Source organism: Rhinichthys klamathensis, unplaced genomic scaffold, assembly GCF_029890125.1.
Source record: "Rhinichthys klamathensis goyatoka isolate OS25496 unplaced genomic scaffold, OSU_Roscu_1.1 h1tg000618l_1, whole genome shotgun sequence".
Taxonomy (NCBI): domain Eukaryota; kingdom Metazoa; phylum Chordata; class Actinopteri; order Cypriniformes; family Leuciscidae; genus Rhinichthys; species Rhinichthys klamathensis.
The window spans coordinates 18254-82500 of NW_026607070.1; the positions used below are offsets into that span (position 1 = coordinate 18254).

General features: G+C 40.2%; 1 protein-coding gene across 1 annotated transcript; it reads left to right on the forward strand.

The window, feature by feature from the left end:
- Positions 1–31345: 31345 nt before the first annotated feature.
- Positions 31346–41406, forward strand: pcdh8 (protocadherin 8). The gene is made up of 4 exons (XM_056240900.1): positions 31346–33976; positions 34060–34130; positions 35682–35815; positions 41036–41406. The coding sequence occupies exons 1-4, from the start codon at positions 31655–31657 to the stop codon at positions 41404–41406; spliced, it is 2898 nt and encodes a 965-aa protein (XP_056096875.1). The 5' UTR covers positions 31346–31654.
- Positions 41407–64247: the final 22841 nt, after the last annotated feature.

Below are 64247 nucleotides of genomic sequence, written 5' to 3' on the forward strand. Positions count from 1 at the left end.
TGAAGTGGAAGTGGAAGTCGCTGAAGTGTAAGTGGAAGTCGCTGAAGTGGAAGTGGAAGTGTAAGTCGCTGAAGTGTAAGTGTAAGTCGCTGAAGTGGAAGTGTAAGTGGAAGTCGCTGAAGTGGAAGTGTAAGTGGAAGTCGCTGAAGTGGAAGTGGAAGTGTAAGTCGCTGAAGTGGAAGTGTAAGTCGCTGAAGTGTAAGTGTAAGTCGCTGAAGTGTAAGTGTAAGTCGCTGAAGTGTAAGTGTAAGTCGCTGAAGTGTAAGTGTAAGTCGCTGAAGTGAAAGTGTAAGTGTAAGTGTAAGTCGCTGAAGTGGAAGTGTAAGTCGCTGAAGTGGAAGTCGCTGAAGTGTAAGTGTAAGTGTAAGTCGCTGAAGTGTAAGTGTTAGTGTAAGTCGCTAAAGTGGAAGTGGAAGTGGAAGTGGAAGTCGCTGAACTGGAAGTGGAAGTCTCTGAAGTGAAAGTGAAAGTCACTGAAGTGGAAGTGGAAGTCGCTGAAGTGGAAGTCACTGAAGTGGAAGTCACTGAAGTGGAAGTGGAAGTCGCTGAAGTGGAAGTCGCTGAAGTGGAAGTGGAAGTCGCTGAAGTGGAAGTGGAAGTCACTGAAGTGGAAGTGGAAGTCGCTGAAGTGGAAGTGGAAGTCACTGAAGTGGAAGTGGAAGTTCCTGAAGTGGAAGTGGAAGTCGCTGAAGTGTAAGTGGAAATGGAAGTGGAAGTCGCTGAAGTGGAAGTGTTCGTGTAAGTCGCTGAAGTGGAAATGTAAGTCGCTGAAGTGGAAGTGTAAGTCGCTGAAGTGGAAGTGTAAGTCGCTGAAGTGGAAGGGGAAGTGGAAGTCGCTGAAGTGTAAGTGGAAGTGGAAGTCGCTGAAGTGTAAGTGGAAGTGGAAGTCGCTGAAGTGGAAGTGGAAGTCGCTGAAGTGTAAGTGGAAGTCGCTGAAGTGTAAGTGTAAGTGTAAGTCGCTGAAGTGTAAGTGGAAGTCGCTGAAGTGTAAGTGGAAGTGGAAGTCGCTGAAGTGTAAGTGTAAGTCGCTGAAGTGGAAGTGGAAGTGGAAGTCGCTGAAGTGTAAGTGTAAGTCGCTGAAGTGTAAGTTGCTGAAGTGTAAGTGTAAGTCGCTGAAGTGTAAGTGTAAGTCGCTGAAGTGGAAGTGGAAGTCGCTGAAGTGTAAGTGGAAGTCGCTGAAGTGGAAGTGGAAGTGTAAGTCGCTGAAGTGTAAGTGTAAGTCGCTGAAGTGGAAGTGTAAGTGGAAGTCGCTGAAGTGGAAGTGTAAGTGGAAGTCGCTGAAGTGGAAGTGGAAGTGTAAGTCGCTGAAGTGTAAGTGTAAGTCGCTGAAGTGTAAGTGTAAGTCGCTGAAGTGTAAGTGTAAGTCGCTGAAGTGTAAGTGTAAGTCGCTGAAGTGAAAGTGTAAGTGTAAGTGTAAGTCGCTGAAGTGTAAGTGTAAGTCGCTGAAGTGGAAGTCGCTGAAGTGTAAGTGTAAGTGTAAGTCGCTGAAGTGTAAGTGTTAGTGTAAGTCGCTAAAGTGGAAGTGGAAGTGGAAGTGGAAGTCGCTGAACTGGAAGTGGAAGTCTCTGAAGTGAAAGTGAAAGTCACTGAAGTGGAAGTGGAAGTCGCTGAAGTGGAAGTCACTGAAGTGGAAGTCACTGAAGTGGAAGTGGAAGTCGCTGAAGTGGAAGTCGCTGAAGTGGAAGTGGAAGTCGCTGAAGTGGAAGTGGAAGTCACTGAAGTGGAAGTGGAAGTCGCTGAAGTGGAAGTGGAAGTCACTGAAGTGGAAGTGGAAGTTCCTGAAGTGGAAGTGGAAGTCGCTGAAGTGTAAGTGGAAATGGAAGTGGAAGTCGCTGAAGTGGAAGTGTTCGTGTAAGTCGCTGAAGTGGAAATGTAAGTCGCTGAAGTGGAAGTGTAAGTCGCTGAAGTGGAAGTGTAAGTCGCTGAAGTGGAAGGGGAAGTCGCTGAAGTGGAAGGGGAAGTCGCTGAAGTGGAAGTCGCTGAAGGGGAAGTCGCTGAAGTGGAAGTCGCTGAAGTGGAAGTCGCTGAAGTGGAAGTGAAAGTCGCTGAAGTGGAAGTCGCTGAAGTGGAAGTCGCTGAAGTGGAAGTGGAAGTCGCTGAAGGGGAAGTCGCTGAAGTGGAAGTCGCTGAAGTGGAAGTCGCTGAAGTGGAAGTGGAAGTCGCTGAAGTGGAAGTGGAAATCGCTGAAGTGGAAGTCGCTGAAGTGGAAGTCGCTGAAGTGGAAGTCGCTGAAGTGGAAGTGGAAGTCGCTGAAGTGGAAGTCGCTGAAGTGGAAGTCGCTGAAGTGGAAGTGGAAGTCGCTGAAGTGGAAGTGGAAGTCGCTGAAGTGGAAGTCGCTGAAGTGGAAGTCGCTGAAGTGGAAGTGGAAATCGCTGAAGTGGAAGTGGAAGTCGCTGAAGTGGAAGGGGAAGGTGAAGTCGCTGAAGTGGAAGTCGCTGAAGTGGAAGTCGCTGAAGTGGAAGTCGCTGAAGAGGAAGTGGAAGTCGCTGAAGTGGAAGTGGAAGTCGCTGAAGTGGAAGACGTGGATGCGCTCATGTCAGTATCAGCGTCTGGAGCGTAGAGTTCTGGCTGAGCACTGAGGTGTCTGCACACATTAATCCTCCAGAGCGTGAGTTACAGAACGAGCTTCCCTTCGCTTCTGCTTGTGCTCGGATATTTAAACGATCAAGATTTAAACGTTCGTGACGACGCAGCGCTGGACTAACTCTCCGGAGCGTCGCTCACGTTTGCTCATATTAATGCATTTAGAGATCATAAAAACGTTACCGGCCGACTGGTGCTGTAATGTCAGTGTGTAGACCTGCTTTTGCTTTGTTTTCAGTTCATCATTTTTGTCTGGCATTTGCATTATGTGTGTGTGTGAACCATTTTTGAGAAACAAATACATGCTTCAAATTCCTAAAAATTGGGGGCGTGGCTTAATCCCCATGGGAACATGCGGCCGAACCCTCTGAGAACCGCTGGTTTATTTGCTACTTCCTAATTTTAATGTAATTTTAGTCTCTTTTGTAATGAGCATCACCGGAGAAAGATGCTATTATCCTCATCCTCATCATCAGGACTGAGGAGTCACGGCACTGGAACAGAAACCCTTCCCATCCTCCCAAACCTTTGAACTGTGGGAAACAATCCCGGTTTCAGACATTCTCTCTGAGCTTCACTGGCGCTCCGACAGACACACACTTACACTTTTAAACATTTCATGCTATTCCTTCACCGTTCCTGACAGATCTGAGAGAGAACGAGTGCGGGATGTGGAGATCAAACCGAGTCGCGTGTTATCCGTCAGGATTCACAGAACAAGAGTTTCAGAGCGCTACACATCCATCATCCCAATCCAGATCTGGGTGAGCAGAATGAGACGAAATGATTAAATATGGATTAATAATCAGAAAGCACACAGACGGAGGATGAATGTGACTCTAAATATGCATCAAAGGAGCAGTGTTGGTGAATATTAATGAACGACAAGCCTTCGGCTCTCTGGAAACTTGACAAAAAAGCCCCACAACAAATCAAACACACAGACAAATACCATATTTTCCCATTTAATAATTTTTGCATGGCGGAAGAAAACACTCTTCGTCATTCAGCACAGCATACGCAGAATATGAATGAGTTGCTTTGGGGTTTGTAACATTCAAAAAGTGGCACCAATAAACTTCAGCGAACATGAAGTCAAGCTGGCATTCGTCTTTAGAGGCGATCAGACACACACACACACGCGCGCACACACACACACACACACACACACACAGACACACAGTTAATGCAGGACGCCACAGCGCTGGAGACACGTTCAGACACGTTCAGACATGTTAGTCTGCTGTTATTTTTTACATGTAAACATTTGGATCTTAGAGATTGTAAACACAGCCGTGTTCCAAACCCTAGTGAATTAAATTAAACATTTGGGAAATTAATGAAGTATATTTGACATTTTATTTGCTTTGTTCCCCATTCTTGGATTGATTATTTCACTTGTTGCAATGCATTGTAGAGTTGATTTCTCTAGACTGTTTTACTGTTAGCACATCACTTCTATTTCTACACCTTATTTGAGCAGCATCTGTTTGCACTTGCTGCTTTTTGAACTCAGTGCAAATAGAATCTAGCTCTATTTATACTCTACACTAAAGAGTGTCTGTCTTAATTACACTGAACATAAATGGCCTCCTGAAATGTGAGAGCTTCTGAAAGTCCCTTTATTGGTTTCAGAACAGAGTCATCGGATCCTTCATATGCCTTCATAAATGTCATCTGTCATGGCAATAATACATAATAAAGAAAGGAAGGAATCTGATTTCTGAAACTAGACCGAACGCATGTGTGTGGAGTTCACAGGCGCTGGACGAGGGACGAGCTCAGTCTGCTGAACAACAACGGCAGCGGCACGTTTATGCAGGTCAGGATTGACAGACACAAGATTGCTGGCTTTATTCTGATTGGCTGATTCAGAGCCAGGCTCGTCCTGATTGGCTGATTCAGAGCCAGATTCAAGCATTAGGAGACAGGATTTTGAAGAGAGTTCTCAAGGGTCCAAATTACAGGGCATGAAAATAAACCTCTCTCTCTCTCTCTCTCTCAAACTCACACACACACACACACACACACACACAGACACACACAGAAATAATGACGTAGAATGCTCATTGTCTCGAAATTATGACCAGAAATGGATAAATATTAAGTCTGCTGTTTAAAACAAATAGAGAACCAGTGTAGGAGAATACTTATTATGCGCAGACATCGGGAAACTGTATATTCGTGTCCGCATGTCAAAAAATATATTCCGATTTGAAGCTTGTGACATATCAACACACACATCAACCCGATCACATGTTCAGCGTTCATGTAAACACTACATTCAGATTCATCAAAATGAGTGAGTTCAGTGCGACTGACACAGAAGCTGTGCGTGTGAACATGAGAAGCAGCCGCTCACTCGAGAACACGAGAGATCTGGCCAAACTACTCAACTTCATCAGCACTATTGTGTGTGTGTGTGTGTGTGTGTGTGTGAACCCTGTTCAGTGAAAAGAGGACTAGCTTCCTCATGCTGAGAGTATTTTGTACACTGCATAAGATGATGCTCTTCTTCAGTTTCTGTCTATTGTGCACAGCATTTATGAATGACCAACTACATTTGACACAGCTGTAGTGAGTCCGTACTGTAGGCTATAGAATAATGCAGGCTATTGTTTTGATTGCCTTTTTAAGAGAGAATGTTTTCCGTTCTGAACACAGAGTCTCTCTCATGTCAGTGTTTGTTGGAGAGCTCAGATCACACTCGGGAAGCAGGACCATCAGAGAGAAGCTTTATTCTGCCGGGAGAGACCCGAGCGCTCATGCGGAGACTCCAGATCACTCCGGCCGGATCGAAAATATAATCGCTCTCAGAAATGTGTCTGAGATCTACAGACTGACAGAACGAGTGTTGGACGAACAGAACGGTGAAAAATGGAGAGAGAACGAGACAGAATGGGACCGAGAGAGAGACTGATGAGTCTCGACACACAACATCTCTCTCGGCAGGACCTCAACGACACCAGAGAGAGTGTGTGTGTGTGTGTGTGTGTGTGTGTGTGTGTGTGTGTGTGTGTGTGTGTGTGTGTGTGTGAGAGAGAGAGTGAGTGTAAGAGAGACTGATGAGTCTCGACACACAACATCTCTCTCGGCACGACCTCAACGAAACCACAGGTCACAGGCATGATGGGAAGAGGCTCAATTACTGAGAATAACACTGGTTCTGTTCCCAAAACTAATGGCGGAACCGCATACTACTCTTAATATTTCCCTCCTATCTTTCTATGACAAAAAGAGTAAGAGTAGTATAGTATGCTATTCAGAATTCACTGATTCGTGAAGCTTCGAAACCAGGGGTGCAGCCAATAAACGGGCTTGACGGGAATAAGCCCCGCCCACTGTGATAAATAGGCCCACCCAGTTTTTATACAAATATTATATTTTTTTAAAGTATTGTTGTTTCATTGATTCTAATACAATTACAAGCGTGATTAGAACTTCTTAAATCCTATAATAAATAAAATGTGTTTTTGGATAAGGCTTGATTAGTTTGATTGACATCTGTTATCGTGTTATCTAAAGCGTCTGGTACATTTCGTGCCTGGGTGAGTTTGTGTGCGTTTATAATTTTTAGTGTTGTGTTAGAAAATATTAGAAAACAGCAAGAATGTTTAACAAAGTTATTTTTCAATATAAAAAAAAAAAAAAAAAAAAAAAAACTGGCGCGAGAGAACCTGTACCTCACATAACGGCCGCATTTTTCAAATTCAAGAAGCCCGGGAGTCTCCGCATCTTCCTGGAGCAGGTAAGCCGCTTTCTCTCGCAATTCAGGTCTATTTTGTGTTGTTTTGTGTGTGGACGGGTGTAGCTATACTAGCTGGTGTTGTTTGTGGTCTTGTATGGCTGTCTTAAGTGACTGTTGAAAAAGTTAACGTCTGTGTTTTTGTGTGTTCGTAATCGTAATAGTTGAGGAAACGTGTATTAGTGAACTGAATCTTTCTACACAGCTTTATTTACACAGTATTGTAATCTTCAACAGTATATAGTGATTGAGACTATATATTTAGCTTATGTTGACACTGGACGAAGTTACGCGAATCATTTGTGTCGAATCAGTAGTGAATCGGAACGCTAAAGTCACGTGGTTTCAGTAAACGAGGCTGCGTCACGTCATAACTGTTTCGGAGTTTCCCTGTTTCGCCGCTAGGGGGCGATGATCTCCGTGAACCCATTAACCAGTGTCTATACTGTGTGTTCTTGAAGTGTTGTTGCTAGGCTGTTTTTATAGGCTGTTTAAAAGATGTGGCCTTTTCCAGAGGACACTGGCACAGCAAGCAGGCTAAAATATTCAAAACCTGTTTCTGCACCACTCCAAACTTAAATATGCCATACTCCGCTGTTTAGTATATTCATAACTCCCTCGGATGATGGGCTGTTCTGATCAGGTGCATAAAAAGTCTCTCTATTATAAATGTCAGAGTGAAGAAAGAAAAGAGTCCCAGTACTTCTGTGATAATACGAATGTTTGTAATACAGAAATTATGATACTGCGTGTTTGTGAAGCACCAACGCAGATCTGTGTGTTCCGGTGGGATTTTGTCAAAGGTTTAATAGACACACATTTAGGAATAAGATCACGTGGGTGTTTGAATCGAGATCTCCATCTTTTAACGATAATTACAATTTTAAAAATGTACAATGTACAAAAACACAACAAAATTACTAAAACTTTAACATTAAAATTGAAACAAAAAAAAAACAGAAAAGAAATCTAATTAAAAATATTTATAAAAGTGTGTGTATATTAATGATACTAAAATAACATTAAACAGTGTTATATTTGCATGTAGTGCTGGAAAAATAGTTTATATGGGATTTACATCTGTTTTGCATAAGAAGTAGGCTAAGTGTGAATGTATAGTGTAAATACATAGTATGCATTTTCATTTTTGTACACATTATTGTTATTATTATAACTTAATCACATGTTTTGAGGCAGGACCGTTGTAATGGATCTGTATTGTGTGTTGTTCCTGTGGACAGTGTGGCAAAAGTTAATAAAATAAATAGAATTGAATTTAGCAGAATTTAGTCATTTAGCAGAAACTTCAACTTAAAAATGAGCAAATATTGCAACCAATGTATCATAAGAGCCAACCACACGAATGTCAAGCTACAAGTACACTGCAAACATGCTTTTCTTACTCAGTATTTATGTCTTGTTTCCAGTCCAAATATCTAACAATTCTTAAATCACGAAGCATTTACTAGAGAAGCAAAATAACAAAGAAATTCTGTCTTGTTTCCTGATAAAAAAAAAGCAAGAGTTAATTGAGTTTTAAGCAATTTTATTATTATTTTTTATCAGGAAACAAGACAGAATTTCTTGTTATTTTGCTTCTTTAGTAAATGCTTCATGATTTAAGAATTGTTAGATATTTGGACTGGAAACAAGACATAAATACTGAGTAAGAATGTAAGGAGTGAAGGGTCTCCAGTCTCTGAGCTCGTCTGCAGAAGAGAGAAGGATGAGGATGAGGATGAGGATGAGGATGAGGATGAGTTGCGATCTTCGCTCCGGGACGAAGCGCTCCGACGGCTCGGATTACGCCGTCTTTACTCCCGATGTTCCTGATCTGATGTTGGCGCTCCTCTCTTTCTACTCCACTGCATTCCACAAATCAGAGATGTCAAATATCTATTCTTTCAAGATCAAGCCGATGGAAAAAAGGCCTAAATTCGCACGACGGAGTTTGCAACTGTTCAGTTGCGTAAAGAAGACGGATCCTCTCGACCATAAAGCATCATATCTGTGTGTAACTCTGTGTGTGTGAGAGTGTGTGTGTGTGACGTCATTCAGACGGGATCTGAGTGTGTGTGTGTGTGTTAAGCCTTGTTTATACTCGACGCGTCCGCAAGAGCGCGAAGTGCGCGCGGCAAAAATGACGTCATTGCGGTGTGGGCGGTCGTGCGCGTTGGGTGCGCAAGACCCCATTTCGCCTGGCGGTGTGCACGGCACTTTTTGTAACATCGCGCGCGGCGCCGCATCCGAAGATGAACGACTTCGAGCCGAATCAGGCCGAACTGGTGCGTCTGTATCAGCATGTTTATGATCCTTCTATACACAGAGACATTTGCATTGATGGGCGACCATAAAAGCCTCTCATGTTTTGAATAGGAACACATTTACATTAAGCACCCAGTTTGCACTCTAAAGTAACTGCTTATATTTACAAAATAAGCCTACAATAGCAGGAGTAAGCCCTGCTGATGAAATTAAGGTTTAAACACTCTTCAATAAGGCTTCAGTTGTTTACTAGTTTACATGCAGTGAAAGTACAATAAACCTACTGCATTTATTACTCTTTTTATATGAATCAGAAATTAATAAACTACGAATAAATGGCAAACTACTTCTTCACTGCTGATTCCTGGTGGTTTAGAGGAGAATTACTCCGAGTCGCCACCTGTCGTTTCACAGAATAGCACAACGGCGAGCGCGTCAAGTATAAACGCCTCGTCTATATGGAGAGGTCCGCGCGCAGTCAGCGGAGACTCGCGCTCGTGCGGACGCGTCGAGTATAAACAAGGCTTTAGGGGTGGAACGGTACATGTATTCGTATTGAACCGAAACGGTACGGGCGTCACGGTTCGGTGCACGAATTTACACGGAGAATACACGGTATAAAAATAAATAAAACTCGCGTGCAAATTAATTAATGTAATGCGGAACTACCGTTAGATACGCGGGTTCTTTAGGGACACATAATCTGTACCATCGGCTTAGCTCTGAACGCGCGTTCACTTCAAACGTTGGCTTTATACGCGCGTCCTATTCGCTTTAGACTAGCGTCAAACTAGACGCGATAGACGCGAATTTAACGCTCTATTCGCGTTTGGTGTGACCGCATGGCTGCGATGTCAAGATTGAAATGCTGGAGTGTGTGTGTGTGTGTGTGTGTGTGTGTGTGTGTGTGCGCGAGAGAGAGAGATAGAGGCGCGCGATCGAACAGTGGAAACATAAAAAACATACTCGGTCATTTTGTTCATACAGTTCATTAAACCTGCAAAGTGTTTACTTATATTTGTGTACACTCACAATAAAACACAACATTGTGCTTTTGTCACACTGTAAACTCTTGTCAAACTGTAACCTGCAACTGTCACCCAACCAAAATCACACACACACACACTGTTTTAAAAGCAAAACATATTTATCCAACTCCATTTCAAAACAGTCTGTGGGTCCCATCTTTTTCATCATACTGCATTATTTTTCATTTCTTGTCCTCGGAGCGCTAATCTCACACATTCTACTACATTGATTAAAAAAAGAAAATCGAATGTGTTTTTAATGGTAGTATTATTTTATACAGAAATCAATTATTTATAATTCAGAAGAGAATAATGTTACATTGTTAATTAATAATGTTAATTAAAATTAAGGAAAACAAATATATTGATCTGAAATATAGCAAATTAATTTTAAATTAATTCAGGTACAATTACCAAACATATCGCAAGGTCTTTTTGTCTTTTTATTAATTTAATTAATAAACTAATTATATAAAACTATTGTCAGTGCACTACAAATAAACTGGTTCTATGCCTTTATTAATAAAACTTATTTAAAAAATACAATGCCTTCTGCCTTTTTGTTTTGCTTTTCCCTCCATTGTACCGAAATCGCACCGAACCGTGATGTCTGAACCGTGACTTCTGTGTACCGTTCCACCCCTAGTGTGTGTGTGTGTGTGTGCAGGGGCGTAATTTATGGGGGGGTTGGGGGGGAGATAACCCCCCCAATATTTATACCATGATCACATGAAAAATATGCAGAACAATTTTTTTAAACTATATTAAACATTACAACCCCCCCAATGTTCAAACCAAATCTACGCCCTTGTGTGTGTGTGACGTCATTCAGACGGGATCTGAGTGTGTGTGTGTGTGTGTGTGTGTGACGTCATTCAGACGGGATCTGAGTGTGTGTGTGACGTGATGTCATTCAGACGGGATCTGAGTGTGTGTGTGTGTGACGTCATTCAGACGGGATCTGAGTGTGTGTGTGTGTGTGTGTGTGACGTCATTCAGACGGGATCTGAGTGTGTGTGTGTGTGACGTGACGTCATTCAGACGGAATCTGAGTGTGTGTGTGTGTGTGTGAGACGTCATTCAGACGGGATCTGAGTGTGTGTGTGTGTGTGTGTGTGACGTCATTCAGACGGGATCTGAGTGTGTGTGTGTGTGTGACGTGACGTCATTCAGACGGGATCTAAATGTGTGTGTGTGACGTGACGTCATTCAGACGGGATCTGAGTGTGTGTGTGACGTGACGTCATTCAGACGGGATCTGAGTGTGTGTGTGTGTGTGTGACGTGACGTCATTCAGACGGGATCTGAGTGTGTGTGTGTGTGTGTGAGACGTCATTCAGACGGGATCTGAGTGTGTGTGTGTGTGTGTGAGACGTCATTCAGACGGGATCTGAGTGTGTGTGTGACGTGATGTCATTCAGACGGGATCTGAGTGTGTGTGTGTGTGACGTCATTCAGACGGGATCTGAGTGTGTGTGTGTGTGTGTGTGTGACGTCATTCAGACGGGATCTGAGTGTGTGTGTGTGTGTGACGTGACGTCATTCAGACGGGATCTAAATGTGTGTGTGTGACGTGACGTCATTCAGACGGGATCTGAGTGTGTGTGTGACGTGACGTCATTCAGACGGGATCTGAGTGTGTGTGTGTGTGTGTGACGTGACGTCATTCAGACGGGATCTGAGTGTGTGTGTGTGTGTGTGTGAGACGTCATTCAGACGGGATCTGAGTGTGTGTGTGTGTGTGTGAGACGTCATTCAGACGGGATCTGAGTGTGTGTGTGTGTGTGTGAGACGTCATTCAGACGGGATCTGAGTGTGTGTGTGTGTGTGTGTGTGTGACGTCATTCAGACGGGATCTGAGTGAGTGTGTGTGTGTGTGTGACGTCATTCAGACGGGATCTGAGTGTGTGTGTGTGACGTGACGTCATTCAGACGGGATCTGAGTGTGTGTGTGTGTGTGACGTCATTCAGATGGGATCTGTTGTAATGCAGAACACACACACACACACACACACTCAGATCCCGTCTGAATGACGTCACGTCACACACACACACTCAGATCCCGTCTGAATGACGTCAAGTCACACACTCTCTCACACACACACACACACACACACACACACACACACACACACACACACACACACACACACACACACACACACACTCTCACACACACACACACACACACACACACACACACACACACACACACACACACACTCTCTCTCTCTCACACACACACACACACACACACACACACACACACTCTCACACACACACACACACACACACTGCTAAACGCCACCGTTCTCCTTCCTCCTGTAAAATCAAGGTGATCCAAGAAATTAAAATCTTCTGGGTTTAAGGTTTTCTTCCAGTGACATGCATATTTTTCCAAAATCATAAAACTAATATTATCCCAGATTTTCATTGTGTTTTCAAACGTGTGTTTGTGACTCTGGCCTGTAGCAGTTCCGCAGCAATAGTGGCAGTGTTTGTCATCTGCATGTGAGTGAGATGCAGCATCTCCTCCTCAGGCGGTGCGACCCAGCCGGAGTAACAGGATTATAGCGTCAGGCGGTGCGACTCGCTTTCAGAGCAGGCCTGATCTACATATTCATAAGGAACATTGGATTATTCAAATTTCTTCAGTAAATCGGAAGTAATTTGTGACATGACAATTTGCCGCACTTTTATTCCGAGCGGGTGCCAGCGTCGTGTTCTCCAGAGCCGACTTCATGTTCCGGGAAACAGTTCCACGGCGCTTCAGGAATAATGATGATGTGAATCTGAGGCTTAACCCAGAAGTGCCGCCTCACACATGCAGATGGCGCTCTTGTGTAGCTTATTCACATCATCATCATCATCATCATCATCATCAGGTATAACATCAGTCAGAATAAACAAATGTAGGGCCCTATGAAATCCGTTTTATTTTTTCTCAAATTCCGTTTTATTTTTTTTCAAATTCCGTTTTTTTGGATTTATTTTTAGCCCTTTCGGATTTTTCGGATTTGCTTGTTTTCTTTCAATTTTTAAAGGTCAATACTGCTTAGAAGTGAAGTTACATAAACTCACAATTCAGCTTTTTTATTTAAACTTAATATATTCATTAAAACACATTCAAAATTCTCCAAAATTCAGCCGAACCTTCAACAAATCTCTGGCCAAAAATAACAGCAACATGAACAGTTACAGGGTAGGATTGATGAATATTAATTCTAAACAAATTGCTGAATATTAATCCTGCATTTAAGCGGAACACCGTATTTTTTTATCTACAAAAAAAATCAAATCATATTTGAATCAGCTGGCATTTTCCATTACATTAGTGCTCCAACATGGCTCTCAGTAACTGGGCATCAGGGGAAAGAGGCCGGATTACACAGCGGAATAAGTACATATTGATTTTACGTGTACTAACATTTAGCAAAGTACTTTTTTTCATGTATGTGCAGATCGATGTCCAAAGAACACAGGCAAAATAGAATTTTTCATAACGTAAAAGTACTTGTAGATACAAGCAGGCATGTGTTGCTTTCTAACTCATTTCCCATCTTTTGCACACATCTCCATTGAAGTACATGATGGTAAGGCACTTGGTGTTGAGCTCAGTAAGAGACTCTCTCTTGTCAGTGAGCAGTGTCTTGTACTTGCTGAAACTCCTCTCACAGTCAACAGAACTGACTGGGAAGTATATGTAGGACATGGCAATGTTTGCAATGCCTGGAAATCTTTGGCTTGTTCCTTTCCAGTAGTCAGCCAGGTCCAAGGAAGCTGAGATGCCTTCATTTCTGACACAGTGTTGATATGCGGCCCACTGCTCACTGAGCTCTGGAGATGCCGGGGTCCTCAATTCCCACAGTGTGCCATAGGCTTCAATCTGCCTTTCCATAGCAGGAGCCTGTCTGGGATCAAACACTCTGATCATCTTGTATATTTTTTTGGCAGGATGGACATCCCAGTGCTTTGAAAATTTTTCAAATGCAATGTGAAATCCATCGTGAAGGTGATCCAAAATATCCCTTTTCTTTGGCATTCTCATTTGGTTCAGCAGCTCATCAGTTTTGACCCCAAAGCCAATGGTTTTGGCTGTTCCATTGACTAAAAAGGAACCAAGATCTTCCATGATGTTGTATGCAGAGACTGCTACAGGAGTATGGGTGCCCTCCAGCACTGTCAGAGCTGTAACCAGTTTCCCACACCCTTCAGAGATGAAGGTCAGCTTGAAGTGGAGGGCCTCTTGTTTTTCATCCGTTTCAACCAGCTCAATGATGTTTCTTACTGCCTGAGCAGAAGACTTCTCAGCTAAGAAGAACTCCTTGTACAGGTGGACATGTTCAGCATGGTATTGAACTGCTTCAAACCAGCTATTCCACCTTGTGCCTACAGGCTCAGGGGGTACCTTGGGTTTCTCAGCCTCCTTCATGGTCAAGAAGTACAACCATCTTCTCTTCCTTGCAGGCTTTTTGAAGAAGGCAGACTTAACCCACATCACAAGAGCTGTAACCTCACTGAAGTATTTGTAGTGTTGCCAGGTCTCTCCCACCAAATTGATGACATGACATAAGCAGGTTGTATGGACACTGTGAGGCATGACTCCCTTCAGTACTTCTCTGTAGGCTTTCAGACAGTATTAGGGCCCTATGAAATCCGTTTTATTTTTTCTCAAATTCCGTTTTATTTTTTTTCAAATTCCGTTTTTTTGGATTTATTTTTAGCCCTTTCGGATTTTTCGGATTTGCTTGTTTTCTTTCAATTTTTAAAGGTCAATACTGCTTAGAAGTGAAGTTACATAAACTCACAATTCAGCTTTTTTATTTAAACTTAATATATTCATTAAAACACATTCAAAATTCTCCAAAATTCAGCCGAACCTTCAACAAATCTCTGGCCAAAAATAACAGCAACATGAACAGTTACAGGGTAGGATTGATGAATATTAATTCTAAACAAATTGCTGAATATTAATCCTGCATTTAAGCGGAACACCGTATTTTTTTATCTACAAAAAAAATCAAATCATATTTGAATCAGCTGGCATTTTCCATTACATTAGTGCTCCAACATGGCTCTCAGTAACTGGGCATCAGGGGAAAGAGGCCGGATTACACAGCGGAATAAGTACATATTGATTTTACGTGTACTAACATTTAGCAAAGTACTTTTTTTCATGTATGTGCAGATCGATGTCCAAAGAACACAGGCAAAATAGAATTTTTCATAACGTAAAAGTACTTGTAGATACAAGCAGGCATGTGTTGCTTTCTAACTCATTTCCCATCTTTTGCACACATCTCCATTGAAGTACATGATGGTAAGGCACTTGGTGTTGAGCTCAGTAAGAGACTCTCTCTTGTCAGTGAGCAGTGTCTTGTACTTGCTGAAACTCCTCTCACAGTCAACAGAACTGACTGGGAAGTATATGTAGGACATGGCAATGTTTGCAATGCCTGGAAATCTTTGGCTTGTTCCTTTCCAGTAGTCAGCCAGGTCCAAGGAAGCTGAGATGCCTTCATTTCTGACACAGTGTTGATATGCGGCCCACTGCTCACTGAGCTCTGGAGATGCCGGGGTCCTCAATTCCCACAGTGTGCCATAGGCTTCAATCTGCCTTTCCATAGCAGGAGCCTGTCTGGGATCAAACACTCTGATCATCTTGTATATTTTTTTGGCAGGATGGACATCCCAGTGCTTTGAAAATTTTTCAAATGCAATGTGAAATCCATCGTGAAGGTGATCCAAAATATCCCTTTTCTTTGGCATTCTCATTTGGTTCAGCAGCTCATCAGTTTTGACCCCAAAGCCAATGGTTTTGGCTGTTCCATTGACTAAAAAGGAACCAAGATCTTCCATGATGTTGTATGCAGAGACTGCTACAGGAGTATGGGTGCCCTCCAGCACTGTCAGAGCTGTAACCAGTTTCCCACACCCTTCAGAGATGAAGGTCAGCTTGAAGTGGAGGGCCTCTTGTTTTTCATCCGTTTCAACCAGCTCAATGATGTTTCTTACTGCCTGAGCAGAAGACTTCTCAGCTAAGAAGAACTCCTTGTACAGGTGGACATGTTCAGCATGGTATTGAACTGCTTCAAACCAGCTATTCCACCTTGTGCCTACAGGCTCAGGGGGTACCTTGGGTTTCTCAGCCTCCTTCATGGTCAAGAAGTACAACCATCTTCTCTTCCTTGCAGGCTTTTTGAAGAAGGCAGACTTAACCCACATCACAAGAGCTGTAACCTCACTGAAGTATTTGTAGTGTTGCCAGGTCTCTCCCACCAAATTGATGACATGACATAAGCAGGTTGTATGGACACTGTGAGGCATGACTCCCTTCAGTACTTCTCTGTAGGCTTTCAGACAGTATGATGCATTATCAGTCACCACTGCCAGAATGTCATTCAAGTCCAACTGACTGGTATGAAGTGACTGCAGTACTGCCTGTGAAAATGTTGAAAAATTGCAGCTTTCCATGAAGATGACATCAGTTAGAAAGTATTTTCCCTCAGTGCCTGTTGAATTGAAAAGGGAAACAAAAGTTATCTCTATCTATCTATCTATCTATCTATCTATCTATCTATCTATCTATCTATCTATCTATCTATCTATCTATCTATCTATCTATCTATCTATCTATCTATCTATCTATCTATCTATCTATCTATCTATCTATCTATCTATCTATCTCCTAATTATGAATGTAGTAGGTTAGGCTAGTAGAATATATATAAATATTATATTACTATATTTAGGGATGCAAACACATGTATGGTCAAAAAAGAGAGGTAATCGAAGCCCTCGCCCCGTGGCAAATATCTAGATACTTACACAGGCACATTTGGTAAAATTAAATTCAAATAAAGTTTTGACAAAAAAGGTTTTATAAAAAGATAAACCTCACATATTTAAGCCTTAAAATCATTTTTATAAAAATAATGAGTCAAAAAAGATAAATTACTGACATTTACAATGCACATTAGCTTATCTTTTATTATTAATAGTAAAATTCGGTCCGATTTTCCTGTGGTGTCTGTCGTTGCTATGCAACCATGCACTGCGCTCTCCACAACGACAAAGAAGTTTTAGTAGCTAATAGATTTCCACCACCGAAAAACGCTTGCTGTAGCTCTGCTACAAGATTTATTTACGGAGAAGAGATGGGTGCACCCCTATCCTTTATTATGTTGACTGAGCTTTCAATGTTGTTACGGAAAGGGAGAAGCTGATATGTTGGTTCTTGTCACATGAACTGCGGTGCGCTTGCGGCATTCTGAAGAGTTGAGGTGTTTTCATCTCGCTGCGCCTGGAAAAAATGAGCGATTATGAGCGCGCTTACCGCGCGCCTACATTTGAAATAACGAACTTGAGCGCGCAAAAGACACGACGTGAACAACGACTAGCTTGATGAGCTAGTTACCTCCAATCAGGCTACTGGTAGTAGCTCGCGAGCGACGTGTTGGAGACCCCAGCCATCAGAGTAAAAGATACGCACCAAGAAGAAGTGCGCTGTTTGCATCCCTGTATATTAAAATTTGTATATAAATCCTAGTTAAAATAGGCTCATATGCTGATTAAAACTAATTGGATGCTCACCTATAACAATGTTGAGGACACTTCGATCTCGGTTGTCAGAGGTTTCGTCGACAACAACGAAGAATTTCTTTCCACGGATCTCTCGCAGGACTTTTTGCATGTGCTGGTCAAAGACCCGCGGCAGGTGGGTCTGCCTGAGGCTGCTGGGGTTTTCTGGGAGTGCGCCTCCCTGCTTGCAATGTTTAACAAGAAACGGACGTATCCTCTTCATTTTCTCAAGCGGTATGTCAGCTTCAGCACACATTGCAACAAAATCTTCCACAAACTCACGCCTTGCTTCTGTTGTTTTTGTCGTTGCATCAATGGTAACCTGGAGGGATTTGCCCGCTGTGGATTTAGCTTTGTTCTTGAGATGAACTTTTGATATCAAATGGTCGTTACATGTGTCTTTGCGGGTCCAGTCAACAGTATGTTGACAAAACTTACAAAACAGTTGTTGTCCAGACTCATAGTAGTCGTTGGGGTATTGTTCAGCCCGGTATTTAGCAGTCAATTGAGAGTTTCTTAATTTTTTCGACACCGTTACCTTATCAGGAGGCACTCGCTTCGACATTTTTTCCCCTACGCGGGAACTTGAGGACGTATGGTTATGGTTACTAGGCAACATGTTTAAAACAATGCCATTTGGCCACGGGTTATGTAGAAACCTTCCTACGTTTGTTGTTTTAAACTGAAAAAGGAAAAAGGAAGTCCAAAAAAATTGTTTATTTAATATGGCAACAAAATATATGCAAATTCCGTGCGATTCCGCGTGTATAAGAGAATTCCGTTTTCATGTGTAAATTCCGTGATTCCGTCCGCGTTTTCCGCATCACGGAAATCATAGGGCCCTACAAATGCCAATAAATGAGTGGGTCATATTTATCCCAAAATCAAAAGAAAAACAAAATAATTTGCATTTAAGTTTTAAGGCCACTGAGATGTAGTGCGTTGCGTTGACAACCTTCCTTCCTCATTACCATAATGCACAAATAAATACACAAACATTAAATGCAGCAATACAGTAATGAGGCTCTTCCTCAGTGTTTCTGTCTCGTTTTCCAGCACTAATATCCAAACCTTCTGACTTCAAGACACATTTACTGGAGAAGAAGCGTGACTCAGGATATTAATATTGAAATATTGTGCTTAAAACAGGAACTAATATCAGCCGATGGAGAAAATAAACTGCATTCAAAGGGAAAATGAGATTATGGCAGATATTCTGGTTTCAGGCATAAACTCACAAACAACTCTTCATATCTTCAGTCTTTTTCCTCTCCAGTAAATGTGTCTTGATTTAGGAAAGTTTAGATGTGTGTGTGCTGAACGTGTTGTTTGAGGAAACAGTTATTCGCAGTGTGTGTGGATACACTGATTCCTGTGGAAGCTCGTTTCCGCCACAGAATAAAACATTTTAAAAGAAAATTGCGGCAATTGCGAGTTTACAATTGTAAATATATTTTACAATTCTGAGAAATAAAGTTTTTATAAATAAAGTCAGAATTGCGAGAAATAAACTCACAATTTTGACTTTATCTCGCAATTCTGACTTTTTTCTCAGAATTTCATGTTTATATTTCGCAATTCTGACTTTTTTCTCAGAATATCATGTTTATATCTCGCAATTCTGACTTTTTTCTCAGAATATCATGTTTATATCTCGCAATTCTGACTTTTTTCTCAGAATATCATGTTTATATCTCGCAATTCTGACTTTTTTCTCAGAATTTCATGTTTATATCTCGCAATTCTGACTTTTTTCTCAGAATTTCATGTTTATATTTCGCAATTCTGACTTTTTTCTCAGAATTTCATGTTTATATCTCGCAATTCTGACTTTTTTCTCAGAATATCATGTTTATATTTCGCAATTCTGACTTTTTTCTCAGAATTTCATGTTTATATCTCGCAATTCTGACTTTTTTCTCAGAATATCATGTTTATATTTCGCAATTCTGACTTTTTTCTCAGAATTTCATGTTTATATTTCGCAATTCTGACTTTTTTCTCAGAATATCATGTTTATATTTCGCAATTCTGACATTTTTCTCAGAATTTCATGTTTATATTTCGCAATTCTGACTTTTCTCAGAATTTCATGTTTATATCTCGCAATTCTGACTTTTTTCTCAGAATAGCATGTTTATATTTCGCAATTCTGACTTTTTTCTCAGAATTTCATGTTTATATTTCGCAATTCTGACTTTTTTCTCAGAATTTCATGTTTATATTTCGCAATTCTGACTTTTTTCTCAGAATTTCATGTTTATATCTCGCAATTCTGACTTTTTTCTCAGAATATCATGTTTATATTTCGCAATTCTGACTTTTTTCTCAGAATTTCATGTTTATATCTCGCAATTCTGACTTTTTTCTCAGAATATCATGTTTATATTTCGCAATTCTGACTTTTTTCTCAGAATTTCATGTTTATATTTCGCAATTCTGACTTTTTTCTCAGAATATCATGTTTATATTTCGCAATTCTGACTTTTTTCTCAGAATTTCATGTTTATATTTCGCAATTCTGACTTTTCTCAGAATTTCATGTTTATATCTCGCAATTCTGACTTTTTTCTCAGAATAGCATGTTTATATTTCGCAATTCTGACTTTTTTCTCAGAATTTCATGTTTATATTTCGCAATTCTGACTTTTTTCTCAGAATTTCATGTTTATATTTCGCAATTCTGACTTTTTTCTCAGAATTTCATGTTTATATCTCGCAATTCTGACTTTTTTCTCAGAATATCATGTTTATATCTCGCAATTCTGACTTTTTTCTCAGAATATCATGTTTATATCTCGCAATTCTGACTTTTTTCTCAGAATTTCATGTTTATATTTCGCAATTCTGACTTTTTTCTCAGAATATCATGTTTATATTTCGCAATTCTGACTTTTTTCTCAGAATTTCATGTTTATATTTCGCAATTCTGACTTTTCTCAGAATTTCATGTTTATATCTCGCAATTCTGACTTTTTTCTCAGAATAGCATGTTTATATTTCGCAATTCTGACTTTTTTCTCAGAATTTCATGTTTATATTTCGCAATTCTGACTTTTTTCTCAGAATTTCATGTTTATATTTCGCAATTCTGACTTTTTTCTCAGAATTTCATGTTTATATCTCGCAATTCTGACTTTTTTCTCAGAATATCATGTTTATATTTCGCAATTCTATAAAGTCAGAGTTGCGAGATATAAACTAGGGATGCACCGATATGAACATTTTGGCCGATACCGATAATTCTTTATTTGAAAGCCGATAACCGATATATTGGCCGATAAATCTAAATTAAAATTTTTATATACTTTGATAGCCTGTATAGCAAAAGGCTCACCTTTATCGGGCGAGGAACCATATTTGGTAACTTAATCGCGCATTCAAACTGACTCTCCCCTGCCTGTTTGCATTGTCGTATGAGCGCATATATTTCTCCTAGCCAATCAGCGAAGATCAGGCTACGTCACTGATAGTCGCACCATGGCATCTGACCAATCAGAAGTTGCGCGGAGCATTTCAAACTTCAGTGTCGTTCCGGTTATTGGAAAGTGAGGTTATGCGGTACTACCTACTCCCACATCAGCGCTAATAACTTCAAAACAAAAAATGGTAAGTTGATGAAACTCACACATTCTATGGTTGAATAGTTGTGCAACATGTTGAGATAGGTGTTGTTTGCATAGATTTCTTGAAAGTAGTGACATTTGTGGCATGAAAAATGGTGAGACCATATTTGATCATACGCCCTGTTCACGTAAGATTAGCGCAAGTGATAGGAAGACCATATTTAGACATACGCCCTATGCGTATAGAAAAGCTGTACTAGGGTATTTTTTCTACAAATAATGCATTATAACCACAGTCTATGATTATTATGTAGGACAATAGTATTTACTAGTGCATTGGATGTTATCATAGGTTTGAATAACATTATAAAGTGATCCAGTGGGAAACGAAACACATTTATAGACATTTTCAAGCCATATTAGATATTGAAATATGTGTGGTTTTGGTCAGTTTTTATGACCTTTATAACAATTTTTAATACTTATAATGATATTTTGCACTTCTTATTATATATTTACATATATTATGACAGACCAGTCCAATGTGACTCACTTATTTTTCTTATTATTTATATTTCAGTAGATCTGCACTTCACTGTTACTCAACAAATAACTCAAACTGGGCTTGATATTGACTCAAAAATGTACTCTCTGTTCTTTGCAGCTATCTACGCGAATCTTTTACGGCAAGAGGGAGACAGTTGTGCCAGCCCACCCCAGCATCAGTGATGATGAGGGCTGTGAGGAGGAAGAGGATGATGTGGCAGACCCTGACTTCCTCCCACCCACCCACAACCTAGACACTCCAGGCCAGAGTGATATAGGCCCCTCTGCCAAGAGGTGTAATTTAATTTAAAATGTACCTAATAATAATTTAAAATGTTCCTAAATAAATATTTTTATGTTTGTAACAAGTTTGTGTTTTTATTATATTTTTATATATACACTTTTTAAGGGAAAAAAAAATTACCCTAGACTGGCGAGGAACCATATATGGTAACTTCATTGCCCTTGATTTCCAACCTAAAAAAATATATTTTTTTTAAAACTCACAAATGTTTAGAAGTCTTATAATATCCTCCAATAACACTCTATGGTTAAAATTTAGAATTTCCAAGTATTTCAATGAGTGCCCTATAAAGGGTTAAAAGCCTTGTCTCAAACACTTTTAACATAAATCAAACCTACAGTATAGCCTAGTTTGAACCAGTGTAAGATTCCTTATCTTTTAAAATTAATTTTACACTCATTTGGACAACTTTCTTTGTTAAAAAATGGTACTTTATAATAAGGTTTAATTTCGTAGCATTAGTTAGCATGACCCAACAATTTTATAAAACATTTTTAAGAAAGTTGTATCTGTTAACATTAGTCAATGCACTGTGAACTAACATGAATGCACATATTTTATTAACTAACAATAACAAAGGCTATTGCTCTCTGTTAGTTAATGCATTAACAAATGAGACCTTATTGTAAAGTGTTATCAAAAAATCTATTGCCTAATAAAAAATAAAATACATAAATAATGCAAACAAGTCATTGGATAACATTGGGCTGCATATAAAGAAACAAAATGCATGTCCCATGGATCAATAAAATGGAATCGCCTCCGCACGGACAATAAGAAAAAAATATTTTAATCAAACCATATCGTTGATGAAAATAATACGAGAACAAAATAATGTTAGTTATTAATTATAACGCAATGTTTTTGAAAAAAGTTAAACATTTTTAATATTACAGTGATAATAAACATCTTTAATAGCTTAGTTACTGTTTCACATGACATGTGTGAGCTGCGCGCGCTAGCTGAAGAGAAGGGTGATTGCTAAAGGTTCATCAACTCAACGGTTGCTGAAGAATGCAAACCCAAAGAATTTACAAATGTATTACAATAGTGAATACAATTATAATTGTATGACAGTCCCAATCATAGCTTTTAATGTTTTGCACTGTTGTTTAATCTGCGCGCTGAAGAGAACGAGCACCGGGAAACTGAAGAGCTTTTCTAGCAGGTCGTTTAAATCCACGAAACGCATCATATGTGAGATTAATCAGATATTTATATTACATCAACTTTATATTATGACTTATCTGCGCAAAATGAGGTGAATGCATAACCGAACTTATGCTGGTCATAATGTGTAGGCTAATCCCTGTTCTGGACGCGCTATTCTCACAACAACGCGCTGAAGCGGCCACTAAACAGAGAATTCACAGCGTTTTATTACAATAGTGTTCTCATTATAATGGCATGTATATGACAGTCCCAATTATAGTTATAAATGTGCATTGCTGTTTGAGCTGCACAACGCTAAGATGATCAAAGATGATCACAGCAAAGATGATCACCGGTACAATGAAGCGCTACTGCATCGTTCATTAAAGGAGTAGTTCACTTTTAAAAAAACTTTTGCTGATAATTTACTCACCCCCATGTCATCCAAAATGTCCATGTCTTTCTTTCTTCAGTCGAAAAGAAATTAAGGTTTTTGATGAAAACATTCCAGGATTTTTCTCCATATAATGGACTTTGCTGGGCACCAAACGGTCCAAGGTCCAAAAGACAGTTTCAGTGCAACCTGTTCAAAGGGCTTTAAACGACACCAGACGATGAATAAGGGTCTTATCAAGCGAAACGATCGCTCATTTAAAAAAGAAATAAAAGTTTAAGTTTTATAAGCTCAAATGCTCGGTTTGCTCTGTTCTGTGTGCCTCTCCTGTTTCTGATAAACATATTACAACTTACAATGGCGCAGAATGCTGGGAATGCTCAAGAGAGCTTGACTGTGCTCGTCACGAAGGCTAAACTCCACAGACGCGCTCTCTCCGCCACAACGCGCTCGTCGCGCTGAAACACTGGCGGACAACAATTCACAACATTCTTTTGCGTGTTTTAATTATAATGTTATGAGCATATGTGGCAGATTTGTGCTGCACATGTTGTACTGAACTGTATCTTCCTTTTCGAAGTGAATCCAATCATTCAGAACCATCATGGCGAACCGCGCGCATCTCTCAACTGGAGTAAATAATCTATCGGCTTTGATATATCGGCCCAATTTTCTTATCGGACCGCTAACATCAAAAAAGATCATTTATCGGCCGATATCGATATGTGGTCGATATATCGTGCCTCCCTAATATAAACATGAAATTCTGAGATAAAAAATAAGAATTGTGAGTTAAAAAGGTCGCAATTACCTTTTTTATTTGTTATTCTGTGGCGGAAACAAGGTTCCATAGATTCCTATTAATTAATATCAGTATAAATTAAATTCCTTTTGTTTGTTTTTTTGCATTGCATTATAGTAATGAGAATTTTAAAACACCTACACTTAATTGTCACGAAAATAATGTTCCTTTCTTCATGCGAAATATAATTTCTTGACATTTTTAGGATGAAATATGAACGCCTGTTCTTGCCAGTCTTCATTAGATGTAAGGTCTTCTGAAGGACTTGATGAATTGATATGCTAATATATGCATGGATCTCGCAGGAGAAACATGAACTCATCATGTGTCTTTTGTATCTGTTCTCTCTCTCGTCGGCGTGTTCTGCGGCTCTGCGAGCGCTGGTGTGGGTATACGCTACGCTACGCTACGCTACGCTACGGGAGAGAGCGCGCAGGAAAATAGGACAGATATGTGACTCAGAAATCCCACATGAAAAGTCTCTTTTAATTTGTTCCTGCGCTCTAAATATTCAATACAACATTGATGGCAGTCTCAGTCCCAGTGCAGTCGGGCTGTGAGCGATATCACACGATCTCCGCTTATTATTCCATCGAGAGCCAATTACTGAGAGCGTGTGTATAATTCAAGTGTATCCTAATAGACTAATTAATTTTGCATTAAATAATGAAAAAGAATGTCATGCATTTCATTACTGTAATTGGTCTTTGCTTAGCAAATGTGTTCCCGCTGACGGTGTGTGTCGAGCCAGAGATGTGGTATTCCAGCGCTGTCCTGGTGTCTATAATCATCAGCATATGGTGTTTCTCTCGCCGCCGGATGAAGAGAGAGAGGAGGAGAACATCCCGCGTCCCACAGCAAGCTCTCAGTTCACCAGTAAACAACTGGTACTCGCCCATTTATCTTTAGAATCCGGACAATTAATCAGCAATCTTTCAAATGAACATCTCAGGCACTTAATTATAGAAAGCGACTAAAGCTCTGGTATTGTGTACATTTGTGAAGTTGTAAACCAGCTTGAAATATCTACTGCATCAATCAGTTCTACTTGAGACACTCATTTTGACAGATTTAGTTATTGTAGAGTTAAGGGAAGTATGATGGGCATTGCGATGTTGAAGTGTGTCCGTCGACCGGGAAGATTTTAAAACGAGCGGTTCATTCATAAACCCGTAAGATATTCCTGTGCAAACGCCAGTGTGTGTAACATTCATGCAGAAGTTTGGATTTATTAAGATTTTTGAAGGACATTTCTTCTGCTCATCAATGCATTTTATTTGCATTTATTAAATACAGTAAAACAGTGTAATATTACTCCAGTGTAAATCATCTGTTCTCTATGTGAATATACAGTAAAGTGTAATTTATTCCTGTGATCAAAGCTGAATTTCAGCATCATTACTCCAGTCTTCAGTGTCACATGATCCTTCAGAAATCACTCTAATATGAGGATCTGATGCTCAAGACACATTTATGATTATTATCACTGTTGGAAACAGCTCATATTTATGTGGAAACCGTCACACATTTTATTTTTCAGGATTCTTTGATGAACAGAAAGTTCAAAAGAACAGCATTTATTTGAAATAGAATCTTTTGTAACATTATAATGTCTATATACTCATTACTGTAATATTATTATTATTCATATAATAATATTACTTATTACTTTACTGTCACTTGATGAGGAAAAGTATTATTTTAGATAAGCAGCTCAACTGTTTTTAAAAGCAAGGACTGATTTGTCAGTGACCCACGAACACATGAGGTCTTGATTTAAATTAAGAAAATAAAAAGTTATCTGAAAAAAAATGTTTTGGTTTCTTTAAAATCTTCAAATATTGCTTCACGTAGTTATGCGTTTTCTGTGAAGCTGCTTTGAAACGATGTGGATTGTGAAGAGCGCTATGCAAATAAATGTGAATTGGATTGTGTGTGTGTGTGTGTGTGTGTGTGTGTGTGTGTGTGTGTGTGTGTGTGTGTGTGTGTGTGTGTGTGTGTGTGTGTGTGTGTGTGTGTGACATCATTCAGACGGGGTCTGCCGTGCTGAAGGTGTGAACACACACACACACTCACACACACACTCTCACACCCCTACAGCTGCTCAGGACTCACACACACCCATTTGCTCTCCACATTTGGGTCATAGACTGGCATAAGCCTCATCAACACACCAAACATCTGAAGGCATTTTGTGTCTGAACGCATGTTTCCATTTGCTTTCAAGAGACACACACACACACACACACGGTGAAAACACTGAACAACAGAACAGCTCGAGATACACACCGACACGCTTGGACTCTAAAAGAGCTCAAATGTTTAATTAAATAAAAAATCAACACAAGTGATATTTTTAAATGTTATTTTGACATTCAGACATTTTAAGTATAACTTAAGTATCCAAGTGGTCATAATTATACATAGTAATTTACACTGCTGGCCAAAAGTTTGCAATAATTATGATTTTTTTATAAAAAGTCTCTTCTGCTCATCAAGGCTGCATTTATTTGATCATAAATACAGTAAAACAGTGTAATATTACTCCAGTGTAAATCATCTGTTCTCTATGTGAATATACAGTAAAGTGTAATTTATTCCTGTGATCAAAGCTGAATTTCAGCATCATTACTCCAGTCTTCAGTGTCACATGATCCTTCAGAAATCACTCTAATATGAGGATCTGATGCTCAAGACACATTTATGATTATTATCAGTGTTGAACACAGGTGTGGTGCTTTAGAATTTTTTGGAAACCGTGATACATTTTATTGTTCAGGATTCTCTGATGAATATAAAGTTCAAAAGAACAGCATTTATTTGAAATAGAATCTTTTGTAACATTATAATGTCACTTGATCAATTTAATGCATCCTTGATGAATAAAAGTATCTTTAAACTCTAACTTGCCCCAAATTTTCATAGTTTCAGCACAGTTTCCACAAATGCTGTATTGTTGACGGCATATTAAAAGTCTTTCCTCGTTGCTGTGCTTAGCCCAGCATGCAGACTTATTTTAGTGTGCACTCAGTGCCAAATACATCCGGCGAGACCTCGACGCTTCAGGCATATTGCGGAAGCAAGTGAAGCCGAAGCGTCTCCTGCCAAAGAGTGTCTTGTCTTGATTAGAGTTAAGTGTGTTAATCGCACAACAGATGGCCGGCCTGTTAGCGTCCAGTAATACTCTTATGCCCACCAAACACATCTTAATCAAGCTGTGATCTTTCTTTAATCACACTTCTTACTGGCAAACACCATCAGTCTAATCCTGAGAATGAGCTCTGTCTGAAGCTGTCATAAGACACTTTACAAACAACAACAGCAACTGTTAGCGCTGGTGAGTTTCTTGTGCTCTTCTATAAAGCGTCTCCATGTAAGATCTCTCAGACTCAGACTAGCATGGATCTGCAGGCGTCTGTACTGGCGTTAAAAGCAGTGTATAGATGTGTGTTAGTTTAGTTGAGCGCGACACATGCGGCGACAGATGCTCTCAGATCAACTCAAAGCTTCAGGAGTTTATAAGCCGCTTTGCAGCAAACAACTAATTTTCTGTAATTGTCTCTGGCTAACGGTGTCGATCCGGGGTTTAGACACCCGTCCTCTCCTGTAGGTGTGTGTGTGTGTGTGTGTGTGTGTGTGTGTGTGTGTGTGTGTGTGTGTGTGTGTGTGTGTGTGTGTGTGTGTGTGTGTGTGTGTGTGTGTGTGTGTGTGTGTGTGTGTGTGTGTGTGTGTGTGTGAGTGAGTGAGAAACAAGATCTGATCATTGTCCTTCATTCAGAACACAATTAGTGCAGTTGAGGAATGAATGTTGTGATACTGTAGATGGATGGATAATAGAGATAGATGGATAGATGATAGATAGATGGATGGATGGATAGATAAATAATAGATGGATAGGTGGATAGATATAGATAGATCGATGGATGGATATGATAGATGAATAGATAGATGGATAGATAATAGAAATAGATAGATAGATGATAGATAGATGGATGGATGGATAGATAAGAGATAGATAGATGGATGGATGGATGGATAGACTGATAGATAGATAGATAGATAGATAGATAGATAGATAGATAATAGAGACAGATAGATAGATGGATAATAGAGACAGATAGATGATAGATAGATGATAGATGGATAGATAGATAATAGATGGATAGATAGATAATAGAGATAGATAGATAATAGATGATAGATAGATAATAGAGATAGATAGATGATAGATGGATAGATAGATAATAGAGAGATAGATAGATGATAGATGGATAGATAGATAATAGAGAGATAGATAGATGATAGATGGATAGATAGATAATAGAGATATATAGATAGATAGATGGATAGATAGATAATAGAGATAGATGGATGGATGGATAGATAGATAATAGAGATATATAGATGATAGATGGATAGATAGATAATAGAGATATATAGATAGATAGATGGATAGATAGATAATAGAGATATATAGATATATAGATGATAGATATATAGATGATAGATGGATAGATAGATAATAGAGATATATAGATAGATAGATAGATAATAGAGATAGATGGATGGATGGATGGATGGATAGATAGATAATAGAGATATATAGATAGATAGATGGATAGATAGATAATAGAGATATATAGATATATAGATGGATAGATGATAGATAGATAATAGATATGGATGGATGGATAGATAGATAATAGAGATATATAGATAGATAGATAGATGGATAGATAGATAATAGAGATATATAGATATATAGATGGATAGATGATAGATAGATAATAGATATGGATGGATGGATGGATAGATAATAGAGATAGATGGATAGATAGATAGATAGATAGATAGATAGATAGATAGATGGATGGATAGATAGATAATAGAGATAGATGGATGGATAGATAGATAGATAGATAATAGAGATAGATGGATGGATAGATAGATAGATAGATAATAGAGATAGATGGATGGATAGATAGATAATAGAGATAGATGGATGGATAGATAGTTCAGTAACTGAACTATTGAAATATAATCTTTTGTAATATTATTAATGTCTTTACTGTCACCTTTGATCAATTTAATGTGTCCCTGATGAGTAAAAGTATTCATTTCCTTATACATTTTTTGTACTGATTCCAAAATGTGTGTGTGTGTGTGTGTGTGTGTGTGTGTGTGTGTGTGTGTGTGTGTAACTGGTTATTTACGGCTCAGAGATCAGACGCTGATTAACACACTGAGATTAAGATTATTCTCATCCTTCTGTTTAACATTAATCTGATATCAAGATTTCTGCAACACTTTACCCTCCATCTGCTGTAACCCTCAGCACAGATCACACACACACACACACACACACACACACACACACAGATCATATCATACACCAGCGCTTGCTTTGATTAAATCACACCGGCAGACAGACGTGTGTATCAGTGGCTGAACTGGGTGAACTGGTTAAAGTAAGTAAAGTTTATTTATAGAGCGCTTTTCACAGATAAAATCTCAAAGTGCTTTACAAAGTGTTACCAAAATAATAAAACGGTATACAATTGTTTTCTGGAGCGACAATTAGGGTTTCAGTCTTTTTCTAATTTAATTGGAGACAGTTTCTAGCAAGCCAGGATTTTACACAAGAAATACAATCTAATAAATCCGTTAGTTTGTGGAACTCAGAATCATTGAACGAGCAATACAACTGTATGTGGTCAGCATGAAAATGGTATGACACATTGTTAAAATGGCTCAAATCTTTAATTCTAATGTACAGTAAAAACAAAAGTGGACCCAGGACCGAGCCCTGGGGGACGCCATTCGGGTGGCTTCAGACAGTATAACATCTGCATATACAGAAAAAGTTCTGTCACTCAAGCAAGAGGAACACCACTTTAAAACAAACCCAACAATACCAAACTCTGCTCCAGTTGGTTCACCAGTGTGTGTTGTGGTCCACTGTGAACTGGGTAACGTGTCAAATGGTCTGCATTTGTTCCTGTGAAAAGCCTGTTAACACTGAGACATTTGAGTCTGACACCTCGGCACCTCGAGCCCAAATGGCCGTGTGTGTGTGTGTGTGTGTGGGTGGGTGGGTGGGGGGTGGGGGGGGCTTCACACCTCTGTCTCTACACGACTAATCAATCGCCCCTTTATTTCAGTAAATAATTAAGAGAAGAGTTTGGAAAACAAACCCTTATTGCATTACATCTGTACGCTCGCTCAGTTTATGCTTTAGCAACTCGATTGATGGAAACAGGAACTAAACAGAGCTTTGAAAACATAACAAAAAATGTTAGTGCCAAGATTAAAGTAAAGACAGTAATATTCATGAAATATTGCAATGTAAATCATCTGTTCTCTATGTGAATATACAGTAAAGTGTAATTTATTCCTGTGATCAAAGCTGAATTTTCAGCATCATTACTCCAGTCTTCAGTGTCACATGATCCTTCAGAAATCACTCTAATATGAGGATCTGATGCTCAAGACACATTTATGATTATTATCAGTGTTGAAAACAGCTCATATTTCTGTGGAAACCATTATCCATTTTATTTTTCAGGATTCTTTGATGAATAGAAAGTTCAAAAGAACAGCATTTATTTGAAATAGAATCTTTTGTAACAATATAAATGTCTGTACTGTCACCTTTGATCACTTTAATGCGTCCCTGATGAATAAAAGTAGCCTATTAATTTCCTTATACATTTTTTTGTACTGATTCCAAAATGTTAACAGTATGTATGTATGTGTGTGTGTGTGTGTGTGTGTGTGTGTGTGTGTGTGTGTGTGTGTGTGTGTGTGTGTGTGTGTGAGTGAGAGAGAGAGTGTGTACCTACTTAACTATATATTTTGAGGACAATTTCGTACCCAGAAGTGACCAAAACCTCCTTTAGGGCCGTCCTCGTTTGTAAATCTGCTATAAAAATAAAGTAATTAAAGGTTTTTAAAAAATGTAAAAATGCAGAAAGTTGTGTGGGATGGCTTTGTATAGGGGTCAGGTTAGTGTGTGTGTGTGTGTGTGTGTGTGTGATGGCTTGGTATAGGGGTCAGGTTAGTGTGTGTGTGTGTGTGTGTTTGGTGATGGGTAGGTTTAATGGTCGGGTTTGTGTGTGTGTGTGTGTGTGTGTGTGTGTGATGGGTAGGTTTAATGGTCGGGTTTGTGTGTGTGTGTGTGTGATGGGTAGGTTTAGTGGTCGGGTTAGTGTGTGTGTGTGTGTGTTCAGTTTATTTTTAGATATTGTATTTTAGTAGCATCTCACATGTTAAATAACTAGAAACATTTTTTAAAGTAAAGTTTTAGCTTGTCTGTCTTCAAATAAAATTAAGCAGAATCCCACAGATCAAACTCAGTGAAGTGTGTGTAAAGCTTTGACTGGGACAATAGTGTTGTGTATTAGCGTCTCCCACAGGAGGGTGTGAAACAGCTGTGAGCCAATCGAGAGCCAGAGGCGGGGCTTCTGGGAGGACCAGTGCTCATTGGTCAGCAGATGGGCTCATTTGCATAAACCATGACCTATATGTGATAGGTGTGAGCTGGAAACTCCAGAGTCAAGCAGGAGTGAAGATCACGACGGACACTTTTATTCTCGCTTTTCTTTTTAAGAAATAGTCTAATTAATTAAAACAGTCTTTTTAGGACTATTTCTGAAATAGTCACGGATTTTTGTTTGGCGTTTGCAGACATGAAGTTCTTCTCTTACTTCACGCTTCTCTGCATGATTTGCAACGGCTTCTGCACAACAACAAAGTACTTTACATTTGAGGAAGATGCTCCAGGCACAGAGATCGGAAACCTTTCCCAAGACTTGAAAATAGATCCAGAAGAGGATCCCGAGACGTCATTCAAGTTCATCCAGAAGACGAACTCCATAATCCACATGAGGAAAGCCGACGGGCTTCTAACGGTGGGAGAGGTCATCGACCGAGAGCAGCTGTGTCACCGATCCCCACAGTGCCTCGTAACGTTTGACGTCGTCGCCTTTTCGAAGGAGAAATTTCAGCTCATCCACGTCGAGATCGAGGTCAAAGACATTAACGACCACTCGCCCCGGTTCACACGCAACGAAACGCATTTGGACGTATCGGAAGATTCGCCGCTAAACTCGCGTTTCCCTCTGGACGTCGCCGTGGATCTCGATGTCGGAGACAACTACGTTCAGAGCTACTATATTTCACACACTAACAATTTCGTGGTCGAGGTCAGCACTCGTGAGGACGGGGCGAAGTCAGCCGAGCTCGTGCTGATTAAAGCGCTCGATCGGGAGACGGAAGAGTTTTACACGATCGAGGTCACGGCGACCGACGGCGGGAGTCCGGCCAAATCCGGCGAAACCACCGTTTACATACGAGTTCTGGACTCTAACGACAACAGCCCGACGTTCGAGCACAACTCGCTTAAAGTGGAGCTCAGCGAAGACGCTCCCGTGGGATCCCGAGTGCTGAAGGTGCACGCCTTCGACCCCGACGCCGGGATCAACGGAGAAGTCGTGTACGGGTTCGTGGAGGGCTCGCCGACTGACGTCACGCGTGTTTTCCAGATCGATCTGATCTCAGGAGAAGTGACTCTCAGAGACACAGTCGACTACGAGAGCAAGAAATCCTACGAGTTGCACATTCAAGCTTCGGATTTGGGAAGCAATTCCATTTCATCGACATGCCGAGCAATCGTCGACATCCTAGACGTGAACGATAACGCGCCGGAGATTAGCATTAAACCGATGACTTCCACTAGCGACGGAGTGGCGTTTATAACCGAAGCCGCGGCGGAGGAGAGTTTCGTGGCGTTGATTAGCACATCCGACGGAGACTCGGGTCCGAACGGATACGTGCGCACAACTTTACAAGGACACGAGCATTTCAAGCTAACGCAAGCGTACAGCGACACCTTCATGATCGTTACGACCACGACTTTAGACCGGGAAGCCATTCCAGAATACAACCTCACTGTGATCTCCGAAGATCTGGGAACGCCACCGTTTAAAACCGTCAAGCATTATACGATACGCATCACTGACGAGAACGACAACGCTCCCATGTTCAGTAAAGCCTCGTACGACGTCTCTGTGATTGAAAACAACATTCCCGGATCGTACATGACCACGGTTGTGGCGCGGGATCTCGACGTCGGGAAGAACGGAAAGGTTTTCTACAGTTTGATCGACAGCAAAGCGCCGGATGGTTCTCCGATGTCTACCTTCGTGTCCGTGGATCCGCACTCGGGATCTTTATACACGCTCAGATCCTTCAACTTCGAGACTCTGAGAGAAGTCGAGTTCGCAGTCAAAGCTAGCGATAAAGGTTTCCCGCCGCTATCAAGCACGACTTTAATACAAATCCGCGTGGTTGACGAGAACGATAACTTTCCGTATTTTACGTATCCAGTGTTACAGAATGATTCTGCTGAAATCCCGATTCCCTTTAACGCTCAGGCCGGCTATTTAGCACTACGAGTGACCGCTAAAGACGACGACAGCGGCGCCAACAGCGAGCTCAGGTTTCACATCCTAGAAGACGAAAATCAACTTTTTTCCGTTGATAAAAACACTGGCGAGATCGTTTTAAAACGTCGACTTTCTTCATCATGTGGAGACGTCCTGCAAATTACAGTTTCTGTGGTTGACGGTGGTCGAGAGCCGCTGACTAGCTTAGCATCCGTGCGTTTCGTGGTCACAGACACTGGAGCTCAAGAAGATCAGGTGGTTATTCTACTCCGATCGAAGGACGACGAGACTGTGGAGTTCGACGTGTGGACACTGCTAATCGCTGGTTTCGCTGGATGCTGTGTGTTGTTACTGGGAGCCATTAGCGTGATCACCGTTAGCTGTGCGATCAAACGCCGGCGGAGGAGCTTCGGGAGAGACGGCCTGTACGGATCCACTCCACTGTCCAAGAGCAACAACACCGGCTCTAACGTTTACAACGGCGCTAACGCTTTCCTCAGGAACGAGAGCGAATCCATGCAACCCTGTCTGTATGAAGACAAGAGCCTGGACTTTGAGGAAAAGGTGAGTGATTTCTGCTGAACATCCTGTAGTTTTGATGCACATTTCAAAGTCAGAATATAAACTCTAAGCTTTTGTGTTAATAGCTGTTCCTGCCATGCAAACCTTTCGAACAAACATTCTTATGGCAAGATGAAAAATACTGTCTGCAAAGGAGGTAAGAAGGATTTTAGTTGTTGATTTTTACTGCATTTGCCTATCTGGATAATTGCTTGACAATAATTTAATAATTATAGGTACAATAAGGGCCAAAAGTTTGAGACTATTAGTGAAAATGCATTTATTTAGCATTTTTCTGATTTAATAATAAAATAAAATAAAAGAATACAATTATCATTATAATTACTGTTTTTAAATTAAAAACAATTATATTCAAATTTCACCACCAGTCAAAATTTGTGGATCGGTGAGATTTTTCAATGTTTCTGAGAGTCTCTTCTGCTCACCAAAGCTGCGATTATCTGATCATAAATACAGTAAAACAGTGTAATATTACTCCAGTGTAAATCAGCTGTTTTCTATGTGAATATATAGTAAAGTGTAATTTATTCCTGTGATCAAAGCTGAATTTTCAGCATCATTACTCCAGTCTTCAGTGTCACATGATCCTTCAGAAATCACTCTAATATGAGGATCTGATGCTCAAGACACATTTATGATTATTATCAGTGTTCAAAACAGTTATTTACATTTTATTTCATGATTCTTTGATTAATAGAAAGTTCAAAAGAACAACATTTATCTGAAATAGAAGCTTTTGTAACATGACCAAAACATGTTTGTGGTCAGTAAGAATTCTTATTTATTTTTTGGGGGAAATTAATAAAAAGAAATCAATACTTTTATTCATCAAGGATGCATTAAATTGATCAGTGACATTTATAATGTTACAAAAGATTTCATTGCAAATAAATGCTGTTCTTTTGAACTCTATATTCATCAAAGAATAAAATGTATGATGGTTTTTACAAAAATATGAACTGTTTTCCACACTGACAATAATCATAAATGTGTCTTGAGCATCAGATCCTCATATTAGAGTGATTTCTGAAGGATCATGTGACACTGAAGACTGGAGTAATGATGCTGAAAATTCAGCTTTGATCACAGGAATAAATTACACTTTACTATATATTCACATAGAGAACAGCTGATTTACACTGGAGTAATATTACACTGTTTTACTGTATTTTTCATCAAATAAATGCAGCTTTGCTGAGCAGAAGAGACTCTCTCAGAAACATTATAAATATCACGATCCAAAACTTTTGACTGGTAGCGTATATCATATGCATAATAATTTGAGTGACAAATGAACATTTAATTCAAGAATGAATATGAATCTGACCGTCTGTACAAAGTCATGTGATCACAGACACTAATTTAGTTACACTTAATAAGTTACCAAGAAATTATGCACCTGGCATATCTCTTTATACTGCGCTATAGCTTTTCTATAACTTTTCAAACTTGTTTATTTAAAAACTTTTAGGCCCGCTGTGTTTTTGAAACCAACATCACCTTTGGTCGTAACTGACACATATAAAGGTGTTTGTTCAGTATGTACATGCATGACTTTTTCTCTGGTCAGGGTTTAGCCTCTCTTGTACAGTAGGTCATGAACGCTGGCGGATTAGTCACGTGCCAGTGAATATGGTATTTTGTTCTGCGATGGAATATCAATAATCAGATGTGATTGCATTGACAGCGGCGCCAGCACCACAGATCAGCTGAGCGTGAAGGACAGTGGGAAAGGAGACAGTGACTGTAACGACAGCGACTCTGACTCCAGCGGAGCGGCTCTGAGGAGAAGCTTGACCACCTTCCAGCCGATGGCCAGAGGTGTGTGGCGTCTCTAACAGCTTTATCAGGCTTTACAAGGCTTCATCTCGTAACATTCAGAGAACTTTAAAAAGTAACATTCAGAGAACATTCTAAAGTAACGTTCAGAGAACATTCTAAAGTAATGTTCAGAGAACATTCTAAAGTAACGTTCAGAGAACATTCTAAAGTAACGTTCAGAGAACATTCTAAAGTAACATTCAGAGAACTTTAAAAAGTAACATTCAGAGAACATTCTAAAGTAACATTCAGAGAACATTCTAAAGTAACGTTCAGAGAACATTCTAAAGTAACGTTCAGAGAACATTCTAAAGTAACGTTCAGAGAACATTCTAAAGTAACATTCAGAGAACATTCTAAAGTAACGTTCAGAGAACATTCTAAAGTAACATTCAGAGAACTTTAAAAAGTAACATTCAGAGAACATTCTAAAGTAACGTTCAGAGAACATTCTAAAGTAACGTTCAGAGAATTTTAAAAAGTAACATTCAGAGAACATTCTAAAGTAACGTTCAGAGAACATTCTAAAGTAACATTCAGAGAACTTTAAAAAGTAACATTCAGAGAACATTCTAAAGTAACATTCAGAGAACATTCTAAAGTAACATTCAGAGAACATTCTAAAGTAACATTCAGAGAACATTCTAAAGTAACATTCAGAGAACATTCTAAAGTAACATTCAGAGAACATTCTAAAGTAACATTCAGAGAACATTCTAAAGTAACATTCAGAGAACATCCTAAAGTAACATTCAGAGAACATTCTAAAGTAACATTCAGAGAACATTCTAAAGTAACATTCAGAGAACATTCTAAAGTAACATTCAGAGAACATTCTAAAGTAACATTCAGAGAATATTCTAAAGTAACATTCAGAGAATATTCTAAAGTAACATTCAGAGAACATTCTAAAGTAACATTCAGAGAACTTAAAAAGTAACATTCAGAGAACATTCTAAAGTAACATTCAGAGAACTTTAAAAAGTAACATTCAGAGAACTTTAAAAAGTAACATTCAGAGAACATTCTAAAGTGACATTCAGAGAACATTCTAAAGTAACATTCAGAGAACATTCTAAAGTAACGTTCAGAGAACATTCTAAAGTAACGTTCAGAGAACATTCTAAAGTAACGTTCAGAGAACATTCTAAAGGAACATTCTAAAGTAACATTCAGAGAATATTCTAAAGTAACATTAAGAGAACATTCTAAAGTAACAATCAGAGAACATTCAAAAGTAACATTCAGAGAACATTCTAAAGTAACATTCAGAGAACATTCTAAAGTAACATTCAGAGAACATTCTAAAGTAACATTCAGAATACATTCTAAAGAAACATTCAGAGAACATTCTAAAGTAACGTTCAGAGAACATTCTAAAGTAACATTCATAGAACATTCTAAAGTAACATTCAGAGAATATTCTAAAGTAACATTCAGAGAATATTCTAAAGTAACATTCAGAGAATATTCTAAAGTAACATTCAGAGAGTATTCTAAAGTAACATTCAGAGAACTTTAAAAAGTAACATTCAGAGAACATTCTAAAGTAACATTCAGAATACATTCTAAAGAAACATTCAGAGAACATTCTAAAGTAACGTTCAGAGAACATTCTAGAGTAACGTTCAGAGAACATTCTAAAGTAACATTCAGAGAACATTCTAAAGTAACATTCAGAGAATATTCTAAAGTAACATTCAGAGAACTTTAAAAGTAACATTCAGAGAACATTCTAAAGTAACATTCAGAGAACATTCTAAAGTAACATTCAGAGAACATTCTAAAGTAACGTTCAGAGAACATTCTAAAGTAACATTCAGAGAACTTTAAAAAGTAACATTCAGAGAACATTCAAAAGTAACATTCAGAGAACATTCTAAAGTAACATTCAGAGAACTTTAAAAAGTAACATTCAGAGAACATTCTAAAGTAACATTCAGAGAACATTCTAAAGTAACATTCAGAGAACATTCTAAAGTAACATTCAGAGAACATTCTAAAGTAACGTTCAGAGAACATTCTAAAGTAACGTTCAGAGAACATTCTAAAGTAACATTCAGAGAACTTTAAAAAGTAACATTCAGAGAACATTCTAAAGTAACATTCAGAGAACATTCTAAAGTAACATTCAGAGAACATTCTAAAGTAACATTCAGAGAACATTCTAAAGTAACATTCAGAGAACATTCTAAAGTAACGTTCAGAGAACATTCTAAAGGAACATTCTAAAGTAACATTCAGAGAATATTCTAAAGTAACATTAAGAGAACATTCTAAAGTAAAAATCAGAGAACATTCAAAAGTAACATTCAGAGAACATTCTAAAGGAACATTCTAAAGTAACATTCAGAGAACATTCTAAAGTAACATTCAGAGAACATTCTAAAGTAACATTCAGAATACATTCTAAAGTAACGTTCAGAGAACATTCTAAAGTAACATTCATAGAACATTCTAAAGTAACATTCAGAGAATATTCTAAAGTAACATTCAGAGAATATTCTAAAGTAACATTCAGAGAATATTCTAAAGTAACATTCAGAGAATATTCTAAAGTAACATTCAGAGAATATTCTAAAGTAACATTCAGAGAACTTTAAAAGTAACATTCAGAGAACTTTAAAAGTAACATTCAGAGAACATTCTAAAGTAACATTCAGAATACATTCTAAAGAAACATTCAGAGAACATTCTAAAGTAACGTTCAGAGAACATTCTAAAGTAACATTCAGAGAACTTTAAAAGTAACATTCAGAGAACATTCTAAAGTAACATTCAGAATACATTCTAAAGAAACATTCAGAGAACATTCTAAAGTAACATTCAGAGAACATTCTAAAGTAACATTCAGAGAATATTCTAAAGTAACATTCAGAGAACTTTAAAAGTAACATTCAGAAAACATTCTAAAGTAACATTGAGAGAACATTCTAAAGTAACATTCAGAGAACTTTAAAAAGTAACATTCAGAGAACATTCTAAAGTAACATTCAGAGAACATTCTAAAGTAACGTTCAGAGAACATTCTAAAGTAACGTTCAGAGAACATTCTAAAGTAACATTCAGAGAACATTCTAAAGTAACGTTCAGAGAACATTCTAAAGTAACGTTCAGAGAACATTCTAAAGTAACGTTCAGAGAACATTCTAAAGTAATGATCTCATAATGTCTGAATAATGATACAATTGAATGTTCTCTTAACATTCATATAACCAAGAAAAAAGTTTTAGACATTAAAAAAAAAGGACATTCTGAGAACATTCAGAAATTTTGTTTTCATAACTTCATGGGAATGCTAGCAAAGATGAATAAATACTGACAAATGCATTGCTTGTTAATGTTAGTTTATGGGAGCTGGTTATGAGGCGTCACTGGTTCCCTTGAGATCCTCATCAGTATTCCCTTGAGATTTACACTTAATGTCCCCTGGCTTGCTTAGTTGGGGATATTTACAGTTTTTCTCGATTGCTTAAACACTATAACCAGGCTTTTGAACTAAAATTTCAAAACCATAATGCCATTTATCAAAAAGCACACCCATTTCACTGAACTATGAACACTATTCCCTTGTTTTGACACATTAGTCAGATTTGCTGAACTGTCACAGCAAAACTCTACACACAAATCCCTTCATTTCTCATTGCCTACACCACGTGGTCATTTAGAAAGCACTAGCATTCAAAATTGTTCACTCAAGTCAGCTCAGCTTCAGCTCAGTTAGCACACAATTACCCAGGTGGAAACACTAAGAGTCAAAATTGAACACACATCAGTCAGATCCTTCAATAGATAGATAAAAGGTTATACAATCTTTTATAAAAGATAAAAATCAGTTTACTGAGTTTTGGAACAATGGATCCACAGAGAAATTACAGTAAGCAATAGGTCGAGGAGGGAGAGGAGGAGGAGGAGGAGGAAGAGGAGGAGGAAGAGGAGGAGGAGGAGGAGGAGGAGGAAGAGGAGGAGGAGGAGGAGGAAGAGGAGGAGGAGGAAGAGGATGAGGAAGGGCAAGGGCAAGAAGACAAGCAGTCTCGGATTAAATTCAAGCCACTTTAGTTGGCCATGTTGTCCATGGTATGACTATGAGGGAGGCTGGGCAACGAGTACAGACAAATTTGAGTCGCTTCACCGTCGCCTGAACGTCGCTTCACCATCATCAGATCCTTCAGGGAGGTGTGGTGGCAAACAGATTTCTATCACTGAATAAGAGACAAACATTTCCAATTGTCTTTGATGAGGTTTATGTTCTTGCCAGAAAAGGCCAGCAGTCGTACAGTCACACAGAGTGGCTGCAGAGTGTGACAGTGAAGGGAGGGCATCCTTTCTCCTTTATCTTGACTCCCAGAATGTTATCTTTCTAGGCCAATGATGGTATTTCAACCATATGTGGAACATTCTTAGACTTGTTCATCATATTGTATCCTTGAGTGGAGGCATGTACCAACACTCTTTACCATTCCAATACAATTCCATATTTGAATAAGGTTTGTGTGTGCTCTTTTACTGTCATATGATGCTCACACACATCTTGAGTAGAAGCGAGTAAAAAAAAAAAGATGGATGGACCACAAGCAACATGACTTACCAGTTTTGGAAATGTTGTTTTGAATTTATAGCACCAGTGTGTAAGACTATGTTGTAGTGTGTGTATTTTTGAGGGCTTGTGTGTCCTGTCTGAGGGCAAAGTTTGGTTTTTCAGCAAGAGTGAATGGTTTTGAGTGTAGAGCTTCATTTTGACCTGAAAATAGGATGTTTGGGGAATTGGGTGAGACGTTATGGATTTGTGTTTACTGTTTTGAGAATACGAGGCATAGTTTCAAGAAATGTGTTTAAGCAATCGAGAAAAACTGTAATATTCAACAATATTATTGATCTCCTGCATGGGCAGCATTATATGAGAGCTGGACGATGACATCACGGTTTTCTCCAGAGCGGCTATATATATAAATGAACTAAATTAATAACTTTTTTACAACAGAAATGAAGCATCTCTGAACATACTTAAGCTGGACTGTGACGCTATTCTCTTCTGGAAACAAACATTATTTTCCTGTTGTCTCTGTAAAGCTGCTCTGAAACACTCTGTGTTGTAAAAAGCGCTGTATAAATAAATGTGTCTCGACTTAAAACGAGATAAATTTACTTGCTTTACTACCAAATTATGTGAGATTTGAAATATGCATAAAAGCAGTGCATGTAATGCGTGTCCTGTTTCAGGGTCGTTTGGAGACTGGAGGAGTGGTGTAATACAGACCCGTCACACACTCGCCCCCCCCGGCAGCGCATACACCATCGGCTTCTCACACACACCTCTTTACCACACCACTCATCACCTCAACACACACCTCAACACACACCTCTCTGCCCGGCGCTGGAACGAAGGCCCGGGGAACATGCAGAACCGGAGCATGCAGACGTTCTCCCGCACCGGGACTCTGCCCTCGTACTCGGCCCATCAGGAGAGGCGGAGCGTGTCTGGGGACCAGGCGCAGACGCTGACACGGGCGCAGACGCTGACACGGGCGCAGACGCAGACGCAGGCGCAGACGCAGACGCAGGCGCAGACTGAAGTCGCCACCAGCTTTTAGAGACGCAGGCGCAGACGTTCTCCCGCACCGGGACTCTGCCCTTGTACTCGGCCCATCAGGAGAGGCGGGCCTGGGGACCAGGCGCAGGCGCAGACGCAGGCGCTGACACGGGCGCAGGCGCAGACTGAAGTCGCCACCAGCTTCTAGACATCGTCCCGCTTCATCCGATCCGATTCACTGAGGAAAACCCTTTCAGTACGCTGAGAAAATCCTGCTCTCCCTCAGTGTTTCTGTCTCGCTTTCCAGCACAAACACCTCAACATTCAGAAATCAAGATAACTGAGAAGCAAATAACTGAGGATATTAAGAAAAACTGATCAAAATGAGTTTGTGCTTAAAACTAGAACAAATATCTGCTAATGGAGTCTGAAAAATAAACGTAATTCAAAGGGAAAACAAGATTATTTCGGACTCCTGTGGCTGATATTAGTTCTAGTTTTAAGCTCAAACTCACTTCATTTTGATCAGTTTTTCTTAATATCTTCTTCAGTAAATGTGTCTGGTAACACTACAGTAAGGTTCATTAGTTCGCATTAGTTCATAACCATCAGCAATACATTTGTTACTGTATTTATTAATCTTTATTAATGTTAGTTAATAAAAAATACAGCTGGTCATGTTAGTTCACAGTAACTAATGTTAACAACTACAACCTTTGATAATGTATCAGTAAATGTTAAAATTAATATGAACTAAGATTGATAAGTGCTGTAGAAGTATTGCTCATTCTCAGTTCATGTTCACTAATGAACTCTATTGTAAAGTGTAACCATGTATCTTGATTTAAGAATATTTATATATTTGTGCTGGAAAACAAGAACAGGTTTTGCTGGTTTACTGTAATTCAAATCGAAGCGTTTTTTTATTTATTTTTATTTAAGAAAATATTTTTTAAGAACAGCCCGTGAAAGTTAAATGTATATATTTGTTGTACATATTTGCATATTCTGTATATGTTTTTCTCACTGAAAACTGTTTTTGTGCCCCTGATGGACTTAATTCAGGAAAGGAGTAAATCCAGTTCCATCATAGATGTTGTTAGCTATGAGTTTGTATATCTTTACTAAAACAAAAAAGTGAATTTGATGCTGTTTATTCCCTTCCCACATATTTATATTTTCTTCTAAAGTAGTTTACAGTAAAAATGTGTTTAAATATATGCACACAGACTCTGATTAAGTATCTCTCTCTCAACAAAAGCTGCTTCTCTTCTATATGTATATGTGATCGTCTTCGGTTGTTTAAACGAGGCTTCTAAAGTTGTGCTGTATATACTTGTGTGTAATGTCTCACCTCGGTGACCCAAATAAAGGTGTTGTAAGTGTTTGTGTCTGAGCTGATTAGCTGGAGTCATGTGACCATCCGGGCTTCAGGCCCGAACACACGGCCGGGATTACAGGACTCTTCATCACATGAGGATGAGGAGGAGGCTTATAAAGAGCAGGCATTAGTGGAGGGAAAGAGCTCGTGTGACGGATTATAGACATCACTTACAGGTGCAGAATTACACCATCACAGATTAAGATGAACACAAGCGTCACGAGTCGTTTACTGCAGAAGAACAGTGACTGAAGATATTAAGACTTGAAAAATGGGGGGGAAATCATTCAAACGAAGCGAGTTTGTGCTTATAATATCTGACAATGGAGTCAGAAAAATGATCTCGTTCCCTTTTGAATTAAGATTATTTTTCTCCATTAGCAGATTCTTGTTTTAAGCACAAACGCACTTCATTTGAATGATTTTCCATCATAAAACACGACTTGATATCCTGATTTAAGAGTTTTTAACTGTGTGCTGTAAAACAAGATGAGAAGAACGTTTATGCACTGGAGGAGAAAATGCAGGATTTCATTTGAAACCCTTTTCTACAAAGAAACAGTAATCAACACTTTTAATTAAACTTACATTTTGAAGTAGAAAGATTGAAATATTATTTTCCAGTCCAATGATATTTATTTTATTTACAACTTCAACTAAATCCTGAAAGAGAGAGAGGCGATGTGAGCAGCGGCGGCGTGTGCTGGTTTCGCTTCCGAGCGACTGGGAACCACCAGGACTTCTCCGTACACACATCATGCAGGATTACACTTCTCCCAGAGCAGGAATAAAGATGGACTGAGTTTGAGAAAGAATGGATTCATCCGTTTGCCTTTGGCCTGAAGGGATGTTTTCAATAACAGGATGGAGATCCGGGTCGGCTCATCCCGAATGACAGATTTCCAATGGGATATGAAGGACAGTGAAGGATCGATATGACATGGGTTATCGTTTTCCATCGAGCTCGACACGAGTGCAGCTACACACTTCACATCTACAGAGTTTCTCCTTTTTAATTCAATAATCTAAAAATAATCACATTTGAGAGCAGACTCTGCAAGTTAAACTGATATAACATTTCTTTCTGTAATGTTTTCCTCCCTGAAAGCATAAAGTTTGTGCTCATAAATGTGTGACTTTATGCTCATAATTCAGCAAATCCAGTTCAGTTTCTTTCACAGACGCCAGTTATGAGTTTGTGTGTCTTTAGTAAAACATAAGTGCACATCTTCCACATATTTATATTTCCATCTGAATATGATAATGCATTAACAACTCTACACAGCGTTTACGCTTATAAAACAGTCATAACTGTATATTTTTCAACTAAAACCATGCTGTATCTGATCACGTCTTTAATGAGTGAAGGAACGGTGGAAAGGTCTGAATCTGACCCTGTTTTTACTTCTTTACCCACTTTTTATTAATTATTTATTATTTCATCTTCGTTTTAACATTTTTATGAACCTCCAAGTTTCTCTCAAAAGTAATGCATGTTTTATTTGACAGAAAACTTCATTATTCAAAGTATTATCAAATTGGTTATTTCAACTTAAATTATAGGCTTGAATTAGTTGATGAGTTAATGTAAAAACATGTCTTATTATTAATCATATAATTACAGTGGAAACACATGACACTGCATCAGTCTGTGAGAGATGGTAAACGGCTCATAATTGAGTGTGAAATGTGGGTAATTCTGTTTCATATTTAGGCCCGTTATAGAGATGATGTTGAACTTCTACAAAAAGGTGTTTTTATTGGAACAGAACTATAGATATTCAATATTCATACGCTGGCTCAAATAACACACATCAGCTCTTCAGTAGTTTTGCTGAAGGCGTTTCATAAATCATGCCATGATTGTATATGATTGTGCACTAAAAACTGAGAGATTGTGATATAAATATCTTTCATACTCTAGTATTGTCATATTCCGTCAGCACAGTCTCATTAACCGTTGCTTTGTTGGACATTTCTTCACATAAAAACAACACATTCTAAAAGTAGCTTTTATTTTCACCTCATAAATTCAACAAAAAGATCATTGTTAATCAGGATTATGGATGAAACTGCTTTATATTTTACTATAGAAAAGTGCAGAATATGTTCTGGATATGTGTGGCTGAATGCATATTCATAAAGATCACACTTCATATCAATAAACACTGTCATATTTTCATCTCTTCCAATTAAACCAATAAACACTTGCTTTAACTTTCAAAGCTGCAGTGAATCTGTTGTTTTCTGATGGAAAATAACAGTGTTTTCTTACGTCACCACGTGACTGACGCAACTCACGGGTAAAACCTAAACAAACAAAAACATTCCAAGAATGTTAGAAGAATAATAAAATAATAATAATCCCAGATGCTAACCAAAAACAGCCCGTATGCGAACACAAACAGTGCTCGTGTCACTACTCCCTGCGCGGGTAAACAGCGCCACCACGCGGTCAAGTGTGGAACAGCGGCATTATATTCACACCGATGTTTTATGCTTCTCTGAAAAGAACGAAAGGAAACATTTTTCTCATCTCCAGAAAAAGAAAAAAAAACTTTCTGTCGAGATATAGACAAAAATACTCAAGCATGGCCTCTTAGGGTTTCCGTAGATTTAGGAATGATAATCGCAGTGAAGGAGAGTTTAGTTTAAACCCTAATCACAGATGGACTGAGTCTGAGGTGAGTGTGGCGATGATGTCATTATAAAACAATAAAACAACTGCTTAACGCGGGACAGCAGTTCAGCTGAGAGAAATACTGCGTTGAACGGCAGAACAAGTTGTGTGTGTGTGTGTGTGTGTGTGTGAATGTGCTTCTCGTTCAGCGGAGTATTTCAGTTCCAATTCTTCAGTGTGAATGGATCATTCTAGTGTGAAACTTTAAAGCCTTTGCGAATTGTTTGTGATTACGCGTTTCACCTCCTGCCAGAGTCACGTGGTTCAGTGAACGAGGCTTGACTACGTCATCGCTGTTCCCCGGCTCGCCGGCAGGGGGCGATGGTGGTCTCCGTGAACACATGATCCATATGGGTTTTAAAAGGTAGACATTTTTAATTACACATTTGTATAGTAAAAAGAAAGCGTTTTAGTTAATAGTCTACTATCGGCCAAACTCTCCATAAAAAGCCTTACAATTTTATAAAATAGCACGTATTATACTGTACACTATTTAATTAGGCTATATTAGATGATTTGATCTTTCAATAAAACATGTACAATTGGTTTGTTTTCGTCGCACGTTCAGCGTCTGGCCAGCAGGGGTCGCCAGACTGTGGAGATTCGAGCGAGTCGAAACAGTGAATCATTTTGCGACGCAATCGGTTCAGTTGATTCAAAGCTTCGGAAAGCTTCGTTTCTCCCACACGACATCATTCATCTGCGATCTGCGATATGAAAGTGCCTGTGTTTGGATATAATAGAGACTACGGGATTGACTCGGTCACCGTGTAAATAGTGCGAGTGTTTTCACACACAACATTATGAACAGAGAAAGTGCTCTTCAATGCCCGGATGAGACTGAGGATTATAGCGCCAGTCTGGAGAACATTGTCAATAAGAATATAACATTTTTTGATTAATTACTCAGTTTGTACACTCTGTCATGTTTTTAGTTTTTGGGTTGTTTTGGATGTAGGCCTAGTAATAAGTCAATGGTGTATCGCGGAGAGCGGGACACACACTAACGCGGGGCTAGTTGTCACACACTTGTTGTAAACACTTCCACACACACCAGCGTGACCAGACTAAAGTATTACTGGTTGCCGTATCAACACTATTTAGAGGAAAAAATACGCCGAAATCTTTGGATGATATCACTGAACATTTATTTAACTATAGCAAAAGTACTTATGTTAATTTTTCATCTCTATTTTTTTGGTTTTCATTTTAAATGAGACAAATCTGATATTGTTTTAATCTTTTGATCTATGCAGTATATCTGTGTTTTGTTGTCAAACGCAAAAATGATTTTATTTTTAATTATTAAAAAATACCATTATTTTATATGAAAAAGCTAATATTTGTATTTTATTGAGAAAATATGTTATTTGTCTTGTATATTTCATTGATTAGATCAGACTGAATCCGTCATATGGTCTGTTATGATGAACCTATGGGGCATGTTGTCACAGTTCACTTCCACTCTTTCAGGGCAAATCAAGAAAAAAGTACACAATGTATTAATAAAACAAAACCACATAATTATACTGGACATGTGTGGAATTAATGTGGGAAAAATAAATACTCTGAACCGAAAGATTTACACAAACTGGGAAAGAATAAAGCGTCAGGTTTTCCCGCTGTTGGATAATAAAAACATTGCAACGTCCAAATAACTAACAAACTGATCGCGCTATTGAAGGCAATCCACTCGCACTGGATTCAGGACATGCAACGCTGGTGTCCAGTGTTGTGTGTGTGTGGTTGTGTCCAGTGTTGTGTGTGTGTGTGATGTATGTAGTTGTGTCCTGTGTTGTGTGTGTGTGTGATGTATGTAGTTGTGTCCAGTGTTGTGTGTGTGTGTGTGATGTGTGTAGTTGTGTCCAGTGTTGTGTGTGTGTGTGATGTGTGTAGTTGTGTCCAGTGTTGAGTGTGTGTGATGTGTGTAGTTGTGTCCAGTGTTGTATGTGTGTGTGATGTGTGTAGTTGTGTCCAGTGTTGAGTGTGTGTGTGATGTATGTAGTTGTGTCCAGTGTTGTATGTGTGTGTGATGTATGTAGTTGTGTCCTGTGTTGTGTGTGTGTGTGATGTATGTAGTTGTGTCCAGTGTTGTATGTGTGTGTGATGTGTGTAGTTGTGTCCAGTGTTGAGTGTGTGTGATGTGTGTAGTTGTGTCCAGTGTTGTGTGTGTGTGGTTGTGTCCAGTGTTGTGTGTGTGTGTGATGTATGTAGTTGTGTCCTGTGTTGTGTGTGTGTGTGATGTATGTAGTTGTGTCCAGTGTTGTATGTGTGTGTGATGTATGTAGTTGTGTCCTGTGTTGTGTGTGTGTGTGATGTATGTAGTTGTGTCCAGTGTTGTATGTGTGTGTGATGTGTGTAGTTGTGTCCAGTGTTGAGTGTGTGTGATGTGTGTAGTTGTGTCCAGTGTTGTGTGTGTGTGTGATGTGTGTAGTTGTGTCCAGTGTTGTGTGTGTGTGTGTGTGATGTGTGTAGTTGTGTCCAGTGTTGTATGTGTGTGTGATGTGTGTAGTTGTGTCCAGTGTTGTGTGTGTGTGTGATGTGTGTAGTTGTGTCCAGTGTTGTATGTGTGTGTGATGTGTGTAGTTGTGTCCAGTGTTGTATGTGTGTGTGTATGTAGTTGTGTCCTGTGTTGTGTGTGTGTGTGATGTGTGTAGTTGTGTCCAGTGTTGTATGTGTGTGTGATGTGTGTAGTTGTGTCCAGTGTTGTATGTGTGTGTGTGTGTGGTTGTGTCCAGTGTTGTGTGTGTGTGTGATGTGTGTAGTTGTGTCCAGTGTTGTACGTGTGTGTGATGTATGTAGTTGTGTCCAGTGTTGTATGTGTGTGTGATGTGTGTAGTTGTGTCCAGTGTTGAGTGTGTGTGATGTGTGTAGTTGTGTCCAGTGTTGTGTGTGTGTGTGATGTGTGTAGTTGTGTCCAGTGTTGTGTGTGTGTGTGTGTGTGTGTGATGTGTGTAGTTGTGTCCAGTGTTGTATGTGTGTGTGATGTGTGTAGTTGTGTCCAGTGTTGTGTGTGTGTGTGATGTGTGTAGTTGTGTCCAGTGTTGTACGTGTGTGTGATGTATGTAGTTGTGTCCTGTGTTGTGTGTGTGTGTGATGTATGTAGTTGTGTCCAGTGTTGTATGTGTGTGTGATGTGTGTAGTTGTGTCCAGTGTTGAGTGTGTGTGATGTGTGTAGTTGTGTCCAGTGTTGTGTGTGTGTGTGATGTGTGTAGTTGTGTCCAGTGTTGTGTGTGTGTGTGTGTGATGTGTGTAGTTGTGTCCAGTGTTGTATGTGTGTGTGATGTGTGTAGTTGTGTCCAGTGTTGTGTGTGTGTGTGATGTGTGTAGTTGTGTCCAGTGTTGTATGTGTGTGTGATGTATGTAGTTGTGTCCTGTGTTGTGTGTGTGTGTGATGTATGTAGTTGTGTCCAGTGTTGTATGTGTGTGTGATGTGTGTAGTTGTGTCCAGTGTTGAGTGTGTGTGATGTGTGTAGTTGTGTCCAGTGTTGTGTGTGTGTGTGATGTGTGTAGTTGTGTCCAGTGTTGTGTGTGTGTGTGTGTGATGTGTGTAGTTGTGTCCAGTGTTGTATGTGTGTGTGATGTGTGTAGTTGTGTCCAGTGTTGTGTGTGTGTGTGATGTGTGTAGTTGTGTCCAGTGTTGTATGTGTGTGTGATGTGTGTAGTTGTGTCCAGTGTTGTATGTGTGTGTGTATGTAGTTGTGTCCTGTGTTGTGTGTGTGTGTGATGTGTGTAGTTGTGTCCAGTGTTGTATGTGTGTGTGATGTGTGTAGTTGTGTCCAGTGTTGTATGTGTGTGTGTGTGTGGTTGTGTCCAGTGTTGTGTGTGTGTGTGATGTGTGTAGTTGTGTCCAGTGTTGTACGTGTGTGTGATGTATGTAGTTGTGTCCAGTGTTGTATGTGTGTGTGATGTGTGTAGTTGTGTCCAGTGTTGAGTGTGTGTGATGTGTGTAGTTGTGTCCAGTGTTGTGTGTGTGTGTGATGTGTGTAGTTGTGTCCAGTGTTGTGTGTGTGTGTGTGTGATGTGTGTAGTTGTGTCCAGTGTTGTATGTGTGTGTGATGTGTGTAGTTGTGTCCAGTGTTGTGTGTGTGTGTGATGTGTGTAGTTGTGTCCAGTGTTGTACGTGTGTGTGATGTATGTAGTTGTGTCCAGTGTTGTACGTGTGTGTGATGTGTGTAGTTGTGTCCAGTGTTGTGTGTGTGTGTGATGTGTGTAGTTGTGTCCAGTGTTGTATGTGTGTGTGATGTGTGTGGTTGTGTCCAGTGTTGTGTGTGTGTGTGATGTGTGTAGTTGTGTCCAGTGTTGTACGTGTGTGTGATGTATGTAGTTGTGTCCAGTGTTGTATGTGTGTGTGATGTGTGTAGTTGTGTCCAGTGTTGAGTGTGTGTGATGTGTGTAGTTGTGTCCAGTGTTGTGTGTGTGTGTGATGTGTGTAGTTGTGTCCAGTGTTGTGTGTGTGTGTGTGTAGTTGTGTCCAGTGTTGTATGTGTGTGTGATGTGTGTAGTTGTGTCCAGTGTTGTGTGTGTGTGTGATGTGTGTAGTTGTGTCCAGTGTTGTACGTGTGTGTGATGTATGTAGTTGTGTCCAGTGTTGTATGTGTGTGTGATGTGTGTAGTTGTGTCCAGTGTTGTATGTGTGTGTGATGTGTGTAGTTGTGTCCAGTGTTGTATGTGTGTGTGATGTGTGTAGTTGTGTCCAGTGTTGTACGTGTGTGTGATGTGTGTAGTTGTGTCCAGTGTTGTGTGTGTGTGTGATGTGTGTAGTTGTGTCCAGTGTTGAGTGTGTGTGATGTGTGTAGTTGTGTCCAGTGTTGTATGTGTGTGTGATGTGTGTAGTTGTGTCCAGTGTTGTATGTGTGTGTGATGTGTGTAGTTGTGTCCAGTGTTGTACGTGTGTGTGATGTGTGTAGTTGTGTCCAGTGTTGTGTGTGTGTGTGATGTGTGTAGTTGTGTCCAGTGTTGAGTGTGTGTGATGTGTGTAGTTGTGTCCAGTGTTGTATGTGTGTGTGATGTGTGTAGTTGTGTCCAGTGTTGTATGTGTGTGTGATGTGTGTGGTTGTGTCCAGTGTTGTATGTGTGTGTGATGTGTTTAGTTGTGTCCAGTGTTGTGTGTGTGATGTGTGTGGTTGTGTCCAGTGTTGTATGTGTGTGTGATGTGTGTAGTTGTGTCCAGTGTTGTATGTGTGTGTGATGTGTGTGGTTGTGTCCAGTGTTGTATGTGTGTGTGATGTGTGTAGTTGTGTCCAGTGTTGTGTGTGTGTGTGTGATGTGTGTAGTTGTGTCCAGTGTTGTGTGTGTGTGTGATGTGTGTAGTTGTGTCCAGTGTTGTATGTGTGTGTGATGTGTGTAGTTGTGTCCAGTGTTGTATGTGTGTGTGATGTGTGTAGTTGTGTCCAGTGTTGTGTGTGTGTGTGATGTGTGTGGTTGTGTCCAGTGTTGTATGTGTGTGTGATGTGTGTAGTTGTGTCCAGTGTTGTGTGTGTGTGTGTGATGTGTGTAGTTGTGTCCAGTGTTGTGTGTGTGTGTGTGATGTGTGTAGTTGTGTCCAGTGTTGTGTGTGTGTGGTTGTGTCCAGTGTTGTATGTGTGTGTGATGTGTGTAGTTGTGTCCAGTGTTGTATGTGTGTGTGATGTGTGTAGTTGTGTCCAGTGTTGTATGTGTGTGTGATGTAAAACCCTATGATTGTTAGCCAGAGGAGAACTGGCCCCTGACTAGCCTGGGTTCTCCCAAGGTTTTTTTCTCCATCCAATCTGATGGAGTTTTGGTTCCTTGCCACTGTCGCCTTGCTTTTGGCTTGCTTAGTTGGGGATATTTAATATTCAACAATATTATTGAACTGTGTTGTACTACTTTCATGTTATCACTGTGAAGCTGCTTTGATGCAATCTGTATTGTGAAAAGCGCTATATAAATAAATGTGACTTGACTTGACTTGACTTGATGTGTGTAGTTGTGTCCAGTGTTGTGTGTGTGTGTGATGTGTGTGTGATGTGTGTGGTTGTGTCCAGTGTTGTATGTGTGTGTGATGTGTGTAGTTGTGTCCAGTGTTGTATGTGTGTGTGATGTGTGTAGTTGTGTCCAGTGTGGTGTGTGTGTGTGATGTGTGTAGTTGTGTCCAGTGTTGTGTGTGTGTGTGTGATGTGTGTAGTTGTGTCCAGTGTTGTATGTGTGTGTGATGTGTGTAGTTGTGTCCAGTGTTGTGTGTGTGTGTGATGTGTGTAGTTGTGTCCAGTGTTGTATGTGTGTGTGATGTGTGTAGTTGTGTCCAGTGTTGTGTGTGTGTGTGATGTGTGTAGTTGTGTCCAGTGTTGTATGTGTGTGTGATGTGTGTAGTTGTGTCCAGTGTTGTATGTGTGTGTGATGTGTGTAGTTGTGTCCAGTGTTGTATGTGTGTGTGATGTGTGTAGTTGTGTCCAGTGTTGTGTGTGTGTGTGATGTGTGTAGTTGTGTCCAGTGTTGTATGTGTGTGTGATGTGTGTAGTTGTGTCCAGTGTTGTATGTGTGTGTGATGTGTGTAGTTGTGTCCAGTGTTGTATGTGTGTGTGATGTGTGTAGTTGTGTCCAGTGTTGTGTGTGTGTGTGATGTGTGTAGTTGTGTCCAGTGTTGTATGTGTGTGTGATGTGTGTAGTTGTGTCCAGTGTTGTATGTGTGTGTGATGTGTGTAGTTGTGTCCAGTGTTGTATGTGTGTGTGATGTGTGTAGTTGTGTCCAGTGTTGTGTGTGTGTGTGATGTGTGTAGTTGTGTCCAGTGTTGTATGTGTGTGTGATGTGTGTAGTTGTGTCCAGTGTTGTGTGTGTGTGTGATGTGTGTAGTTGTGTCCAGTGTTGTATGTGTGTGTGATGTGTGTAGTTGTGTCCAGTGTTGTATGTGTGTGTGATGTGTGTAGTTGTATCCAGTGTTGTATGTGTGTGTGATGTGTGTAGTTGTGTCCAGTGTTGTATGTGTGTGTGATGTGTGTAGTTGTGTCCAGTGTTGTATGTGTGTGTGATGTGGCCTGTGAACACACTGGTGTGTGAGGAACACAAGGCCCTGTTGTCCTCTAGTCTCTTGTGTTCATCAGATACTAAGAGGATGAGGAAGAGGAGAAGAAGAGCGATGACGAGGAGGAGGAGGAGGAGGAGGAGGAGGAGGAGGAGGAGGAGGAGGAGGAGGACATCTCTGCGTGACCCATTTCAGAGAGAGGAGAAACACCTAGTCAACATCTCAGGAGTGCAAACACAAATCAGTTATGACATGTGTCACAATAATATCCTAGTGTGCAATATAACGTCCATTAGAGGCCTGGACTCTGAAGCACAACAGCGCTCCTCCTCCGTGTTCCTGGATAAATGAGTCCTCCGTGTTCCTGTCCCGGGTTCCAGCACACATCTCCACACATCCTGACATCAAGACACATTTACTGGAGAAGAAGCGTGACTCAAGATATTAATATGGAAAAATGAAGTGAGTTTCTGCTTAAGGGGATCTTAGTGCTGCATTTGATACTATTGACCACAACATTCTTTTAAAGGGATTCTTTACTGGTTTTTCATATTAAACTGTTATTCCCTTAACTAAGACGAGTTGATGCATACCTCTCTCGTCTCAGTGCGTGCTCTACATCGCTGTCTTGCGGCGAAACTTTGTTAGATCTTATCTCAGCCCTGTTCATTCAATACCAGCCCAGCAGAGAAGCGACCAAACACCTCCACGGTTCCCTTTTTAAATACAGTTACACGAGTAGTGTAACTCGACCTAGGACGGTGACACAAAATAAAACGTTGCGCTTTTCTAAGCGTGTAAAATGGATGACTATATTGTATGGCAGAATACCATAGCAAGTGCTTGGGAGCACTTCGACTCGGCACAGTAATATCATCACTCGTGAAAAGTCCTTCGTTTTATTTTGTGTCACCGTCCTAGGTCGAGTTACACTACTCGTGTAACTGTATTTAAAAAGGGAACCGTGGAGGTGTTTGGTCGCTTCTCTGCTGGGCTGGTATTGAATGAACAGGGCTGAGATAAGATCTAACAAAGTTTCGCCGCAAGACAGCGATGTAGAGCACGCACTGAGACGAGAGAGGTATGCATCAACTCGTCTTAGTTAAGGGAATAACATAGTTTAATATGAAAAACCAGTAGAGTATCCCTTTAAATAGACTCGAAAACTATGTTGGCATTAGTGGAGTTGCACTAGCATGGTTTAAATCACACTTATCTGACCGTTATCAGTTTGTAGCAGTAAATGAAGAGATGTCTTATCGATCACAAGTTCAGTATGGCGTACCACAAGGCTCAGTACTAGGACCGCTGCTGTTCACTCTGTACATGCTACCCTCACACACACACACACACACACACACACACACACACACACACACACACACACACACTCTCTCTGTACATGCTACCCTCACACACACACACACACACACACACACACACACACACACTCTGTACATGCTACCCTCACACACACACACACACACACACACACACAGTACACCCTTGGGAGATATCATTAGGAAGCATGGCATTAGTTTTCACTGTTATGCTGATGATACTCAGCTGTATATTTCTTCGCACCCCGACGAAACTTACCAATTCACAAAATTAACAGAATGCATAGCTGATATAAAAAACTGGATGACTAGTAATTTCCTACTACTAAATTCTGAAAAAAACAGAGATTCTAATTATTGGACAAAAAACTTCCACACTCAAAACTTCATTTGAAAGTCACGTGTCTAGCATCTGTAAAACCGCATTCTTCCATCTTAAAAATATATCTAAATTCACGAGTTCACACTTACATATAATTAGAGTGGATAAGGTTTAATGAGTGTGTGGCGTGCTGTCCGGGGGGAGTTTGGCCCGAACCCAGAGTACTCCCCCCTATGTAAGTGTTTGGGACTGGAAGTGTGGAGAAGGGGCGCTGGAGGGATGCTGCTAAACTATTAATGGAGTGAGATTGCTGAATCTATATACAGTATACACCTCTTATCATTGATTGCTGAGTGGACTCCACTCGTGTTAACTGAACGTGCTCCTTCCGAACAATGTTAATAAAACATCATTTACGCCATATTCTCTATGACAAATGCGGAACAATTAGTTAATGCGTTCATGACCTCAAGGCTAGATTATTGTAATGCTCTACTGGGTGGTTGCCCTGCACGCTTAATAAACAAACTACAGCTGGTCCAAAACGCCGCAGCTCGAGTTCTTACCAGAACCAGGAAGTATGACCATATTAGCCCGGTTCTGTCAACACTGCATTGGCTCCCTATTAAACATCGTATACATTTTAAAATATTGCTGATTACTTACAAAGCACCTCTAAACACTCTCTGTTACTGTAAAGCCTAAACACTCTCTGTTACTGTAATCTCCTGTTATCACTGTAAAGCTGTGAAAATCTATACTGTTAAAGCGCTGTATGAATGAAGATGTCTTGACTTGACTTAAAACAAGAACTAATCTGCCAATGGAGGCAGAAAAATAATCTTAATCCAAAGGGGAAAAACTATCAATTTCCTGTCTACATAAAATAAACATCATTGGACTGTTTTACTGTAAAGTACTATTTCAATATTTCTACTTTTTAGAAAAAGTAGAACTTTTTAGATTACCGTTTCTTTGTAGACATATCTGAGAGAAAATGGTTTCAAATTAAATCCCGACAAATAATCTTAATCCAAAGGGAAACGAGATTATGTTCTGACCCCATCGGCAGATATGTATTAGTATAGATGATTTAGACTGTATATTTATGTAATACCTGTAATAATTCATGACTGTAAACCGCACCGCAGAGTCCCTCTCCTTCACTGCCAATCACACAGATGTTCATGAAGCAACAGATAGCTGACCTTTTCTTCATCAATATGCACTCGGACAAACGAGCCCGAGACGATGTCACTTCCTGTCAGGCTCTAAGGACGCGCCGGCTGTGATTGGCTGGAGTCTGATGAGAGATGAATGTTGAGTGTGTTTGGGCTAATGACCCCCGATCATGACTCTCGTTCTCAGGAAGAGAGGATCTGTGAAGTGTAGATGTGTAGAAGTGTAGATGTGTAAAAGTGATGTGTAGAAGTGAAGATGTGTAGAAGTGAAGATGTGTAGAAGTGATCTGTAGAAGTGTAGAAGTGTAGATGTGTAGAAGTCTAGATGTGTAGAAGTCTAGATGTGTAGAAGTGTAGATGTAGAAGTGTAGATGTGTAGAAGTGTAGATGTGAAGTGTAGATGTGTAGAAGTTATGTGTAGAAATGTAGATGTGTTGAAGTGTAGATGTGTAGAAGTGATGTGTAGAAGTGTAGAGGTGTAGATGTGTAGAAGTGTAGATGTGTAGAAGTGATGTGTAGAAGTCTAGATGTGTAGATGTGTAGATGTGTAGATGTGTAGAAGTCTAGATGTGTAGAAGTCTAGATGTGTAGAAGTGTAGATGTAGAAGTGTAGATGTAGAAGTGTAGATGTGTAGAAGTCTAGAAGTGTAGATGTGAAGTGTAGATGTGTATAAGTTATGTGTAGAAATGTAGATGTGTTGAAGTGTAGATGTGTAGAAGTGATGTGTAGAAGTGTAGAGGTGTAGATGTGTAGAAGTGTAGATGTGTAGAAGTGATGTGTAGAAGTCTAGATGTGTAGAGGTGTAGATGTGTAGAAGTGTAGAAGTGTAGAGGTGTAGAGGTGTAGAGGTGTAGAGGTGTAGAAGTGTAGAGGTGTAGAGGTGTAGAAGTGTAGAGGTGTAGAAGTGTAGAGGTGTAGATGTGTAGACGTGTAGACGTGTAGAAGTGTAGAGGTGTAGAAGTGTAGAAGTATAGAGGTGTAGAGGTGTAGAAGTGTAGAAGTGTAGATGTGTAGAGGTGTAGAGGTGTAGAAGTGTAGAGGTGTAGAAGTGTAGAAGTGTAGAGGTGTAGAGGTGTAGAAGTGTAGACGTGTAGAAGTGTAGAGGTGTAGAAGTGTAGAGGTGTAGAGGTGTAGAGGTGTAGAGGTGTAGAAGTATAGAGGTGTAGAAGTGTAGAGGTGTAGAAGTGTAGAGGTGTAGAGGTGTAGAGGTGTAGAGGTGTAGAGGTGTAGAAGTGTAGATGTGTAGAGGTGTAGAAGTGTAGAGGTGTAGAAGTGTAGAAGTGTAGAGGTGTAGAGGTGTAGAAGTGTAGACGTGTAGAAGTGTAGAGGTGTAGAAGTGTAGAGGTGTAGAGGTGTAGAGGTGTAGAGGTGTAGAAGTATAGAGGTGTAGAAGTGTAGAGGTGTAGAAGTGTAGAGGTGTAGAGGTGTAGAGGTGTAGAGGTGTAGAAGTGTAGAGGTGTAGAAGTGTAGAGGTGTAGATGTGTAGACGTGTAGACGTGTAGAAGTGTAGAGGTGTAGAAGTGTAGAAGTATAGAGGTGTAGAGGTGTAGAAGTGTAGAGGTGTAGAGGTGTAGAAGTGTAGACGTGTAGAAGTGTAGAGGTGTAGAAGTGTAGAGGTGTAGAGGTGTAGAGGTGTAGAGGTGTAGAAGTATAGAGGTGTAGAAGTGTAGAGGTGTAGAAGTGTAGAGGTGTAGAAGTGTAGAAGTATAGAGGTGTAGAGGTGTAGAAGTGTAGAGGTGTAGAGGTGTAGAAGTGTAGACGTGTAGAAGTGTAGAGGTGTAGAAGTGTAGAGGTGTAGAGGTGTAGAGGTAGATGTGTAGAGGTGTAGAAGTGTAGAGGTGTAGAAGTGTAGACGTGTAGAGGTGTAGAAGTGTAGAGGTGTAGAAGTGTAGAAGTGTAGATGTGTAGAGGTGTATGTGTAGATGTGTAGAAGTGTAGTAGAGGTGTAGAAGTGTAGATGTGTAGAAGTGTAGAAGTGTAGATGTGTAGAGGTGTAGATGTGTAGATGTGTAGAAGTGTAGAAGTGTAGATGTGTAGAGGTGTAGAAGTGTAGAGGTGTAGAGGTGTAGAGGTGTAGAAGTGTAGAAGTGTAGAAGTGTAGATGTGTAGAGGTGTAGAAGTGTAGAGGTGTAGAGGTGTAGAGGTGTAGAGGTGTAGAAGTGTAGAGGTGTAGAAGTGTAGAGGTATAGAGGTGTAGAGGTGTAGAGGTGTAGAGGTGTAGAGGTGTAGATGTGTAGAGGTGTAGAAGTGTAGAGGTGTAGAGGTGTAGAGGTGTAGAAGTGTAGAGGTGTAGAAGTGTAGATGTGTAGAGGTATAGAGGTGTAGAGGTGTAGAAGTGTAGAGGTGTAGAAGTGTAGACGTGCAGAGGTGTAGAGGTGTAGACGTGTAGAGGTGTAGAAGTGTAGAGGTGGAGAAGTGTAGACGTGTAGAGGTGTAGAGGTGTAGACGTGTAGAGGTGTAGAAGTGTAGAGGTGTAGAAGTGTAGATGTGTAGAGGTAGATGTGTAGAGGTGTAGAAGTGTAGATGTGTAGATGTGTAGAAGTGTAGAGGTGTAGAAGTGTAGAGGTGTAGAGGTGTAGAAGTGTAGAAGTGTAGAAGTGTAGATGTGTAGATGTGTAGAAGTGTAGAAGTGTAGAAGTGTAGATGTGTAGAGGTGTAGAAGTGTAGATGTGTAGATGTGTAGAGGTGTAGAAGTGTAGAGGTGTAGAGGTGTAGAAGTGTAGAAGTGTAGAAGTGTAGATGTGTAGAGGTGTAGAAGTGTAGATGTGTAGAAGTGTAGAAGTGTAGATGTGTAGATGTGTAGAGGTGTAGAAGTGTAGATGTGTAGATGTGTAGAAGTGTAGAACTGTAGAAGTGTAGAGGTGTAGAAGTGTAGATGTGTAGATGTGTAGAAGTGTAGAAGTGTAGATGTGTAGAGGTGTAGAGGTGTAGATGTGTAGAGGTGTAGAGGTGTAGAAGTGTAGATGTGTAGAGGTGTATGTGTAGATGTGTAGATGTGTAGAAGTGTAGATGTGTAGAGGTGTATGTGTAGATGTGTAGATGTGTAGAAGTGTAGAAGTGTAGATGTGTAGAAGTGTAGAAGTGTAGAGGTGTAGAGGTGTAGAAGTGTAGAGGTGTAGAAGTGTAGATGTGTAGAAGTGTAGAAGTGTAGAAGTGTAGAGGTGTAGAGGTGTAGATGTGTAGAAGTGTAGAAGTGTAGAAGTGTAGAGGTGTAGAAGTGTAGAAGTGTAGAGGTGTAGAGGTGTAGAGGTGTAGAAGTGTAGAGGTGTAGAAGTGTAGAGGTGTAGAAGTGTAGAGGTGTAGAGGTGTAGAAGTGTAGAGGTGTAGAGGTGTAGAAGTGTAGAGGTGTAGAAGTGTAGAGGTGTAGAAGTGTAGATGTGTAGAAGTGTAGAGGTGTAGAGGTGTAGAAGTGTAGAGGTGTAGATGTAGAAGTGTAGATGTGTAGAAGTGTAGATGTGAAGTGTAGATGTGTATAAGTTATGTGTAGAAATGTAGATGTGTTGAAGTGTAGATGTGTAGAAGTGATGTGTAGAAGTGTAGAGGTGTAGATGTGTAGAAGTGTAGATGTGTAGAAGTGATGTGTAGAAGTCTAGATGTGTAGAGGTGTAGATGTGTAGAAGTGTAGAAGTGTAGAGGTGTAGAGGTGTAGAGGTGTAGAGGTGTAGAAGTGTAGAGGTGTAGAGGTGTAGAAGTGTAGAGGTGTAGAAGTGTAGAGGTGTAGATGTGTAGACGTGTAGAAGTGTAGAGGTGTAGAAGTGTAGAAGTATAGAGGTGTAGAGGTGTAGAAGTGTAGAGGTGTAGAGGTGTAGAAGTGTAGACGTGTAGAGGTGTAGAGGTAGATGTGTAGAGGTGTAGAAGTGTAGAGGTGTAGAAGTGTAGACGTGTAGAGGTGTAGAAGTGTAGAGGTGTAGAAGTGTAGAAGTGTAGATGTGTAGAGGTGTATGTGTAGATGTGTAGAAGTGTAGTAGAGGTGTAGAAGTGTAGATGTGTAGAAGTGTAGAAGTGTAGATGTGTAGAGGTGTAGATGTGTAGATGTGTAGAAGTGTAGAGGTGTAGAGGTGTAGAAGTGTAGAGGTGTAGAAGTGTAGATGTGTAGAGGTATAGAGGTGTAGAGGTGTAGAAGTGTAGAGGTGTAGAAGTGTAGACGTGTAGAGGTGTAGAGGTGTAGACGTGTAGAGGTGTAGAAGTGTAGAGGTGGAGAAGTGTAGACGTGTAGAGGTGTAGAGGTGTAGACGTGTAGAGGTGTAGAAGTGTAGAGGTGTAGAAGTGTAGATGTGTAGAGGTAGATGTGTAGAGGTGTAGAAGTGTAGATGTGTAGATGTGTAGAAGTGTAGAGGTGTAGAAGTGTAGAGGTGTAGAGGTGTAGAAGTGTAGAAGTGTAGAAGTGTAGATGTGTAGATGTGTAGAAGTGTAGAAGTGTAGAAGTGTAGAAGTGTAGATGTGTAGAGGTGTAGAGGTGTAGAAGTGTAGATGTGTAGATGTGTAGAGGTGTAGAGGTGTAGAAGTGTAGAGGTGTAGAGGTGTAGAAGTGTAGAAGTGTAGATGTGTAGAGGTGTAGAAGTGTAGAAGTGTAGAAGTGTAGATGTGTAGAGGTGTAGAGGTGTAGAAGTGTAGATGTGTAGATGTGTAGAAGTGTAGAAGTGTAGAGGTGTAGAAGTGTAGATGTGTAGAAGTGTAGAAGTGTAGATGTGTAGAGGTGTAGAGGTGTAGAGGTGTAGATGTGTAGAGGTGTAGATGTGTAGAAGTGTAGATGTGTAGAGGTGTATGTGTAGATGTGTAGATGTGTAGAAGTGTAGAAGTGTAGATGTGTAGAAGTGTAGAAGTGTAGAGGTGTAGAGGTGTAGAAGTGTAGAGGTGTAGAAGTGTAGAAGTGTAGATGTGTAGAAGTGTAGAAGTGTAGAAGTGTAGAGGTGTAGAGGTGTAGATGTGTAGAAGTGTAGAAGTGTAGAAGTGTAGAAGTGTAGAGGTGTAGAGGTGTAGAGGTGTAGAGGTGTAGAAGTGTAGAGGTGTAGAAGTGTAGAGGTGTAGAAGTGTAGAGGTGTAGAGGTGTAGAAGTGTAGAAGTGTAGAGGTGTAGAGGTGTAGAAGTGTAGAGGTGTAGAAGTGTAGAGGTGTAGAAGTGTAGATGTGTAGAAGTGTAGAGGTGTAGAGGTGTAGAAGTGTAGAGGTGTAGATGTGTAGAGGTGTAGAGGTGTAGAGGTGTAGAAGTGTAGATGTGTAGAGGTGTAGAAGTGGAGAGGTGTAGAAGTGTAGATGTGTAGATGTGTAGAAGTGTAGAGGTGTAGATGTGTAGAAGTGTAGATGTGTAGATGTGTAGAAGTGTAGAAGTGTAGATGTGTAGAAGTGTAGAGGTGTAGAGGTGTAGATGTGTAGATGTGTAGAGGTGTAGAGGTGTAGAGGTGTAGAAGTGTAGATGTGTAGAGGTGTAGATGTGTAGAGGTGTAGAGGTGTAGAAGTGTAGAGGTGTAGATGTGTAGAGGTGTAGAAGTGTAGATGTGTAGAAGTGTAGATGTGTAGATGTGTAGAAGTGTAGAAGTGTAGATGTGTAGAAGTGAAGATGTGTAGATGTGTAGAAGTGTAGATGTGTAGAAGTGTAGAGGTGTAGAAGTGTTGATGTGTAGAAGTGTAGATGTGTAGATGTGTAGAGGTGTAGAGGTGTAGAGGTGTAGAAGTGTAGATGTGTAGATGTGTAGATGTGTAGATGTGTAGAGGTGTAGAAGTGTAGATGTGTAGAAGTGTTGATGTGTACAAGTGTAGAGGTGTAGATGTGTAGAAGTGTAGAGGTGTAGAAGTGTTGATGTGTAGAAGTGTAGAGGTGTAGATGTGTAGAGGTGTAGAAGTGTAGATGTGTAGATGTGTAGAAGTGTAGAGGTGTAGAAGTGTAGATGTGTAGATGTGTAGAAGTGTAGAAGTGTAGAAGTGTAGATGTGTAGAGGTGTAGAAGTGTTGATGTGTAGAAGTGTAGAAGTGTAGATGTGTAGATGTGTAGAGGTGTAGAGGTGTAGATGTGTAGAAGTGTAGATGTGTAGATGTGTAGAAGTGTAGATGTGTAGATGTGTAGAAGTGTAGAGGTGTAGATGTGTAGAAGTGTAGATGTGTAGAAGTGTAGAAGTGTAGAGGTGTAGATGTGTAGAAGTGTAGAGGTGTAGAGGTCTAGAGGTGTAGAAGTGTAGAGGTGTAGAAGTGTAGATGTGTAGAGGTGTAGAGGTGTAGAGGTGTAGAGGTGTAGAAGTGTAGAGGTGTAGAGGTGTAGAGGTGTAGAGGTGTAGAAGTGTAGAGGTGTAGAAGTGTAGAGGTGTAGAGGTGTAGAGGTGTAGAAGTGTAGAGGTGTAGAAGTGTAGAGGTGTAGAGGTGTAGAGGTGTAGAAGTGTAGAGGTGTAGAGGTGTAGAAGTGTAGAGGTGTAGAGGTGTAGATGTGTAGAGGTGTAGAGGTGTAGAGGTGTAGAGGTGTAGAAGTGTAGAGGTGTAGATGTGTAGATGTGTAGAGGTGTAGAGGTGTAGAGGTGTAGAAGTGTAGAGGTGTAGAAGTGTAGATGTGTAGATGTGTAGAGGTGTAGAGGTGTAGAGGTGTAGAAGTGTAGAGGTGTAGAGGTGTAGAGGTGTAGAGGTGTAGAGGTGTAGAGGTGTAGAGGTGTAGACGTGTAGAGGTGTAGAGGTGTAGAGGTGTAGAGGTGTAGAGGTGTAGAGGTGTAGAGGTGTAGAGGTGTAGAGGTGTAGATGTGTAGAGGTGTAGATGTGTAGAGGTGTAGAGGTGTAGAAGTGTAGAGGTGTAGAGGTGTAGAGGTGTAGACGTGTAGAGGTGTAGAGGTGTAGAGGTGTAGAGGTGTAGAAGTGTAGAGGTGTAGAGGTGTAGAAGTGTAGAAGTGTAGATGTGTAGAGGTGTAGAGGTGTAGAGGTGTAGAGGTGTAGAGGTGTAGAAGTGTAGAGGTGTAGAGAGGTAGAGGTGTAGAGGTGTAGAAGTGTAGAGGTGTAGAAGTGTAGATGTGTAGAGGTGTAGAGGTGTAGAGGTGTAGAGGTGTAGAAGTGTAGATGTGTAGAGGTGTAGAAGTGTAGAGGTGTAGAGGTGTAGAAGTGTAGATGTGTAGAGGTGTAGACGTGTAGAAGTGTAGAGGTGTAGAGGTGTAGAGGTGTAGAGGTGTAGATGTGTAGAAGTGTAGAAGTGTAGAGGTGTAGATGTGTAGAAGTGTAGAGGTGTAGAGGTGTAGAGGTGTAGAAGTGTTGATGTGTAGAGGTGTAGAGGTGTAGAGGTGTAGATGTGTAGAGGTGTAGATGTGTAGAGGTGTAGATGTGTAGAGGTGTAGAGGTGTAGAGGTGTAGAAGTGTAGAGGTGTAGAGGTGTAGAGGTGTAGAGGTGTAGAAGTGTAGAGGTGTAGAGGTGTAGAGGTGTAGAAGTGTTGATGTGTAGAGGTGTAGAAGTGTAGAGGTGTAGAGGTGTAGAGGTGTAGAGGTGTAGAGGTGTAGAGGTGTAGAGGTGTAGAGGTGTAGAAGTGTTGATGTGTAGAGGTGTAGAAGTGTAGAGGTGTAGAGGTGTAGAGGTGTAGAGGTGTAGAGGTGTAGAAGTGTAGAGGTGTAGAGGTGTAGAAGTGTAGAGGTGTAGAGGTGTAGAGGTGTAGAGGTGTAGAAGTGTTGATGTGTAGAGGTGTAGAGGTGTAGAGGTGTAGATGTGTAGAAGTGTAGATGTGTAGAGGTGTAGAGGTGTAGATGTGTAGAGGTGTAGATGTGTAGAGGTGTAGATGTGTAGAGGTGTAGAGGTGTAGAGGTGTAGAAGTGTAGAGGTGTAGAGGTGTAGAGGTGTAGAGGTGTAGAAGTGTAGAGGTGTAGAGGTGTAGAGGTGTAGAGGTGTAGAGGTGTAGACGTGTAGAAGTGTAGAGGTGTAGAGGTGTAGACGTGTAGAGGTGTAGAGGTGTAGAGGTGTAGAGGTGTAGAAGTGTAGAGGTGTAGAGGTGTAGAAGTGTAGATGTGTAGAGGTGTAGAGGTGTAGAGGTGTAGATGTGTAGAGGTGTAGAGGTGTAGAGGTGTAGAAGTGTAGAGGTGTAGATGTGTAGAAGTGTAGATGTGTAGAGGTGTAGAAGTGTAGAGGTGTAGAGGTGTAGAAGTGTAGAGGTGTAGATGTGTAGAAGTGTAGATGTGTAGAGGTGTAGAAGTGTAGATGTGTAGAGGTGTAGAGGTGTAGAGGTGTAGAAGTGTAGAGGTGTAGAGGTGTAGAGGTGTAGAGGTGTAGATGTGTAGAAGTGTAGATGTGTAGAGGTGTAGAGGTGTAGAGGTGTAGATGTGTAGAAATGTAGAGGTGTAGAGGTGTAGAAGTGTAGAGGTGTAGATGTGTAGATGTGTAGAGGTGTAGAGGTGTAGAGGTGTAGATGTGTAGAAGTGTAGATGTGTAGAGGTGTAGAGGTGTAGAAGTGTAGATGTGTAGAGGTGTAGAAGTGTAGAGGTGTAGAGGTGTAGAAGTGTAGAGGTGTAGAGGTGTAGAGGTGTAGAGGTGTAGAGGTGTAGAAGTGTAGAGGTGTAGAGGTGTAGAAGTGTAGAAGTGTAGAGGTGTAGAAGTGTAGAGGTGTAGAGGTGTAGAGGTGTAGAGGTGTAGAAGTGTAGATGTGTAGAGGTGTAGAAGTGTAGAGGTGTAGAGGTGTAGAGGTGTAGAGGTGTAGAAGTGTAGAGGTGTAGAAGTGTAGATGTGTAGAGGTGTAGATGTGTAGAGGTGTAGAAGTGTAGAGGTGTAGAGGTGTAGAGGTGTAGAGGTGTAGAAGTGTAGAGGTGTAGAAGTGTAGAGGTGTAGATGTGTAGAAGTGTAGAAGTGTAGAGGTGTAGAGGTGTAGATGTGTAGAAGTGTAGATGTGTAGAGGTGTAGAGGTGTAGAAGTGTAGATGTGTAGAGGTGTAGAAGTGTAGAGGTGTAGAGGTGTAGAAGTGTAGAGGTGTAGAGGTGTAGAAGTGTAGAGGTGTAGAGGTGTAGACGTGTAGAGGTGTAGAGGTGTAGAAGTGTAGATGTGTAGAGGTGTAGATGTGTAGAGGTGTAGAA

Bases quoted from the DNA above. Each gene is read 5' to 3' on its own strand.
- pcdh8 (XM_056240900.1), top strand. From the start codon at position 31,655: ATGAAGTTCTTCTCTTACTTCACGCTTCTCTGCATGATTTGCAACGGC. The intron at 34,131-35,681 runs GTAAGAAGGATT...TTGCATTGACAG, and splicing joins AAATACTGTCTGCAAAGGAG to CGGCGCCAGCACCACAGATC. The intron at 35,816-41,035 runs GTGTGTGGCGTC...GTCCTGTTTCAG, and splicing joins CTTCCAGCCGATGGCCAGAG to GGTCGTTTGGAGACTGGAGG.